General features: G+C 33.0%; 1 protein-coding gene, 2 long non-coding RNA genes and 3 pseudogenes across 3 annotated transcripts; 2 read left to right on the top strand and 4 right to left on the bottom strand.

Moving 5' to 3' along the window:
* The window catches only part of LOC116402135, a 1,147-nt pseudogene extending 1,066 nt beyond the window's left edge, over window positions 1-81 (top strand).
* A 4,869-nt stretch (window positions 82-4,950) lies between these two features.
* Window positions 4,951-10,165, bottom strand: LOC116402014 (annotated as a pseudogene).
* Window positions 10,166-17,001: 6,836 nt separating this feature from the next.
* On the bottom strand, window positions 17,002-23,024 carry LOC116402029 (annotated as a pseudogene).
* Window positions 23,025-30,076: 7,052 nt separating this feature from the next.
* LOC116402134 lies at window positions 30,077-34,939 on the bottom strand. Its single transcript, XM_031881185.1, has one exon. It carries the CDS (start codon window positions 34,937-34,939, stop codon window positions 30,077-30,079), a length of 4,863 nt encoding a protein of 1,620 aa, XP_031737045.1.
* An 11,868-nt stretch (window positions 34,940-46,807) lies between these two features.
* On the bottom strand, window positions 46,808-48,640 carry LOC116402194. Its single transcript, XR_004214646.1, has 3 exons — window positions 47,858-48,640; window positions 47,651-47,696; window positions 46,808-47,223 (listed from the first exon to the last, which is right to left on the bottom strand). It is a non-coding gene; the product is annotated as an uncharacterized LOC116402194 (long non-coding RNA).
* Window positions 48,641-52,091: 3,451 nt separating this feature from the next.
* Window positions 52,092-53,363, top strand: LOC116401999. The gene is made up of 2 exons (XR_004214349.1): window positions 52,092-52,397; window positions 53,181-53,363. It is a non-coding gene; the product is annotated as an uncharacterized LOC116401999 (long non-coding RNA).
* Window positions 53,364-72,089: the final 18,726 nt, after the last annotated feature.

The raw sequence follows: 72,089 nt of genomic DNA, 5'->3' as shown, positions 1-72,089 counted from the left end.
TATTTTAAGCTTTTTTTTATATATATATGTAATAAAGGTGTGTTGTACTTTTATAATATTTAGCCATAATCTTTGCCCCTTCTTTATTTTCCAGTGAATGTGAAATAGAAGTGTTTACTATATATTTATTTAAACTATATAGTAAATATAAGTACGAATGATCTTGAAATTCAATGAAATTATAAATCATAGAAGTATAATAAATGTATCGATCAAACTCTTTTAAGTAGCTAATTATTGGTGCAGTACTAAATCAAAGTTATTTAGTAATCATAAAATCTCTCGATTGGAAGGTTTTTTTCTGGCCTATCTGAAAATGTCATAAACAACAATATTGATGGAGAGATGGCAATTAAGAAACAAACAAATACAAATAGAATAAGACTTAGAGTTTCATAACTTAGTTTGGTGCAATATCATCTAAGTCTCGGAAGTTTATGTACACAATCCAAAGAAAAACTATATAAAATGTTTAACTACAATAAAGTAATTATCTAATACATTCTCCTTTTTAGTGATTGACATATAACTTACTCCTGTGTTTCAACTAGGTTTTTGTTAAGTTTGTGCTCCACTCACTTCCAACCAAATCTAGTTGACTTTCAGAACAATCCATTAAAAGAGAAAATAAAGTTTTAATCCACAATAATGATGGTTGAGTTCTTAGACAATCTCTAAACTCAAAACTTAAATATCAACCACTTCAGTCACAAATGTCTCTAAAGCTCTGCTCTAGCCGAGTCATCATGGTAGTAAGATCAGCATGGGTGTCGGGTGTAACAGGGTTGGCAACAATAACCCTGTTCAGCAGTTTGTTCATCAAGTTGATTAAGTCATGCTCCTCTGCCTCCTTGACCACCCCAGCGAGCACCTCTACGTGGCAACATTTTCCCAAATTCCACCACCAAATCCTTTACATGTTAGCCATAGCATCCCATAACATTATAGTTTAACATAGGTAACGTCATGTACATAACCATAAATATTTATCATGTATACATACATGACGAGTGATCGATGAATGACCGTATTAGCCATTAAGACACATATCAAAGTTACATCATAAGTCAGTCTACAGAACCTAAAAACTTAGGCTCTTATAGGGTGTAAATAGGTTGGGATGGGTTGAATTGGATTGGGTTGAGAGACTTTCTCAACCCAACCCATATTTTTAGGTTGGGTTAGGTATGCATCAGTTTCTTTTTTTATAACTTTTCTAAATGACTCTTTCTCCTCGGTTGAATGTGAGGATATGGTTTTGCAAGGTGATTGGCTATTATTGAAGAACATTGTTGCCTTTCAACTCTCACAGTTGAGATGCTCATACAATATTGTTCTAATTAATTTACTATTATTTTTTTTTTATGTTTTTCAGATGAGTCTTTAGTCAATCTTCACCTCAACAAAGCCAAAACATAAAATAATCTATGACATACAATAATCCACAATATACTGTTTTAAAGAAAATATAACGTAAAGTGTTCATAAAGTTTTATAAAAAAGAAAAAACATCTAGTAGTCGATTCATGGAAATCATGAAAATCGTGGAAGCATGAACATTGTCACACCCACCCCAGCACCTGCTTACTAGGCTTAAGATGTCGTGTGAAGTCAACCGATATAGCCTACTTCAACAACGACATCAGTTGATCCTTAACTTAAACCATTAAACGATAAACAACAGCGAAAGCTAAGGCATAACGTTAAGCACAACAGGGTAGAGCATTTTTCATTAAACAAACTTTATATAAGTTTTAGAGACAAAAGATAACCTTATTTACATAGAAACAAAACTCAACACCAACCTTTTCAAAAACCCTAGTTTGACACCACATAAGACCAACTAACATAAGTACAAAATAACAAAAAACATACGATGAATAAACAAAATCCTTCAACAGATAGATTGTCACACCCCATCCTGAGCACCTGCTTGCTCAACAAAAAATGTGCATGAAGTCAACCGACATTGCTCTCTTCTGAACAACACCAGTTGACTCTGACTACTTATCTTTTATCATGCTAAAGAACTTGAAGTAATTCAAGACTTATAGCGGAAACTATGAGAGACATACTTTAAACATACTCTTTTACATTAGATCAAAACATGTTTAGGCTAAACGCCGCTTATTTACAGACATCACATTTAACCAAAAGAAAAATAAGATTTTTAACTGACTTCACTTTACAAAAACTATGAACAAGATAGGATTAACGTAAAACTGACACTTCACAACAAAACTATAAACAACTTCATACAGCTCTAAAGACAACGGTCAAATTCTCAGATCACGACCTCTACCTATAAATTGGAAAAAAAAACATTTGGAAAGGAGAACTAAAGAGCTAGCGAGTGATGGTTTTAAAAACATATTTCCCAAAACAATCTAGTTTAATTAAACTTCGTCTTTAGCATAATTAAATCATTTTTCTTGTTATACCATATGAATCACAAGGTGAACCCTCTGACGGTCCTTAACTTGTTATATGATATTTACAAGGTAGAATTCAGGCATCAGTAGTGTCTCATCTCGTTATAGCTACAATGAAGTGGGTAACCTACAGATATTTTTGTAGAACCCTGATCTTCTCATCAATTTATTCCTAGTGATAGCATACATAGGTATCTACCAAAGGAACCTCTATACGCAGGCCATATCCCCGAAGAGTTGCTTATATATATACATTGTACACTAGAGTCTAAAATATTTTTTCTTTACTTAAATAACTTATCATAAAATATGCTTACAATTATTTCAAATCTCATACTTTGGGAACATTTTTCTAAATCAGTAAACTGATCAATGAGTGAATATTTTCTAAATCTCATGCTTAACGATTGATTTTATTTTCTATTAATGAGTGAATATTCAATCGAAGTACACTTCTACAAGATGGACATGCGGAAAAGAAGATCAAAACCTGTATTTTCCTCATGAGATGAAAACAATGAAAATCTGTTGCGAGTATTGAATAAGCTAGCGTACCCCCCTCATCCAAAAGTGCAAAAACGTGAAATTATTCAACGTCTAAAAAAAAGTTCACAACATCCTCCAGTCATTCACAGGTCCAGACAAGGTGGAAAAACACAAACACAAAGATCAAAAGACTTGTCGTGGTTCTCGCCGGTTGTCGTCAGTTGAAACTTGACCAACCGATGAGATCGAGAGGGTGAGAGGTTTGGGTTTAGGGATTGGGTGTGTTTTGTTGCTAAAACTATTTAACTTTTAGTAACATTATTTCTTTGTTACTATTTTTTTTATTATTTGCTACAATGTTTATTATTTTCTTATCAATCTAAAATGGACTACCACCAAACACAAACTATTATAACTCGAACTAAAATAATCAACCTCAAACACCAACTATTCTAATCAAACTATAATAATCTATCGCGATAATTACTCACTCCTTGTGATCTCAAACACCTTCAAATAGTTTTCCAAATTTCTTTTCTTTTCCTTTCCCTTTTAAATTCACATGTTTCCTAACCATTTATATAACCAAAATAATAATATTATTACTCTATTATTATTATCATTTTTCTCTCACAATATATATAAATATTTTCTATCTCCTTTCACTTACCTCATTAAATTTCCTTTACCCTGCTCTTCCCACCAATCAAATGCGTCATCTCTTTACTCATTAATTATCTTACTTTCAACGATTATAATTTTATTCTCACACATAATTATCTTTACTTTATACCATTCATTAATTATATATATACAATTAATAATATTTTCACCAAAACCAAATTTCTTAATTAAATATACATATTCATATATATACTTAATTAATTTCGAATTGACCGAAATCAATTAACTTCCAATTTCAAATAAAATAACACCCAACAACAACTCAAACATATAATAAAATTAAGATACTTAAATTAGAAATAATCAAAATCTTGGATGTGATACATAATTCCTAATAGCAACCATGTAAAATCATATTCACTTATGCTCAACTTTGATTACTTCCACACATTTCCACTCTTCCAATGCCTAAAACTAGGATACGTGCGAGAGTGAATTTGATCAATTAATTAGAGGAATAAAATCAATTTAAACATGAACACTCAAGAAGAAGATTAAATAAATTATTGATTTCATAAATGTTTAGGCTAGAACATAAGAACATAAGGATAGTTACCTCAAATAGGCATAAGTCAAACCTTGAATAAATATTAAGGGCTATGGAAATGAAGAAATGTAAAAGAACAAAACTAAGTTGATCTTACAGAATAACAGAAGTTGGATGCATTAATTTTTTAATGTCAGATTTTAACGTACTCTTTAAAATAGTATATTCTTTAACTTTACTAATCTTCATCATATCACAATTTTTTTTACTAAACCGAATACACTTTACCTTATTCATTGTCAATTGATTTTGAGATATAACCTCGTATTATCAAATTAAATACAGTATCATACTCGTGCCAGCAAAACTCCAACTTCAATAATGAGTTTGAAAATCTAATTAAAATGCAGATTATACTTCATTCGCCAAAAAGAAAGTACTTTGATTGAAAAAACTTATCGGCCCACCTAATAATAATCCAATCAAACTTCACCACAGTATGACATCTATTTTCTAACTTATCTTTTAGTTTAATTTCTATACGATTTAAAGCTGCATCAAGAAGCATATGCCTAAGTATTACTCATTTGTTTTTCTTATCTTATTTGCTTCTTTAATATCTATGCAAGGGTGGCAAAGAGAGTATGGTGAGAATCTTTGGCAACCTCCCCCAAAAGAACCTTGGAATGCTAAAAGGATAAAAGGTGACAGCACAAAATTCACCAAATATATGAGTATAACCTTTTTTTGTTTATATATAATAATGACAACTATAAATGATATATTACTACTATAAAAATTGGGTACGTGGTATTATTGCAATGCGAGTAATCGAATGGCAAGTATCATGTGATAATTTGATTCTAAAACTGCGTCCAAATTTAAAAATTATTCTTAAGACACACAACTTTTATTCATCAAATAGTAGTACAAAGTACATATATAAGTTGGAGATAGTTCCAAATCCAACAGAGCCTAAAGTTGGCTATAGCTACCTAATTTAAATTAAACTAAAAATATGGTCATTTATTTCCTTCATAATAATAATGTGGGCAACTTAAAATGTAATTTGTGACCTTCAAATTACACACGTCACCCATAAAAAGAACCACTTTTCTTTCTTATCAACTTAGATAGAAATACTATTAGGAATTCCTCTTCCAGTGAGTCCTTCATTACTTGATGGAACAAGTAGAGTATAAGGCAAATTAACAGGTCCAGATCTATTCTTCAAATTCACCTCTTTATTCCTTTCCATGATCCTATTCTCAACTTCAAATAAATTTTTCCCAAATTTCTCAAATGCTTCCAATGCAATTTTATCTGAAGTCCAATCAATTGAAGCTCTTTGTCCAAGATAAACTTCATCAGAAGCATGCTTTGACAAGATTTCAATAATTGAAATACTAACAAGTGCTTGTAATTCTGAACATATTGTTCTCAAGAAAGCTTTTTCGGGATTCGATTCCAGTTCTTTGTACTCAGCCGTGCCAACTTCAGGCATGAACCTACGACTTGTAGTTGGTCGATTGAGAATATAGCCTCCGTAGGGATATTGTCCAAAGTTAACTGCGGCATGAAGAGCTGAAGCAATCCATATAATTGTAGTGCAGGATTCGATTAATTCACTTAAAGTTTGCATTTTTGGCCACCATGGTTCATGTTTCTTGTCAGCGTGGCCTTTCTCTCTTAGCTCATTCCACCAAGATTGGAGTTCAAAGTCATTTTGTACTGCATTGTCATCTTTGTAGTAGAGACAGCAATAATCCTGTACCCATGTTTTAATGGCTGACCAAATGTCAAGACCATCAACAGCAAATGGATAATCATTTATTAGCAATCTAAGTCCATGGGGGGCACTTGAGTCCTCCACAGCTAGTCCTCTGCATAAAATTAAACCATAAAGGGTAAAAGGAACGTCATTATATCAACTAAGAAAAATATGTATATAAGAATAGCATTCATGTGCATGAGGTATTGTTAAATAACTTGTCTCTGTTGTGATCATATCGTCACATTCAAAATATGAAGAAACCAAACACTTTTTATAAGATATATGTTTTATTCTTTTTATTTTTCATTATTAATTTTGATATGAAACATTGTGTTTATAGAGTATGGTATGAGAGCCTAATAATAAACTATTCTATCTATGAAAGCAAAAACAAAAATCTAACCCAAGAATAGAGATCAACACACAAAGAAATGTCATCTTGAAAAAGATGAAGAAGACCCCAAACTTAGTTGCAAGTTACCTTGGTTTTAATTTTTGGATATGATAAATTTAGGGACATTTTCAAATATATAACAAAGTACCGAAATAGTTATATAATACATCAAATTTTTAAATTATATAAATGATAGATATTGATAGACACTCATCGATCAAATTGATATAGATCAAACCAATAGAAATTTATAAGTGTTTATCATTGATAGAAATATAAAATTTCTCTACATTTTTTTTGTAAATATTTTAGGATGTTATGTGATCTACCATAATTTTCCTTTAAATTTAATCATGTTAACATTTTTATTAACGATGGAACAAAACAAAAAACATGTTAACTCACCAATGAAGTCGTGATTGAAGTTAATTATTTAGAAAGTAGTTGAACATAAATGATTATTTACCTCTTCATGAGATTATTAGGTAATGCTTGATCAGGGAAGGTCCAATCCTTGTACAAGATAGATGACAACTCCATTGAATATTTTGATGGATAATGGGTTGTTTCGATAAGACCATTGGCATTGATCAAAACTTGTCTTGCAGATGCATTTATAAACATAGTGTCTTTGTAATGAGGAACAAGCAACTTATGGATTGGATGAAGCACGCTCAATTGTCTATGTGTTGCAATCACAAATGGCTCAAGTACAGCATGAGTATGCAACCTGTAGTTTCAAAAGATTATTTAGGTAAATATCATGAGCCCATAAAAGAAAAAATGGATTTTCACTAAAATTAGAATTTACTCCCTATCATTTGATAAAATTCGGATAGAAATTCTCAGGGACTAAGTTGAAACTTTTCTCGAAAGTGTGAGGAACATATTTGTAAAATTCTAAGGTTATTTTTGAGAGAGAGAATATATACCAATGACTAATAAGTTGATGGTAGCCAACATCATTAACAGTTACATAAGCTTTAGCCAATTGCCAAATGGATTTTTGAACTCCATTTTCAGCTGGAAAGTATAGTTTGCTAATGGCACCAAGTTGATCTCCTTGAGGATGTGGCAAGCTTAACTCAATAACCAATGGCTTCAAAGTCCCATCATCTTTCAAAAGAAGCAATGTTCTTGTGGCATATGTTTTTGTTGATGTTGCATTCATCCTTGTAAGATAGGGCATTAATGCATCATGGAAATCCACTATGTAGAGCCTGTTTTGCTTCATTGCCTATTATTCAACCCAATCAACAACTTATCAAATAACAATAATAAAATAAATAAGGTACAATCGTAAATATAACAACCACGTTTAAAATATACCAAATCTATTTTTGATAGACCATTTAATTTGCAAATATTGATCTATTAGGGATAAAAGTCTATCAAAAATAGAAGTTTGGTTAGTAAACTTTGTTATATTTTTCATTCTTTAAAAATGTTGCCTGTGTAATCGATTACTATTCCTAAAATTACTATCTATTATAATTATCTAAAAAAAACTTTCATAATAAAAAAAATTCAAGTTCTCTTTACTCACCTCATCAACCGTAAGACCATCTAAACCATGCTTTATGTGTTCTTCAGTGATGGTACTGTTTTGATTCCCATAAACATTTGGGTCAAGCTTACTTGTTGGTGGAAAAGCCTATATAATTAATATAAATTGAGATTAATTAGAATCTTTTGGTAAAAAAAATCATTTGAGAAAATTGGGACAAATTATTTGTTAAAATCATTACTTCAAGACGACGAATCAATAGAGGATTGGGTCCTGCTAACATTTCTCTTGCAAATTCTTCATCAGTGCTCCATCCTATTTTATTATCTGTTCAAAATTAATTGTAATTAATTAAGTATGATCAACAAAATTGTATAAACAATTAATGTTAGTATATTCATTCCTCATAATATCTAAATTTTTGTACCTTTGACAACTTCGGGAGTAGGAAATTTGAGGAATTTTTCACCATCATTCCTCACGAGTGCTTTGAACAAAGGTGGAGTGAGGTCCTCAGTGAGGGTCTTAAAAGCATTAAATGGAATGGGAAAACCTCTCTCAAAGAGATTATCAACTTCTTTAAAATTGTCAAATTCATTTGGAGTTACATCAAATATGGATTGAAGTCCTGGTTTGATTGATATCGAAAGTGCTTTTAATGTATAACCAAGGAAATCTGACATCTTCAAATGCCCAAAGTTTTCATCTTTTGGTACATAGATGTCTAAGCTCATTATTGGTGACAATCTGCTCTCATAATTGTGGTCTGCCAAAATGAAACAATATGATAGTGTTAATAATTAGAAAGCAAATATCCTTTTAAAATTGGAGATATGGTTGCATCAGCTATCCCAAAGTATCCTTTTAAAAAAACAATTAGAAAACAAATAATAAACATTGTCCACAAAAATTGACTAAACTTATACGTATAGTTTAAATTTATTAAACGCAAAGGCGACATTTCATAGCCGAAGTTAGCATGAAAATTCAGGAACTTAAACATGTATTTGTCATAAAGAAATCTTACCTCTTCTTGATCGTGGTCGTCCTGTTCTTCCCCTACGAGGGTAAGGATATTCGGTCGTCCCACCGAGAATAGGACGATGATCACCAACATCAGGGTCAGCAATGTCATTATAAACATCATAGTCATAAATTCTATCCCATTCCTTTCTTTCTCCTGTTCCATCTCCTCTCAAATTCCACAATTCTTCCTCTCTATACTTACGAAGAGGGTTTGGTGTTTGACTTGGAAGATAAACCTATATAATAGAATACCAAATAATTAAACTTAAAATGTATTTGAAAACTATATATTTGTAATGACACACGTAATAGTCTATTCGTAGTTTATTGCAAATAGAAGGTGAAATTTTTGTATATTGTGTAAACAGTTTTTTTTGTAGTTTTTTTCGTTTAAAATAATTTTTCTTACATGATTGGCAAAGAAAATGCGATCTTTCTTGTATCTTCCAGAAGGGTAAACCAAGAATTGCAATCAAAATGGACTCTGCCATAGCCAGGAACATCATCAAGAGTGAGAGATTTGAGAAAGAATTCACTTGTATGTCCATTTTTTATGAAGAAAGCTCCTGGAAATCCAAAATTTTCATCCCATTGAAAGTTGATTTGGAACACTGATTCTCCAGCAAACAGTGGTGGGATTGAAGTTAGCCACCTCTCCAAATATGCCTTGTTCCCAACTTTCCCTCTTGAGTCATTTGCTGTCAATTTCAATCATTCAGTTAAATAATTTAATTCAGAAAAGAAAAGAAAGATTAGAGGATTTATATAATATATACATCGAATTTGTTTGGATTGACTATCGAGATTTATAAATGTGTTTTTAAACGTATGTTTAAAAGTAATTTTAAAATTGTCGTGTTTGAAAGGAAGTGCTTTAATGTTCAAAATTGTCATAAGCTACCGATTTTAGTTATTGATAATAAATTAAGAAAATAATTTTTTTAAAAAAATTCTAATATATGTATCGAAATCACTCCAAAACACAATATAACATTAGATATAAAAGAACAAACGAGAAAGTAGTGTTTTTAAGTATTGGAATTAAAGAAAGCTTAGGAGAGTTTGGAAAATTACAAGTATGAGTGGCACTAATGAGTTGGAAAGAAACACCACCACCCAAGAGCTCAGTGAAGTTATCAAGAAGATTGGAATGAAATTCAGTGAAATCCAAAACATTGCTTCTCATAAGAATCACTTTCCCTTTGATTTTGTTTCCTCCAAGACTGGAAACTCTATCTAAAATGTTACCACCAGCATTGATAACAGAACCTGCAAGATCTCCAGTTGTATTCAAGGCCCCTTCAATGATGTTCTTCCCAATTCCAAACATTTTCACTCTTTTTTACTTTTCTTTTTTGCTCACTGTGTGTTTGGAACTAAGAAGGTTGTTTGAGAAAAAGGGATTCTGGGGATGGTATTTATAGCACAAAAAAGTTTTGTCTTCTCTTGGAATTAGATATGAACACAATCATGCAATGTTGGACTGTACTAATTGCCATCTCACATGATTCACATTTTCAAATGCCCTTATCAAAGGCTATCTTTGAAACTTATTTATTAAATAATATTATCTTTGATTTCTAATTAATTTTTTTTATATCATATACTCAATAAAGGTATAACTTAATGTATCTTTGTACACAAAAAGTAGAGCTATGAAGGTTACGTTATGGGCAGATTTCGACTCGAACCTAATTTCAAAGGTTCTTGCCTTGGTCCTTTAATCCTCTTCTCTCCTTTTCTTAGCTTCTTAGGCACAATTTTATTTGATATGAAAAAATGGAACGTTTGGAATCAAAATTTATTAATTCTAAGTTATTTTAATCTTGCAGCATATATAAGTGTTTAATTTTTTGTTTCTTTTTACGTTGGAAATGACTTAAGAATTATGATTGTCATTAAAGACAATAAACATCTCGTTAGGGTAGATCTTGTTGAGTTTTGATAAAATATTAAAACGATAGTTGTTTCACATCGTACATAGAAATGGTGAGATCAATAATTTGTCCCTTCCAATCGCAAAAGAATGAGAATGTATCAATAATTTATTCAATAAGAACTTGCTTTTTTACGTTCTTACCCAAGGTTAACTTTAAAATTAAAATTATAATCCAAGTTTTTAAAAAATAAAAATTTGTTTGAATTAGAACTTGCTTTTAGATAAACTAGGATAAAACTTAACAATAATCTTTTTGAAAATGTAGGAAGGAAAATGGTTAATAATCAAGCTTAATTTGTTTTCTCTTTAAAACTTATATGTATAGATCATCAAACATCTATATAATATTTGGTTAAAATTTTCATTTAAAAATATAACAAACTAGATATTTCTCTAAAAAAATTAATAATAAACTAGAAATTAAATTAGGGTTAATTGGATAATAAGTGTAGTTTTTGGAAAAACAAATTAGTAAAATTGAGTTTTTTTTTTTGTTTGTTTTTTTTTTTTTGGGGGGTTTATTGGATTAGGTTTCCTACTATTATTTAATATACATATATTAATTCTTTTACTTCTTTCAAGACTTCAAGCTGCACCAAAGAAGGGTTTTGCAAACCTTTTTTCTTTTTCTTTTCTATCATTATATGCAAATTGCAATGTATTTCTTCTTTTCAACATTTTTATCTTTCTTTCCTTTTTTTCCTTTTTCTTTGTTTTATTTATACGTTTTATTTTCAAACAATCTTGTTCCTATTTTAAAAATAATAAATTTAGAATTAATTATTTACAAAAAATATTTTTTAATGTTTTTAGTGTAATTTTTACTCTTCCTCACTTATTTTTCAACTCGAACCGTGAATTAGGATACTACTTGATTTCACACGTAACAAAATTAAAAACAATGAATCGAAAATTAGAAAAAGATAAAAAAAATAATTGAAGTTAAACAAACAAAGTAGTATCCTAATTCAAAATGGAAAAAAAGCAAAAATTATACACACTAGAAAACATTAAAGAAACGTTTTCTTATAAACATTAATTTTACAAATTTAGTGTTTTTAAAATAGAAATAAAGTTGGTTGAAAATAAAAAGGGAAATTTTCAAAAATAAAAAAGAAATAAAACGAAGAAAATGTTAAAAATAAAAGAAATACATTGGATATAATCATATAAGATAAAAAATGAAAAGAAGAAAAGTTGCAAAATCCCACTTCTTAACGGTGTCCCTTGGAAAAAAAGTAAAAAAAACAAATAAATGAATAGGAAACCCAAGTTGTTCAATAAAAACAAAAAAAGAATATATCTATCTTGATAATCTTTTTTTAAAAACAACCTTTTTTTATTTTTTTTTTATAAACCAGCAACTTGTTAATGGTATTAATTTAAACCATTCAACTTTTAAAAAATTTCAATAAAACATAATAAAAAATTTAAATTAATACAATCATATAACTTTAGAAGTTAAATTGATACATTCATGAAAATTCAAATTTTAAATTAATATAATTGTTAGTATGGGAGGTAAATTGGTATAATAATACCTATAATCCATAGATTTCTTTTGTGTTGGACTATACATTTTATCCCATAACCCTAATATTGTGCATCATCAAATAGATTTCTACTTTTCACCTTTAATGAAGTTACCACAATTGACTAAAAAAATTTCATAGAAATAAACTAGATATTTCTATATAAAAATACTAACTCTAAAAGGTGTTTATTTTGGTTTTTAAATTTTTCTAAAATTTAATTATTTATTCATATTTGAACTTTTAAAAAAACTCGTTTAAGATTTTATTTATTCTTTTAATCAAATGATGGTGTGACTTTATATTTGAATGATTAGGTTCTACGTTCATTATATTAATTAAATTGATAAATATAACCAAAAAATCATGTTAATTCTATAAATATTGTATGTCAATGTAGAGATATAATTAATTTAATTTAATTTAATAAATTTAAATTTAAAACTATTTTTTTTCTCAAAAACTTTAAATTTCTTTTCAAATTATAATATATCTAAAAGCAAATCAGAAAAAGAGTAAAATAATAAAATAATAATAAAATTGACATATTAATTTTTAACATTGTCACAACATAAAATAAGCTAAAAAATTATAATAAGTACACTTGTTTAAAATAAACTCTAGGAAATTATAAGCAAAATTATTTTTAGAATGAATCATAAAATTAAAAAAAAAAAAAGAAATAGAGAAAAAGAAGAAAAATACCTCAATGATAAAATACCTCAAACCTAAACCACTACAAGATTTATTATATATTGTCTAATTGTAGAATGATAATGTTAGTAACATTTTTTATAAAACATCAATTTACCTTCTAATTTTTAACTAAAAAATTAAAACTCTTATTTAATGATTGTAACAAAATATACTCGAGATAGTTTTAAAAGTTTGAGAATACATCATATAAATTTGAGACAATTAAAATTTAAACTTAATAGCAATTATAAAAGAGATATATAATTTATTCTTCAAAGAAGATAATAATAATAATATATATAGTTTTTCTTTTTTAAGATGAGCATTGAAACTTGCAATTGTTCTTTTTCCATATCTTATCGAAATCAGTAAGTGTGGAATTCCTTTGTCTTATTATACAAATTTAATAGATTCTTCCATCTACCAATTATTCAAAACCCAATTCACATTTATTAATTATTACTACTATTTCATGATGTTGATACGTTAAATTATTATTTTCGTCTCTATAAAAAATACAGTGGGGATTGAATTTTAGTTTATAATTTATAAAGAGTTGTAAATAAATAAATAAAAATTGAAACTGTTTTTAGTTCCAACAAATAAGACTTAAACTCAAAAATCGGTTTTGGAAAACTTTGGTGTGTGATTACTTTCAATTTTGTTATAATTTAGTTATTGGTGTAAATTTTTTAATTAAAATTTGATGAAATTTCTTGCATTAATAAGCAGAAAATTATGTAAAGTCTTCATCATATAATAACAAAAATTGACATCGAATTTTAATAAATTTGTTTACGTTGGAGATTTTATTGTCAGAAAATTGAGAGTACAAATGCATATGTATTAGAGAAGAAAAGTATAGAAAGAGTTTGTAAAATTTAAATAAATGAGAAGGAGTATAGGTAAGATTCACAAGACATTTTCTTTAATTTAATTTATCAGAAAAATTCATAGCTCATATTCTTTGATATGTGAATTATTAATTACTTAGGGAACTCCACCACTACATGATTATTAATATCGATATATGTCAGATGTAATTTGGAAGCTTTCTATTTTATGCATGTGCGATATCATACAAGTCTGTATATTTGAGTATATCAAGTCAAGGATATTTTCTACTTTTATTTTTATAAATTTACAATTACATGTGTTTTCTAGTTGGTATTTTTGTGTATATTGTAACTACAAATATATTAATTAGATTCAAATATAATGTAACTACAAATATATTTTAGTCCATGTTAGTAAATATTTTAATTAATTTGTGCTATTTTGAAAAATGTCCCAAATTCTAAACTAAAAAGACCCTAACTTATTTAAACCAAAAGCAATAAAATATTTAATTTAAACTTTTGTTCCTCTTAATTTATATATATGTGTGTCATGATGGGATCCCTGCCCCAAAATCATATGGTTCACATTTTAATTGTTTCCTATTTTTTGTTTTTAATTCCATAAATATTGCTTGCAGCCTCATCCATCTTTTTTTAGAAATCTCATACATCTTGAAATGCTAAATAGGATAGGATAATTTTCTTTATTTTTTTTTATTTCTAATAGACTCAAACTATTCATTGCTGTTGACAACTATCAACAATAATATACATACATACATTCATATATATTACCCTTTGAAAAGAAAAAAGATGTATAAATTCAAAATATTCTATCAAATTATCAAATTGAAAAGGTTGAATTTTCACTTGTAAATTAAAAAATTATCAAACATATTTACCTCCATTTTGATTCATGAGTTTTGAATTAAATTAAAAATTATTCAAATTTTGCTACTTTTTCAAAAAAAAAAAAAAAAGAGGTCATGTTTTCAAAAATTAGGGAGATTAGTAGTTCAAAAATTTAGGTGGAAAAAGAGGTTAATCATACATCTATAAGGGAGAACAATGAACTTTAAATAATGATATGAGGTCTCTTAGCTTTAAGATGATACCAAAAGTAAGAGCGATGAGAGTGTATGGTTCAAAGCAGATAATGTTTATATGTTGATCACTTCCTATATTAATCTTGTTATCTTATTCCGCTTTTCATCTATACCTAAGAATTGATTTGATTATTTTTTTCAAAAATGATACTTTGGGTTAGCAAGTGCATCTGAACATCTAATACACTAGGTGGACACTTCCTTAACACCTTTATCATTCCGCTTTATTATGATTGAAAAAAACAATATAGAAAGTAAAGAATAGTACAAAAAGAACCAGAGATCAACTCGATAAATCCAACAAGTTATACAAATTGCTTGAATGTTTAAAGCAATAGAACTAGCATTGTAATTAGAAAAAAGTTCGACCACGGCCACTTTTCACATCTTCAAATTCTTTCATGAATTTTTGATTGATTCAATATTTAGTAATTATTATTTTTCTTACACTTTTATCAAATAATTTAAATTAAACAAAATTAATTACAAATAAATAAATAAATAAATATATAAATATATATATATATATATATATATATTTTGATATTTTAAAATACAACAAATGAACTAAAATTTTGAATTATATTAATGATAAATATTGGGATAGAATTCTAAAATTCTACTGTATTTGGTAAATATTTTCATCAATTTTATCATTTACAATAATTTTTTTAATTTTTTTCAATGTGATATATATTAAAACAAACTATAACACAAATAATTATTTTTTTGAAAAAGATACGTTAGTCAGTTGGGTGCACCCGAGCATCTCCACAAGGTGGACACCCTCGTAGCACCCTCATCACTCTCGCTTCATTAATATAATAGAATAAGAACTTAGGAAGCTAGGAGAAAAGGACTAGAGATAAGCCCACGTAGAGTTATACAAAGGATTGATATTTAAAGCGATAGAACTAGCATTATAATTTTTCAAGATATCTTAGATTTACTAGTCCAAAAGTCCGTGGTAGCCTGAATGTTGTCCCATAATTAACTCGGTATTACTTTTCTCTCCAGCCAGATAATCCGTAAAGTCACAGCTATTGTGTTGAAGGTAATGGATCCTTTTCTGTTATTTATATTAGTACTACACAAATCTTTGCAGAGATCAACCATATTAGCCATATTGGAGAAATTGTGACTCTATTTCAGCACCATTAAGATCTTTGTCCACAGGCTTTTTGTAATAGAGCAATGAATAAAAAGGTGACCCAAGTCTTTCGATTGGTTTTTGCATATTACACACCAATTTGAACTCATATTCCCGGTGGAAAGCCTTTTTCAGAGCTTATCAGCAGTGTTTATACATTCATGAATCAATGTCCAAATGAAAAACTTACATTTTTTTGGAATATCGGATTTCCAAAGAGTTTTGTAAGTGGTTGGACTAATTTGATCAGATGCTTCAATCAGAGAGTTCGCAAGGAAAGTCTTTTTAAATGAGGAAATGTCAAACCTGCCATTTGTATTAAGCTTCCAAATGGGAATATCATTGCCCCTGTTAGGATTAGGAGCAATGAAGGTTGCTTTTATGTTGTCCCAAAATCAAACCCATCAAATGTGTCTTTCTGAGCAACCATATCGACATAAGATCGTCTTGAGGAATTTGATTCAAAGGATGAGTTGTAGTGTCGTTTGTTTTTGTCTTTGTTTGTGGGAATCCTTAGCTGAGGTCTTTTTCTTTCAGTTTCTTTCTTAGAAGTCGACATTTTTAAGAACTGAATCCAACCAAACTTGTTTGATCCTTCAGGGACCAATATGTAGCATTTTCGACCCCATCAGGGACATTCAATAAAATTGTAACAACACGAATAGTTATTTGAAATACGCCTAATTTTGTTCACATGAATAAAAATCAATACCAATTTAATTAGTATTGTAGTTTACCAAACAATATAACTATATTTCTAACAATCTAAAATTCAAATATCAAACACTATTTTACTTGATTTCACACAACGCCAACCATTGTTTTAAAAGTTTCCACAATTGATCCCAAACTAAGACACAAACAACTAACAACCCAATTTATTTCCAACATGAGATGGTTTAAATCTTCTTCTCAACAATCAAGTTTTAGGAGGGAAAAAAATGTAGTTTTAAATAGAGATACTATTAGGAATTTCTTTCCAGTGAGTCTCCTTCATTACTAGTTGGATAAAGAGAAGTATAAGGCACATTTATTGGCCCAACTCTATTTTCATCTTGGGATCTCTATTCCTCTTCACAATTTCATACTCAATTTCTTCCAATCTTTTCCCAAACTTTTCAAAAGCTTCCAATGCTGGCTGATCTGAAATCCATTCAAGACTCTCTCTTTTTCCAAGATAAATCTCATCAGAAGAATGCCTTGACAAGATCTCAACCAATGATATTCAAGAAGTGTTTGCACCTGTGAATTTATTGTTCTAAGAAAACCCTTTTCCGGATCTGACTCGAGCTCTATATATTGAGGAGTTCCTTTCTCAGGCATGAATCTTCTACTGATTGTTGGCCTATTGGGAAGATAGCCTCCATAAGGATATTGTCCAAAGTTAACTGCCGCATGAAGAGCTGAAGAAATCCATATTATTATAGTGCATGTTTCAATTAACACTTCTAGGGTTTCCATTTTTGGCCACCAAGGTTTGTCTTTCAAGTCAACATGGCCTTTCTCTTTTAGTTCTTTCCACCATGATTGGAGTTCGACGTCATCGTGAACCATGATATCATCCTTGTAATAGGATGAGCAATAATCTTTTACCCATGTTTTGATTGCAAACCAAATCTCAAGTCCATCAACAGCAAATGGATAATCCTCTATTAGGAGTTTGAGTCCATATGGAGAATTTGAGTCTTCAACTGCCATTCCTCTGAGAGGGGAAAAAATTGTTTTAGTAATTAATGATATGTTTGGGAGTCAAGCCAAAATTGATAAAATAGTTGAAGATATTTCAAATGTTGTACTTTTAATATTCATGATCAAAATCTCGTTTAAAACTGTAGTATCAAACTTTAAACTAATTTTGGGTGATTAAAGACATTTGTCATACAACTTTCTTGAAACATGCCCTAAATCATGAATTATTTCATGATCAAATAAGCCTAAAACTTTTCATTTTCATAATTAATTAATAAAGGTAATGAATGGTCAAGTATTTATCATGTTCATGTATATGTGTAGTTAGGCCGGGCTACTTGCCTTTTGATGAGATCTCTTGGGAGTGCTTGATCAGTGAAAACCCAGTCTTTATAAATATAAGAAGACAACTCCATGGAGTACTTTGATTGAAAATGAGTTGATTCAAGAATTCCATCTGCATTAACAAGTGTTTGTCTTGCAAATGCATTTATATTCATGGTGTCTCTATAATGAGGAACAAGCAGCTTGTGAATTGGATGAAGCACACTTAATTGTCTATTTGTTGCAATCACAAAAGGTTCCATTACTGCATGGGTATTCAACCTACAACAAGAAAAAGCACATTGATGACAGTCGTATATATTGTCTGAGAATTTCACGTCGAAAAGATAAAACCTCAAAAGTATTTAGCCAGCATCATTGGGGGAGTAATACCAATGGCTAACAACTTGATGGTAGCCAGCATCATTGACAGCCACATAAGCTTTAGCTAGTTGCCAAATTGAGCTTTCAACTCCATCTTCAGCTGGAAAGTACAGTTTGCTAGTGGCACCAAGTTCATCTTTCTGAGATTGTGGCAAGCTTAGCTCAATAACCAATGGCCTCAAAGTTCCATCACCATTTAAAAAAAGCAAGGTTCTTGTGGCATAAGTCTTTGTAGATGTTGAATTGATCCTATTCAGATATGGCATTAGGGCATCATGGTGATCCAATATATAAAGCTTGTTTTGCTCGATTGCCTAAACAAATAGAGTTAGTTCAAAAAGTTACTAATCTTATATATCCAACTATATTGCAAATGAGAAAAGACAATTATGAAATTAATGCCTTGAAAGTTTTTTTCTTTTAAATGAATATTGAACTAGCAAGAAAATGAAGGTCACAAGGGATGAAATAATATCTATGTAGACCTTATATTATAATGCTAAAATTAAAATAAATAGATAATAGAAATTTCCTCAAATCATTTCCTTTGTTAATTATGTTTTAATTTTAATTACCTCCTGTACAGTAAGTCCATCCAAACTATTAATAATGTGTTCTTCACTAATCTTGCTGTTTTGGTCACCATAAACATTAGGATCAAGCTTGCTTGATGGTGGAAACTCCTACAATTAATTAAATTAAAGATAATTAATTTAATTTAAACTAAATTTGTAAAAGAAACATAATTAATTATTATAATTAATTACTTGGAGACGACGAATGATTATAGGATTAACTCCAGCCAACATTTCTCTAGCAAATTCTTCGTCAGTCCTCCATCCAGACTTATTATCTGTTTAATTAAAATCATAATTAACATATAATTGAGTGATTCGTCAACTTTATATACTGCCTCTAATATTAATGTATATTTTTAATTAGTAATCCATTCAGAGGAAAAAGTTAGAAAACTTACATGGGTATATCCAATAAATTCTAACGTCACACTCAAATAATTAATTCCGAAAAACTATTGACAATAAAGTTAAGATGGTAGAGATTAAAATACCCTAATTAATTATTACATACCTTGGATGACTTGAGGGAGTGGGAATTTAAGAAAATTTTCTCCATCAGTTCTAAAAATTTCCTTAAGCAATGGAGCAGGAATGTTTTGCCTAAACTTCTCGAGCAAACTTTTGGGAAGAGAGAAGCCTCCTTCATAGAGATTAAGAACATCTTGAAAAGAGTCAAATTCTCCTGGATTTCTGCTAAACAATTCATCAAGGGCTGGTTTAATCGATTGAGCTACTGATTTTAATGTATATGCAAGAAAATCTGATTCTTTCAAGTGCCCAAATCTTTCATCTCTTGGTACATATGTGTTTAAGCTCAATGAGGATGACAATCTACTCTCATACTTTTTATCTGTTCCCATTCAAAACCACAAAAACATAACATATATTAATATCAATGCATGTTGTTAATTATGAAAATATATATACACTAATTATTTCAGTGACTTTAAAAATTAGTGTTATTATTAATATTTGTATATATGTTATTTGGTTTGCAATTCAAATTTTGTTATATGCTTATATTTTGTTGTTAATTTAACAAATATTTATTTGGCAGATAACTAATGAATCAAATTCTGTTTTCTTAAATTGTTTTTGGGAATTTTGATTCAAGAAGTGCAAATTTTAAAAACAAACATTTTTTATTTTTTTTTTCTTTGAATTCAAATTCTATATATTGTTAACAAAATTAATAATTTTATTTTAAAATCCATAATTATGTCAAATATATAAAGATAATTAAACTCCAACTAATTTTATAATCTGTAAATATAGTATTAGATTTATTTTATATAATTGTTCAAATGGATTTAAAAAAAATGAAAAATCATTTTCCAAACTAATTAACCAAATAATAATAATAATAATAAAAACAAATCTACGTGATGATAATTTTAGTACATTGATATCTCTCCAAAATCACTTATTTTAAAATCATCTATGATGTGTCGACATCAAAAAAATTGATTTAAATATATCTAATTATTTAAAACAATGACCGAAGACATTCAAATTAAAATTAAGGTGAGATGATTGACCTTTTTTTGAAGGCGATCTTCCCGTTCTTCCTCGACGAGGATAAGGGTATTGAGTTGAACCTCCAAGAACAGGCCGAATATATGTGGAACCACTGCTTGGATCTTCAAGATCATTGTAAACATCATAATCATATATTCTATCCCATTCTTGACGTTCTCCTGTTCCATCTCCTCTCAAGTTCTTCAGCTCATCTTGTCTATACTTTCTAAGTGGCTCCGGTGTTTCATTTGGAATATATGCCTATAAAACAATGACAGGACAGAAAAAACAATGTAAAATGTAGACTATTTAATCTTACTATTCTTTCAAATTTTAGATCTATACTTAACCAAACCTATCAAAACTATCTTTATAAGGTGGAATTCAATTTCTATTTAAAACTTATTACGTTGTTTTAACGAAATCTTATCAGGGTAAGGTTGAGACTTTTAAAAAGAATATGAGTATTTTTATGTAGTATAATTTATTTAAAAATTATTTTTAGTCTAAATTAGGTTGGACTAAATAAAATATTTCAAAGATATCTAAATAAATAAATAAACTAATGAAATCAATAATTTAATTTTGATGCAACTTGTGAATAATTAAAAGGTTCCTATAGTTGAATTTTGGCACAATTTTAAATGAATGTGAGTCTCTATCATACTATATAATAAAACTTTTTTTTTTTCTCTTTTGGTTGCAATATATTATTCCCATGACTCTAAATTTAGATTAAATAATCTTAAAAAGCTTTTGTCCTTTTGTAAGAAGAAAATAAATAGTCCTCTGTTTATGGCATAGATTGAGTTTACTAGTAATTAAATAAACCTTAACAAGAAATTTACTTATTACTTTGAATCATAAAAGAAAAAGTTAGTGATAACGAAATAAGTTTAGAGCGGTTAGACCTAGGCCGAATCTAATAAAGAATATATCAGAGACATGTGCTAGCTATAAATAACGATAAACCTCTATCAATGTCTGTGTATATATTTTTATCAGTTTTTCGTTAAGAACGATATAATATACCTTATTGATAAAGAAAATGCGATCGTTTTTGTACTTTCCAGAAGGGTAAATCCAAGAGTTGCAATCAAAATGGATTCTTCCAACAAAGGGAACATCTTCAAGAGTGAGAGATTTGAGGAAGAATTTTGTAAAATGATTATTTCTTATTATGAAAGCTCCTGGAATTCCAATATCTTCCTCCCAAACAAAGCTTATTTTGAACATAGTTTCTCCTGGAGATACAGGAACCATTTTTGTCATCCAATTCCCTAAATATGTCTTTTTTCCAACCTTTCCTTGCAATTCCTTTGCTGTATATATAAAATCAACACTTACAAATTAATATATACCAAATAAAATCATTTCTATTTGGAAAAATAACCCCGTTTCTTCAATATTTGATAAAATATCGCCAAAGCATCTCCAAAAAAAAGTCAACTAACAAACAACTATGAATTTGATCTACATATACAAAATTAACATTCTAGAGTAGACTTTGTTATATTTTTGATAGTCCTCTAAGAATATTATTATACACTTAATTATTAGTCTTTGAACAGTGCTATGTACTTAGAGCAATTATCTAAAAAGTATTTTATACCAAGCAACAGATAATAAGAAAATTGTTGTTTTCAAATATATATCAAAATGAAATAGAAAAATATCGCTAATCATAAACAATGATTCACCTTGATTGATAGACAGTAAGATTATCTTATATTTGTAAATATTATTATTTTTTAGTCGTTTTTGTTATTTTAAATAATTATCCTAAACTATTTAAATACTGATCTCTTAAAATGATATATTTTTCTTAAATTAATTGTTAATTAGTATCAACAGAAAAAACTTTAGTTTTCTTTTTAGAAAATGGATATGGTATGATCTAAAAATTATAGTTTTTTTTTTTTCTATGAAAATGGAAAGGAAGCTGATACTAAAAATATATATAGAAATAGAAATCTTAATTTTGGAAGATAAAATTGAAAATTGATTTAGAAGTAAAATCTGATTTTACAAAAATGTAAAAGTTGGTAGGAACTGATTTAAAAAGTTATCGTGGATTGTAAAAGTGATTTACCATAAACATAAAATACGATCAAGATTGTTTTTAAAAATCAATTCTAACTCTTTTTAGACCAAAGTACTATGGACTCCAAAAGTACGTTAAATAGAGAAAAAAAAGGAAAACTTACATCTATCACCATTTTCAGAGCTGATGAGCTGAAAGGAAACTTTTGCTCCCCAAAACTCACTGATATTATCAAGAACAGAAGACTGAATTTCATTATAATCCAAAGAATTACTTCTCAATAAAATCACTTGCCCTTTAATCTTCTGTACCCCTCCTTTGCCTCTACTCTTGATTTTTGATATGGTATGAAGCAACATCTTTCTTCTATATAATGATTTTCTCTCTTACAATATAATAAGGAAAACAGCTATATGAGTGTTTAAAGAAACTAAGAAGCCATTCTCAATTTATAACCTAAACCTAAAAGGTGTGAAAACAATATGAAAGCTAAGAGTGGGGTTAAGCACTTTTTTTAAAAGATTTTTTTTTTCCTATTAACATTTATAATGAAAGAAGTGGGTTGAATTAAAAAATAATTATGATTTTGTTAATATTCTCCATCAACTTTATTTTAGAATAAGATGTAGAGAACATGTGTTTGTGTTAAGTTTTTCTACCAAATATTAGAAATGCAGTTGTCTTATATCGAAAAAATTTAAAAAGGTTATAGACTTCGAACACTACAAAAGAAGTCGGTGTATTTGATTTCAAGTCGTCCTCAATTAAAAAAACTTATGCTTAAGATGTGGATCTCTAGTAGTTAAATTCTCTTTTGTATTCTTTTGTTTGAGAGTAGAAAAAAGGTTTGTATAGTTAAAAAATTTTAGAATGATTTTGTAATTGAATAGGGGAGGAATTTCTATTTAATTGTAATAATTTTTGACATAGTGAATTTTTTCTTTTTTTATTTGTGGTTTTTATTATATCAAATTTAGAGTTTTTTTCAGTTAATTTTTGTGTTTCCAGTTTTATTGTATTCTTTTAATTTCTCTATGTTTATTCTGCTAGTAGAAGTGGGGCGAGTTTATTTTTTTTTTTGAAAAGAAATGTGGCATAATTTCACATACAAATAAAGAAATAATTGTGCTCGCTTGTATACCTTATGTTCTTGCCTAATTAAATGTGGACTTTGCTAACATTTCATTGATAACATTGAAAATGTGTTATCTAATCCCTCTTATTTCTGATCATTCCTTGATTTTATGTTTCTATTTGATTATTTCATTGTTTTGAGTAATAATTTGAGGTAGAATTTGGTCTTAATGTTGCTTAGGAACTAAAATAGTGAAAACAAAGTCTTGGCCTCTGCCTTACATTAGGTGGTGCTATTAGGTATAGCCTTACTATCAGTGAAACGCTCACACAACATCGTCGACGCTATAATGATGAAGTTGGCATAATTTTCCATCAGTGCCGCAACGTTGTCCCTAGTGTCATAATACCGTTATAGTTTCTTAAATAAGAAACTTGTCCGCCTAGGTTTAATCATCTCTGATTCGAGCATCCATATAGCATCATTTCTCTTTAATTTTCTTCACTTTTCAGTTTTGATTATGCACTCGAACATCTTTCTAGTGCTTGACTTCTTGAGACTAAGATACTCTATCCTATTGGGTTGTTTAGGATTTCACATATTCCAATGTATATTTTTGAAGTAGCTAGATTTTGTCTTGGTTGCTAATTGGTCAACGAATTTCATCACACAACCTAGATCAAATAATATTTGAATTCATACACAAGAACTAGTCCTAGCAATAAGTTCGAGTCGAAATCAAGGAGCACGTGAATTTCTCAAATCGAATTATTTCCAACCCGAGGTACCGAGGTGGGAGGTTGAGTTGATTTGATATTGCAGGAAAATAAAAACAAATTGTAAATTTCATCGTAAAAAAGATCTTAGCTTGGGTCGAAACAAATTTTTTTCCATCGAAAGTATTTGTTCATTAATACATCGTAATTACTTAATTTTACCAAACCCTTTCACCTATCCAAATTAATTAGTGAAGACAACTAAATTGTTTCAAAACTCTAACTATTCTAATTCAACGAGATGAACATTATCCATAAATTGAATTTTATGTATTTCACAATATTTATAAATAAATCTATCACATTATTGAAGCTTACAATTATTCTTTAAACATTAGCTCTATTGTGAGAATTTCCATTCGTCATCAAATTATTAAACAATTGTGTCTATATAAAAACACACTTATCTTTTTCATTAGGTCATCTAAAATAATATATATATCCCTAAACTTCAAATATATATATTGTTCGCACGAGATTTCCGGAGAAATTTAATTCGTGGACTTGAACTTGGGTTGATGTTGTATTTTTGTTGATTTGATGCGATGCGGTTCAATCTCTAGAATTTGATCCTCTGATTCTCTCTCAACTGTATGTCTACGCTTGATTTGGAGGAAGCGGAGCACGTGATGTTCTTGAAGTTTGTTGAACGTCTACGCTTGATTTGGAGAAGCGGAGCACGTGATTTTCTTCAAGTTGTTGAATGCTTTACGCTTGATTTGAGAGAAGCGGAGCACGTGATGTTCTTGAAGTTTGTTGAACGGAGCACGTGATGTTCTTGAAGTTTGTTGAACGTCTACGCTTGATTTGGAGAAGCGGAGCACGTGATTTTCTTCAAGTTGGAGTCTTGGAAGAAAGTTTGTATCTTCAAAACAGCTTCAATCTTCGAGGATGGTCAACTTCAGAAGTTAGGGAGTCTTCTAGCTTTTGGAAGAATTCTCTCTGGATCTTCTAGAGTCAAAATTTTCCAACCTCTACAAATGAGGAGAATTCCTCTATTTATAGAGTTCACTGGTGGGCTTTATGGGTTTGAACCTGGTTGGTCCATGGACCAGACCCATGGGCTCAACCATATGGACTTAGGTTATATTTAGTCTTTGGGCTCAATTAAGCTTATTTTTTTTTGCTTAATTGAACTTAGTCCAAGTAAATAATATTTAATTGAACTAAAATGATTAACTTAATCCAACGATTAATATGAAAACATGTGGCATTCTTAGAATGACCAATTTATTTATTTTAACTCTTTAATTTGGAGCATGTGTCAATTTTAATTAGTCCCAAATTTAATTATTTGTACTTTTCATCATTAACTTAATAAATGATGTGGCAACTTGTGATTGGTCTCAAAATTTCTTATTCAACAAATGCCCCTTTTCGAGATTTATGCACGTATATGGGTGAATGAATCTCGGAAAAGATAAATTTGAAGTCAAAGTACGAGCCCTTTTTTTTTTTTACTCAATTCAACATATCAAATTAATCAAACCATGAATTTAGTACGTGAGTTTGATTTAAATTTAAATAAGGGTTGGAATATGGCCAAACCTTAAAAAAATTCAAAGTTTTATTTCCCACTTAATTTTATTTGAGGGAAAAAAATTTAATATGATGACTTTTTTTTAAGTAAAATTTGGAATATAACCAAAATTTTAATTTTGAAATAAGGATAAGGTTTCTACCGTACCTTAATTTATCTTGGGATGCATAAGAATTTGGAATGACAAAAAAAAATCAGGTCCTCAATCTTAGGTAAAGTTGGATTTATGGCTCCGATTTAAATTCATGATAAAAAGGAGATCATATATGCAAGTTAATTTAACTTGAATTTTGGAATTGAGAATATATATATATATTTAAAAATGTTAAAATTTTTAAATATTTTAAATATCTCAATAAAAGTTAAACTTGAGATTTATCCAAAAAAAGAAATAATTTAAAATAAAATAAGATAATTGGATTATCTTTTCTTTATATATATATATTTTTTAAAAATCATTCCTATTCCTTTTAGGAATTGGATTTGTTTTTTTTTTAAAAATAATTAAATATCATTCCTAATCCTTCTAGGAATTGGATTTGTTGGGCTTATAAATAGACTCATACCCTACTCACTTATACCTCATACAACGCTTATTCCTCATTCAATCAGCAAAGGTATAGAAAACTTTTCTTCTCCCTTTCTCTTTTTTCTATTTTTTTGTGTGTGTTTTTTTTATTTGTGTGTTTTTTTTTTTTATTCTGTTTTGTTTTGTTTTTTTGTTTTTTTTTTTGTGTTGCTTGTTTTTGTTTTTTTTTTTTTGTATTTTTTTGTTTTGTTTTTTTCTTTTTTTTTGCAGGAATGACTTTGTCGGGCTTCTTCTAGGGACGATCGGGCTTTTGCCGTCAGATCTATCGCCCTAGTAGGAGAGATCGACTCTGTCATCGTCGGGCTTCAATCTTCGTTTGCAGAAATGACTTTGTTGAGCTTCTTCTAGGGACGATCGGGCTTTTGCCGTCAGATCTATCGCCCTAGTAGGAGAGATCGACTCTGTCATCGTCGAGCTTCGATCTTCGTTATCACCAATTGAGCTTCTTCGTTTTTTCTTCTTCTTCTTCTTGTTCTCTTTCTTTTTGTTTTCTTCTTTTGCTTCTTTCTTTTTTGTTTTCTTCTTCTTCTTCTTTCTTTTTGTTTTTTTTGTTTTTCTTTCTTTTCTTTTTTTTTTTTTCTTCTTTTTCTTCTTTCTTTTTGCTTTTTTTTTTCTTTCTTCTTCCTTCTTTTTCTTCATCATTTTCTTCTTTCTTCTTCTTGCTTCTCCTTTTTTTTTCTTTCTTGGTTGTGGTACAAGGGAGAAGATGAAGATGAATCATCTAGCTTGCGACACCTTAGAGCTGATGAAAATGAATTCCATCGGCCGGGTTGCGACACCTGTTAGATGATAAAGATGAATACTCTCAGCTACGACATATAGGAGAAGATGAAGATGAATCCTCTCGGCTATGACATATGGGAGGAGATGAAGATGAATTCTCTTCAGTTGCAGCACTTGGAAGAAGATGAAGATGAATCCTCTCGGCTATGACATATGGAAGGAGATGAATCCTCTCGACTATGACATATGGGAGGAGATGAAGATGAATCCTATTCAATTGCAGCACCTGGGAGAAGATGAAGATAAATCCTCTCGGCTATGACATATGGGAGAAGATGAAGATGAATCCTCTCGGCTATGACATATGAGAGAAGATGAATCATTTTCGATTGCAACACCTGGAGAAGATGAAGATGAATCTTCTCAGCTATGACATATAAGAGAAGATGAAGATGAATCCTCTTTTATTGTAGCACCTAGAAGAAGATGAAGGTGAATCCTTTCCGGCTACGACATATGAAAGAAGATGAAGATGAATCCTCTTTGGTTGCAACTCCTAAAAGAAGATGAAGATGAATCTTCTTTGGTTGCGACACCTGAAAGAAGATGAAGGTGAATCTTCTCGGTTGCGACTCTTAGGAGAAGATGAAGATGAATCTTCTCAGTTGCAATTCTAAGAAGATGAAGATGAATCCTCTCGGTTGTAGCACCTAGAAGAAGATGAAGGTGAATCCTTTCGGCTACGTCATATGAAAGAAGATGAAGATGAATCCTCTTTGGTTGCAGCACCTGGAAGAAGATAAAGATGAATCTTCTTTGGTTGCGACACCTGAAAGAAGATGAAGGTGAATCTTCTCGGTTGTGACTCTTAGGAGAAGATGACGATGAATCTTCTCAGTTGCAATTCTTAGGAGAAGATGAAGATGAATCCTCTCGGTTGCAACACATAGGAGAAGACAAAGATGAATCCTCTCACTTGCGACACCTTAGAGTAGATGAAGATGAATCATCTTCGGTTGTTACACCTGAGAGAAGATGAAAATGAATCTTCTCGATTGTGACTCCTAGGTGAAGATGAAGATGAATCATCTCGGTTGTAACACATGGAGGAAGATAAAGATGAATCCTCTCACTTGCGACACCTTAGAGCAGATGAAGATGAATCATCTTCGATTGCAACACTTAGAAGAAGATGAAGATGAATCCTCTTCGGTTGCAACACCTAAGAGAATATGAAGATGAATCCTCTTCGGTTGCAACACCTAAGAGAAGATGAAGATGAATCTTCTCGATTGCGATTCCTAGGAGAAGATGAAGATGAATCCTCTCGATTGCAACACATGGGAGAAGAAAAAGATGAATCCTCTCACTTGCCACACCTTAGAGCAAATGAAGATGAATCCTCTTCGGTTGTAGCACTTGGGAGAAGATGAAGATGAATCCTCTTCAGTTGCTACACCTGAGAGAAGATAAAAATGAATCTTCTCGGTTGCGGTTCTTAGGAGAAGATGAAGATGAATCCTCTCGGTTGCAATAAGTTGAAGATGAAGCAGAGGTTAAAGCTTTAGCATTGTATGCATCTTCTTCAAGAGGCAGAAACGATGTTACACTGTCGTTTTCATCTTGGAGAGGTGAAGGCAGAGCTGCCCGATCGCCGTCCTATCGAAGTTGTACCATCGTTATCCTCTCAAAGAGCTGGAGCTGCAGCATCGATGAAGCCTTCAAACTTGAATATAAGGAATCATCAATGAAACCTTTATGCTTGAATATGAGGGATCATTAATGACGCCTTTGAGCTTGATTTTGAGATTCTTTTTTTTCTTTTTACATGCACTCAACTTGTACATAGTCTTTGCACGGAGTTTGTACATCTTCAATTTATTTCATCTCATTGTTTACTAGAGATGAACATCTTGAATTTAGGGATTTGCCCCCAATTTGTTATGATTCCTTTAGTAGAGATGAACACTCTTTGAAGAAAAGAATTAACTCACGACGTAGTTCAAGGTTTTTTTTTTTTTTTTATAATGGTGGACTGAACTTAAGTTTTTCTTTAAGCTGCCTACGTACCCTTTATAATATAGGGATCAAGTCATAACGTAGTTCAACTTTTTTTTTTGCTGGACTGGGCTTAAGGTTTTCCTTAAGCTGCCTACGTACCCTTTATAATATAGGGATCAAGTCATAACGTAGTTCAATTTTTTTTTTTTTTTACCTAACAAAATTAAGCATAAAATTTTTTAAGAAATTTACCATTGATTGGGCCAATTCGTAGTCCGTCTTGATCAACGATCTTGTATGCGCCATTTGTATAAACTTCTTTAACAATGTAAGGTCCATCCCATTTAGGTGTGAACTTATTTCCTGTATGCCTTGTTGTGATGATCGGTCTCCTTACGGCAAGTACTAGATCACCGACTTGAAAGGAGCGAGGTTTAACGTGTTTATCAAAAGCTTTGGACATTCTCGCTTGATAACATTCCAATGCTTGCTGAGCCTCTAATCGCTTTTCGTCAAGTGCTTCTAATTCTTGAAGACGTAACTTCACATTATCTTCGGTAGTCAATCCCTCTTGTACTGCCATTCTTAGTGACGGAATTTCCCTTTCGAGAGGAAGGACAGCCTCCACACCGTAAACAAGCGAATATGGTGTAACCCCTGTAGGGGTGCGATGAGTCGTTCGATAAGCCCATAATGCCTCGCCGATCTTTTCTTGCCAATCCCTCTTTGACTTGGAGACAATTTTCTTTAAAAGATTACACAATGTTTTGTTGAATGCTTCTGCTAGTCCATTGCAGCAGCTGCGTTGTACATGGATGACTTATATTGCTTGAATTTGAATTTTTCACATAACTTGTCCATCATACTATTGGAGAATTGCTTTCCATTATCCGTCACGATTCGATGTGGAATACCGTATCGATAGATGATGTGTGTTCGAATAAAGTCTGCCACGTTCTCCTTCTTGGCTTCTCTCAATGAAATGGCCTCAGCCCACCTTGAAAAATAGTCTGTTGCTGCTAGGATATAAGAATGTCCTGCTGATGATTTTGGTGTAATGGGGCCAACCAGATCGAGTCCCCAAGCCTCAAAAGGCCAAGAAGCCACAGTTGGATGAAGAGGTTCTGGAGGTTGGTGTATGAAGTTTGCATGGTATTGACAAGGCTCACACTTCTTCACATAGTCTATTGAATCTTGGATCATCTTAGGCCAGTAGTAGCCCATTCTTCTTAGCTGGAATTGAAGCTTTGGTCCCGATTGATGTGCTCCACAAACACCTGCATGTACTTCCTTTAGAGCTTTTACCGAATCTTCCTTTCCGAGACATCGAAGGAAGAGCCCTTCAAGAGAACGGCGATATAAAGTTCCCTTGTAATAAATGAAGTGTGCTGCCCTTCTTCGTATCTCAATTTTATGACGAGAATCCTTTGGAAGCTTTCCATGTTCAAGATACTCTATGATGGGTTGACGCCAATCTTCTTCATCAATCAAATAGGATGTTGCCATGTTCACTTCCTGACATTCAGGCCTAACTGGGGGTATAATCCATCGTTGACAAAGTGGTATGTTCAGAGTTACATCATCTGGCATGGTCAAGGCCGTGGCTAAATTTGCCAATGCATCCGCTCTCTTATTTTCTACTCTAGGGACATGTTCTAACATCACATTATCAAACTTTTCCATCAATTGTCGAGCATAAGCAAAATATGGCTTCAAGTCTTCATGTTTCACGTCATATTGAAGCGAGAGTTGATTGATTATCAATTTTGAATCACCATAGACCTCTATGAATGACACTCCGATTTCTAATGCTATTTGAAGGCCAATTATCAAAGCCTGATATTCAGCCACATTGTTTGAACACAATTCGGAAAGTGCAAAGCTATAAGGCAACATATGCTTCTCAGGAGAAATGAGGACAATGCCTGCCCCCGCACCACTTCTTCGAGCTGCACCATCGAAGTACATAGTCCAAGGTTCCATAACTTCTGTGAAGAAAACCTCATCGTCTGGTAGGTCATCACATAACTTCCAATCCGAAGGAATTGGGTGGTCTGCTAAAAAGTCTGCTAGCGCTTGTCCTTTTATCGCCTTTTGGGGAATATAGACAATGTCATATTGTTGGAGTAGAACCGCCCATTTGGCTAAGCGTCCAGCGATGATTGGCCTGGATAGAACATACTTTATAGGGTCTGCTTTTGCCACTAGATGAACCGTGAAGGCCTGCATATAATGCCTCAACTTATCAATGGCAAAGAAAAGTGCAAGACACATCTTTTCGATAGGAGAATAGTTAACTTCAGCCCCAATTAATGTTCTGCTTAGATAGTAGAGAGAACGCTCCTTTCCCTTTACCTCTTCTTGTGCCAGTAATGCTCCTAAGGACCTTTCTTGTGCAGCAATGTACAATATTAGTGGTTTGTCAGGTACTGGAGCTCCCAGCACTGGGGGAGTAAGCAAGTATTTCTTTATGCTATCAAAAGCGTTCTGACAAGCTTCATCCCACACAAAATTTTCTCCTTTTCTCATCAACTTTTGAAAAGGTTGACACCGACCGGCCAAGTTAGAGATGAACCTTCGGATGTAAGCCAGTCGTCCTTGGAGACTTCTTAGGTCATGCAAACTTTTAGGTCTTGACATCTTCTGAATGGCATCAATCTTGGACTGGTCTATTTCGATCCCTCGATGCCTTACAATGAAGCCAAGAAATTTTCCTGAAGTTACACCAAACGCACACTTGAGAGGGTTCATCCTTAGCTGATATTTTCGCAAGCGATCAAACACGACTTTTAGATCCTTCAAATGGTCTTGTCGTCTCTTTGTTTTGACTACAAGATCATCAACATAACATTCAACATACCTGTGCAACATATCATCAAACACTTTCTGCATGGCACGTTGATAAGTAGCGCCGGCATTTTTCAATCCAAAGGGCATCACCTTGTAACAGTATATTCCCTTTGGAGTTCTGAAAGCTGTCATTTCTTCATCTGAGAGGGCCATCCGTATTTGATTATATCCAGACGACCCATCCATAAACGACAACGCCTCGTGTCCAGTAGTTGCATCAACCATGATTTCGGTGATGGGCAAGGGAAAATCATCTTTAGGGCATGCATTATTCAGATCGCGAAAGTCTACACAAACGCGAAGTTGTCCATTTTTTTTTCTAACAGGGACAATGTTTGCTATCCACGTTGGATATTTGACCTCGCGAATGAATCCTGCTTCGATCAACTTGTTGACTTCCACCTCGATTTGAGGGATAAGCTCCGGTCGAAAACGTCGTTGTGCTTGTTTAATCGGTCGATATCCAGGTTTAATTGCAAGATGATGGACTGCTACTTTTGGGTCAAGTCCTGGCATCTCCTTGTACGACCACGCAAAGATGTCCCTGTATTCGGTGAGCAAACTCATATATTTATCCACCTCTTCATTAGAGAGGGACGCACTAATGAAAGTCGGACGTGGTTCCTCTATTGTACCAAGGTTCACCTCTTTTAGCTCGTCTACAGTAGATTGGCCACCATCCTCTAAACTTTGTGGGGCATTTTCTGCGTCTTCTTCATGAGTTCCAGTCTCTGATTCCTCAATAATGGTGATGTGATGACATGAAGTTTCACATTCCCCTTGTTCCGACCCTTCTTTTTCAGGATTCGTTAGTATAACATCATGTCTTTTTACCTTTAACGAACCTTGACTTGTATTGAGAGTAACAAAAGTTTTTCTTTTCATGCGAGAAGGAACGTTGCTATGAATTTCTCCATTTTCCTTTGTCTCGCAAGGAAACTTCTTACTACGATAATTATCGACATCTGTATGCTTAATTCGACGCCAAACTTTCACACGAGACATTGGTTCCTTCTTCTTTGTATCTATGTTGGAATCAATGTTGTCGTGTGATCCTTTATCCCCGAGATGATTAAAAATCGGAGCACGGGGTGCTTGTACATTTTTCTTTTTAGACACACCTAGCCTTTCAAAGGCTGATGGTCTTGTAGTTGTCAAGGCATGGCATGTGCTTTCTTCCTTTATGGGAGTCGTAGTTAGCCTTCGAAAGACCGAATGTCTCTCAAGGTTTGGTACTGACTGGAGCCTTTCTCTTTCTGCCTCTGTCATGCTTAGCCTTTCAAATACTACGGGACGTGCAACAGATGGTCTAATTCGATCAAATACTGAGATTCTCTGATTATCACCTTCTTTTACGTCAGTATTGTCATCCTCCTCTATAGTTATATGATTGATGTCAACCACTTTTTCCTTCCCCTTTTTAGTTATACGGATCGGTTCTGGCGACTTGTATCCGAGTCCTTTTCTCGACACGGGTATAGAATGTCCTTCCCGTAGAAGCTTCTTTTGAGTTGAGGAGAGCTCAGGTCGGTCATGAATTTCCAAGCTTTTAAACTCGGTGTGAGCTGTGAAGTCATAACCTGCTTTCGCCATCAATTTGTAAGCCTTGGGGTCGAATCCGTCTTTCGTTCGCCTTTGGGGCAAGTTTGCTTCCACCAGATCTACCTTTACCTCTTGCTTCGCTATCTTAGTTAGTGGTGTAGTGAAGCTTTCTTTTATGATTTCGATGTCACCAACTTTCAAACCTTTTGGAGACTCCATGAATGGTGATTCGCCTTTCTTGCGCCTTGACAGAGGGACATAACGCAAAACTGGTGTGTTTGCAGCATTTTCATCCTTCAAGATCATACCCTTTGTGCTGCTAGTGTATGCTTCACCCTTTCCAGAGTTAAAGGTTCTCGCACTTTCATGTGGTTCTGTGGTTGCGAGTGATTTCAATTGTGAATTATCTTCTCCTTTTGTAAGAGGGGTTTCTGCAGGCAAAACTTCTAAAATATTATTATTCTTTGAATAAAACTTTGCATCTGCGAAGTGAGACTCAGCTTCTGAGAATGGATTAGAGTCGGCTTCAACCTTCTTTACACCGTCCTGATAAAATTTGAAGCACTGATGCAGTGTTGAAGTTACTACTCCGTTTCCATGAATCCAAGGACGCCCTAGTAACAACTTGTAAGTAGTCCTTGAGTCTATGACATGAAACAATGCACTGGCCTTTAGGTCGCCAATTATGAGTTCTAACCGTATTATGCCTATTGCTCTTTGGCTACCTTGGTTAAAACCTTGAATTACTAGCTTGCTATTTGAGAGCTCGTCCATCAAGATGCCTAATTGCCACATAGTCGACTTTGGCATTATGTTGACAGCTGGGCCATTATCAATCAGAATTTGATCGACTCTCTGTTCTTGAACGTATCCAGAAACATACAAAGGTCTATTATGAAGTTTAGATCCCAACAACAAATCCTCATCTGAGAAGTCTATAGACATACAATAAGAACCACTCTCATATGTCATAGTCGGAGTACTCGAACTTGATGCTCTTGAATTTAGCAATGCATCAATAAGGATGGTTTTGGTCTCTTGAGGAAGTGATAATAGATCCTCTACATTAAACCTTGAAAGGTCTTTTGATACTCCCTCTCTTTCTAGTGATCTTGGAGGGATTATTTCTTCCTCCGTTGTGTTGATAGCATGACACGCAACGACTTCTGGGTCTTCATCCTGATGAACACAAAGGAAGCTTTTTGGAAGGAAGTCTGCCAAGGTCACTAAGCGCTGAGGTCGAGAGAAATTCATGTCTTCATTATGTACGAGCTTAAGCTTATGAGTCTTCTTCTTTTTCTTATTCTTTTGAGTCTTATTTCCTCTTCTATAGTTTTGGTAAAGAGCGAGACTCTCTTTGGGTCGGGATCGACTGTCTTTTCTTTCGGTGGGTCACCACTATCCACCCTTCATCGTCTTCTTCAATTGGTCTTTTCTCTCCTTGAGGATCCTCGTATGAGATTTCCTGAAAGAATTGGACAACTATAGGCTCAAAGGTCCCGAACTGGACCAAGCTTTTCCTTTGCTCAAAAATCAATCTCGACGAAGAAGCCTCAGACATTATCGTCACTTCAGCGTGGTTTTGTTTGAGCTACTTCCTCCAAATCTAGCTCAATCCTTTTCTCACGAGCCAACCTTAGAATTAGCTCCTTCAGCACGAAGCATTTCTCTACTGGATGACTGATGACCCGATGATACTTGCAGTAATTGGGATCATCTACCTTTCCTGCTTGCTCAGGTCATTTACATTCTGGCAGCTGGATTAGCTGCTTCTCTAGTAGTTGCTCTAGCATGTCAGCGATATCTGAATCAGGAAATGGGTAAACTTTTTCCTGCCTTTCTTTTAAAGTCAGACGTTGCCTTTCGCTTCCATCATCCTTCTTTTCAACCCTCGCTTCCTTTCCTTTGGAGAATTTCAGCGGGGTTGTGTTTACGATCATAGATTCTTTCGCGGTGCTTTTCACTATCTTTTCAGCACCTTTCATCTCTTTCTTATCTTTCTTTACTTCAGGAACAAGAAAATCTTTAGTTCCTCTACTGGCGATGCTCAAACTCCATATCATGAGCTCGAGTTGCCAGTTCTTCAAATGTGCGGGGCTTTATTCCCTGCAAAATGTAGAGGAGTCCCCAGTGCATGCCTTGGGTGCACATTTCTACAGCCGACAGTTCGGTGAGCCGATCTTTACAGTCAAGACTTAGAGCTCTCCATCTATTGATGTAGTCGATGACTGGTTCTCCCTTTCTTTGTTTCGTATTTGTAAGCTCCATCATGCTTACAGTACGCCTGGTGCTGTAGAAGCGATTGAGAAACTCCTTTTTTAGTTGTTCCCAACTCTCAATGCTTTCTGGCTCCAGATCAATATACCATTCAAAAGCATTTCCTTTCAAGCTCCGAACAAATTGTCTGACTAGTTGATCTCCTCTTGATCCTGCATTCTCACATGTTTCGACGAAGTGAGCAACGTGCTGTTTTGGATTGCCCTTTCCGTCAAACTGCTGGAATTTTGGAGGCTGATATCCAAGCGGCATTCTCAAGTTGTCGATTCTTTTGGTGTATGGTTTAGAGTACATGAAAGAAGTCTGAGATGGGCCTCTATATTGTGCTCTGATGGAGTTTGTGATCATATGTTGTAATTGTTGAACCGAGAGAGAAGCCATAGAAGTTGATTGTTGTTGTGGCTGATTTTCTTGTACCACGTTCTTCCCTTTGTCATCAACTTTAACGACAGGAGTTTGACTCGATTCAGCAGTTTCACGAGTCTGCATCTGCTCCTTTAAAGCTGCAATTTCGTGGTCTCGTTCATCAACAACCTTCATCAGGAGATTAATTTTTCTCTCCATCTTCGCCATGGCAGTCTCGACTGCTACATCAGCCATCATGACGGACATCACATCTGGGTGTGCTTCTTTCAGTGACCTGCTAGAGGCAGAATCATAATCATTATATAGAGGATTTTCCTTGATGACAATTCCAGCTTTAGGAGATTCCATCAATTGCTTCAGGATGCTATGTGCGATGGCGGAACCTTGGTCTTGCCCTTGGATGACCCCCTTGGAACGACTACGGGTGATAGGTCCTGTGTAGGTGTCGCTTGCAGCTGAAGATTTGGATGCAGCTTTCTTTGATGCCATTGATTTGCTTGTAGATCTAGATGATGAGAGAGAGATGAGAGGTAGAGATGGTCCCACTGGGCGTGCCAATTTGTTCGCACGAGATTTCCGGAGAAATTTAATTCGTGGACTTGAACTTGAGTTGATGTTGTATTTTTGTTGATTTGATGCGATGCGGTTCAATCTCTAGAATTTGATCCTCTGATTCTCTCTCAACTGTATGTCTATGCTTGATTTGGAGGAAGCGGAGCACGTGATGTTCTTGAAGTTTGTTGAACGTCTACGCTTGATTTGGAGAAAGCGGAGCACGTGATGTTCTTGAAGTTTGTTGAACGTCTACGCTTGATTTGGAGAAGCGGAGCACGTGATGTTCTTCAAGTTGGTTGAATGCTTACGCTTGATTTGAGGAAGCGGAGCACGTGATGTTCTTGAAGTTGGAGTCTTGGAAGAAAGTTTGTATCTTCAAAACAGCTTCAATCTTCGAGGGTGGTCAACTTCAGAAGTTAGGGAGTCTTCTAGCTTTTGGAAGAATTATCTCTGGATCTTCTAAAGTCAAAATTTTCCAACCTCTACAAATGAGGAGAATTCCTCTATTTATAGAGTTCACTAGTGGGCTTTATGGGTTTGAACTTGGTTGGTCCATGGACCAGACCCATGGGCTCAACCATATGGACTTAGGTTATATTTAGTCTTTGGGCTCAATTAAGCTTATTTTTTGGCTTAATTGAACTTAGTCCAAGTAAATAATATTTAATTGAACTAAAATGATTAACTTAATCCAACGATTAATATGAAAACATGTGGCATTACTAGAATGACCAATTTATTTATTTTAACTCTTTAATTTGGAGCATGTGTCAATCTTAATTAATCCCAAATTTAATTATTTGTACTTTTCATCATTAACTTAATAAATGATGTGGCAACTTGTGATTGGTCTCAAAATTTCTTATTCAACAGACTGAATAGAAAGTAATGGATGATACAAAATGATAATGTGATTTATTTATATTGGTTCTAATTTGAAATATTCAAATTTACTTTGGAAATTAGTATAATTAGTATAATATATAATGATACATTATAATATAAAGTTTATATGTTAATGAAACTTTATTATATAAATTTAATTTTAGATAAAGTTCCAAATTAATTTATGAGAGATAAAATATTTGAATGAGTTCAAATATTAATTTAATGTGGATTTGTTTCATATTAAAACTATTAATTATGAGATAAAGTTATATTTGAATATGATTCAAATTTAACTTAAGTTAAATATAAAATATTTAATTTAGTTATTAATTAATTGAAGAATTAATTAATAGTTTAGTTTAATATTATTTAATTAAATTTGATTTAATTAAATTAATATAAAACTATGAGGTATTGGAGAGATATTCATTCAATAAGATTTAAATGAAATATTAATTAAATATGATTTAATTAATTATTAACTAATTGATTAATGGTTAATTAGTTAGTTGATTTGAAACTTCTATTAATTTAATATTTTTTAAGTTAATAGAATCCTATGATTTTCTCCTACCCCGTCTCCTACTCAATGAAAGAAATAGAGTTATAAATATGTAGAAGAAAAACAGCTTTTCTTAACCAAAATAAAATCGATGATTTTCTTTTCTGCAAAATAGATTGTAACGACCTAATTTTTCGAATTAAGCTGAAGTTATTACTTTAAGACTAGATTCGTCCTTTAACCATAAGACTTTATAATTTAAAAAAATATATTTTTTAACAACATTAAAGAGTTTTTATTCGGGCTCTATTTCAAATAAAATTTTGAAAGTGTAAAAGTATCGATAATAAAGAAAGTTCAAGAACATAAAAGTCGTTCAATCATGAAACCCAAAACAGTCTCAATTACTAAAGAAAACCAAAATAAAAAAAATATAAAGTAGAAGCAATTTGAAGGACATTTCCCTATGGCAGTTTCGCGGAAAAAGATTAAACATAAAAAGGTGAGTATAAACATACCCAGTAAGGGACCCACTACTGATCCTGTTAGAAGAAAAATAAAATTGTTAACTTCCTATTGGAGGTGCCCTGCACTTTAAAAGTCTTGTGATCATGTAGGAATACACATAACCAGTCCAATGCCCTAAAGGACACAAATATTAGTCTAGTGCTCTGCAGAAAGCACATGTCAGTCTAGTGCTCTCGAAGAATGCACATGTCAGTCTATTGCTCTCGAAGAATGCACATGTCATTCTAGTGCTCTCGAAGAATGCACAACTGGTGGTGATCCTGTAGGACACCTGCAAGGCACACTACCCAATCGACAAAGCTAACAATTTTCCCTTAGTCCATTATAAACATTTAATCAATCCATTCCTAGTATAGTCAAACTACTCCATCATATCATCAATCCAACTTAACACACCTACGTTCAATCTATTCAATCTATCACAAAATCAGTTGATACTATAACAACACACCAGACAGTCAAGATATATATATATACATAACACCTTTCTTAGTTTACAAATACATTATCCATCGTATCTACTTCTATACCAGTAAGTTTACAAACACTAACTGTTGAGTTTCTACAGTAGATTCTTGAAGATGTGACTCTTGAACAGATGGATTCTCATGGATGATCACATGTTTGTTATTTTGATGGTCATCATTCTTGTCCAGATTGTGATGACTAGAATCATCACGAAGATCATCATACATGTTGTTAATATCATCAAAACAATTGATTCTGATTCTAGTATAGAAAGAAGAAAAGGATAATAAAAAAAAATAGTTACAAAATGATCGTGTATCCTTAAGCAAACAATCGTGTAGAATATCTAAACGGTTGTTTTACCAAGGGTGATCGATATTTTAGATGGGATATGCAATCGTTCATATGTGATATGTGATCGTGTAAAGATATATCAAACCATTGTTCTGTCAGAAGTCGTGCTAAGAAGAGTTGAAAGCTTGTAATAAGATCCATCAAAACTTAAAGATTTTACATCAACACGTTCCTGACACAGTAATGCAGTATCAATGAGCATCAAATTACGTGAGATACGTATTACAAAATATCTAACTGCTCAGTTAATTTTTTATGGACATCAAATCACCTTTTTTCAAGCTTAAGGAAGGAAATGTCGGCACTATATATGTCAGAGTTGTGCATTGCAATGAAAGTGCCAACACGAGGTGATACATGTGTGTCTTTCTGGGATGTAAATGCCACTCCCCGACTAGGACCAACATAGTCTTAGGGAGAAAGCATGCTAGGAATTGGAGTTGTGTCCTCAATTTCTCCAAGGGACTTGAGCATTTCTTCTTACACTAGAATGTCTCCTGTTCAGAGAGTTTATAGGATTTCTCAAGGCCATTTTTGCATACTTAACAGCTCTTGACAACGGTAGAGAGTCTAACTCTACACTTTCAGGGGGTTCCAACTCCACCACTCGCTGAGCCAAAGATAGAGACGAATCATTAATGATCCAGTAAGCAACATGAAACCTTGTAATTTTGGGGTCAACGGTAGTCCCTCCCATTATTAGCTCAACACTCAAACGGAGTCTCCTGTATAAAATATAAAATAATACAGACACAAATAGTGAATGAAATCTTGTGACGTAACAAACACAAATTTTAGGTATACTGCAATTTGACTAAATATTGAACAAGAAAACCCAAGGGAATACACAAAAATCCAACGTTTTTAGGAGTCAATTTGGAAAATGGCAAAACTACATTTTCTTTTCAATTTTAGCAAACAACATTTTTTGCGCGTGCATGGTATTTTATAAAATACCAAAATATTCACCTTCTCCAACTATAATTATTTTGTTTTTACGTTATAATTAATTTATGTTATGTATTTATCAACTTCATCAACTCATATCATAACTTTTCTCTTAAAATCTCAGGACTCAATTAATTAATTCAACATTTTAATAACATTATTCAATCTTATTAATTTCAAAATAATCTAATTGAATTTGAATTTCAAAATAACCAAATTGAATTTCAAAATTACAAAATTATTATTTTTTAGAATTTGAGAATCTCAACGATAGATTTTATATTAAAATAACCTTATCTCAAAATAATTTTAATGACTTGAATATCAAGATAATTAAATTATTATTTTAAAATTGGAAGAAAAGCACAAAAAGCGCACACGCCCACTCACGTACACACGCACGCGCGCGTATACGCACACACACGCACACGCACACGCACAAAAGCGCACACGTGGACACTCACACCCACACACACGTAGACACACACACCCACGCACACGTGGACACGCGCATACGCACACACGTACGCACTCACGCACATGCACGCACACACGCACATATGCACAAAGATGTATAAATGAATTAAAATTAAAAAATAACTACAATAATTATGTTTAGAAAGACTTTTAAACCATGTTCATTTGACTTAATAACGTTAATTAAATTATAATTTCTATCAATATTGGTTTAAAAGTGTCATTAGTGTAATTATTTCAATATAATGCAGTCTTATCCAATTTTACGAACAAAAAACAAGTCAAATATGTACCAGTAGATGACACTCTTTGTCATAAGAGATATAGCAACGTTTTTATGGGTCATTTTGAAAAATGGCAAAACTACTTTTTCTTTTAAATTTTAGCAAATAGAATTTTTTACACGTGTCCATGATATTTTATAAAATACCAAAATATTCACCTTCTCAAACAGTAATTATTTCGTTTCTACGTTGTAATTAATTTATGTTATGCATTTATTAGCTTTTAATTATTTTTTACCTGAAAAAGATACATCCTTTTTTCTTAATATCTCGGGACTCAACTAATTGATTCAAGATTTTAATTTTATTCAATCTTACTAATTTCAAAATAACCTAATTAAATTTCAATTTCAAAATAACAAAATTATTATTTTTCGAAATTTGAGAATCTCAACGATAGATTTTGTATCAAAAATAACTTTAATTGAATTTCAAAATTAAAAAATATTAACTTGTTCGCACACAAGCACACGCGCACACGTGCACAACGCACGCACACGCACGCAGCACACACACATCCATCCACACGCACACGCACACGCACATATGCACACACGCACAAAGATGTGTAAATTAATTAAAGTTAAAAAACAAATACATTAATTATGTTTAGAAAGAGTTTTAAACCATGACTTAATAACATTGATTAAATTATAATTTCTATCAATATTGCCTTAAAAGTGTCATTCGTGTAATTATTTCAATATAATGCAGTCTTATCCAATTTTACCAACAAAAAACAAATCGAATATGGATCAGTAGATCTACACTCTTTGTCATAAGAGACATAACAACGTTTTTAGGGGTCATTTTGAAAAATGACAAAACTACTTTTTCCTTTGAATTTTAGCAACTAGCATTTTTTGCACGTGCATGGTATTTTATAAAATACCAAAATATCAACATTCTTCAACTGTAATTATTTCGTCTCTACATTGTAATTAATTTATGTTATGCATTTCTCAGCTTTTAATTATCTTTTACTTGAAATAGATACATCAACTCATATCATAATATTTTTCTTAATATCTCGAGACTCAACTAATTAATTCAACATATTAATAACTTTATTCAATCATACTAATTTCAAAATAACCTAATTGAATTTGAATTTCAAAATAACAAAATTGAATTTCAAAATAACAAAATTATTATTTTTCGGAATTTGAGAGTCTCAACGATAGATTTTGTATTAAAATAACCTTAATTGAATTTCAAAATTAAAAAATATCAACCTGTTCACTATCTTTATCTCAAAATAACATTAATGCCTTAAATATCAAGATAATTAAATTATTATTTTAAAATTGGAAGAAACTCAACATTAAAAAATATTAACTTGTTCGGACACAAGCATAGAAGCACTGCGCACACACGTACACATGCACACTTACACACACACGCGCACACGCACACCTACACACAGACACCCACAGACGCACGAACCCACACACACACACATGCACAAGCGCACGCATGCACACACACATCTATCCACACGCACACAAGCATGCACAAACGCACACACGTGTACGCACAAACCTTATCTCAAAATAGTTCTTATTTTTGCTGACAGTTTATTTGTTGCCATCGATAGAGGATCTTCCAATAGACCTACGTGACGGTGTGTGTTGACAGCTTAATTTCGTTAGCAAAAGAAAAGTTGATTAGTTTTTTAAGATTTATTGACGATATTTGTCATCGACAAAGGGTAAATTTCTTGTAGTGCATGTACATCAAACATATCAAATTTGTTAAGTGTACCAATGAAGTATAACAAGTTTATTAGTGGTGTATCACGTGTATCAAACTTATAAGTGAAGTCTTTAAGTGTATCAAACTAATCAAGTGTATCAAGGTCTCAGGGGTATCAAGTGTATCAAGAAGAATCAAGTGTAACGAGAAGTATTATGTGTATGAAGATGTTTCAAGTGTGTATCAAAAAGTATCGAGTGTATCAATGAGTACCGAGTGCATGAATTGTATCTATCAAATGTATCAAGTGTATCAGTAAGAAGTATCAAGTGTATCAAGGGGTATTAGGTGTATCAGACGTGTATAAGGTGTATCAAATATACATCAATAACGAGGGCATTTGTGACATTTTACCTCTTGATGTGTGAGTTGGTCTTTGTTTTTGTCATTTTCTCAAATAATAAAGTATGTGTTCTATGGACTTAATTATTATAACTTATTTTGCCATTTTCGCAAGTGTCCCTTAATTGTAATACATGTATATGTGACATAATCTAATCAAACTAACTCATAAATGGACTTAATGTATCAAGAGGTATTAGGTGTATCAGACGTGTATAAGGTGTATCAAATGTACATCAATAACGAGGGCATTTGTGACATTTTACCTCTTGATGTGTGAGTTGGTCTTTGTTTTTGTCACTTTCTCAAATAATAAGGTATGTGTTCTATGGACTTAATTATTATAACTTATTTTGCCATTTTTGCAAGTGTCCCTTAATTGTAATACATGTATATGTGACATAATATAATCAAACTAACTCATAAATGGACTTAATCTATCTCATGGACCACGAATTCTTCAATTACTTGCAAATTTGGTGAGTTCCTTCAAATGGTGGGCGGAGAGCTTAATTTTGAGAGAGAGGAAAAGTCGTGAAGAGTATTTGCGAGAGAGGGGGGAACGTCGCCAGAGAGCATTTGCGAGAGAGCTAAAGACAGCGACGATGTGGGATGAAGTAAGGTTTTTTTCGGTCATTGTTCACAAGTGGGATGAAAGCTTCGAATTATTTGTTTTAAATCAAAAAGCGTATGATTGAAGGAAAACATTGATTTTTTATTAGGGTAATTTTTAATGACACATAATTTATGCCATTATTTACAATGCCAAAATTTTGTCAAGAAAACTCAATTTGTGTCACAAAAAATTTTGTATTTTTATTTTTAACGACACATTTTATTCCCTCATATCCCTTTTTCTTGATTTCAAGTGTCATTAAAACTTATATTTCTAAATAAATTTATTCGACGAAAGTGGCTAGATTGGTGGGTTTGACGGCGAAGGCTTGTTGTGGGAGCAACGACAACAGTGGTTGGAGTGTGGAATCGACGACGGCAAGTGGCAAAAAATTGGAGGGCAAGGGTTCTTCATAACGACTCGGTAGCCCACTTCGAATTTTTTTTGAAATTTGAGGTTTTTTCATTTGAAAATTTTTTTAATGACAAAAAAATTGTTGTTAATTAATGACGCAAAAATTGTGTTGAAATAAATTAAATTGTGTCAATATGATTGTTTTAAGAAATAATCCATATTTTTATTTTCAACAACACAATGTACCTCATCCCACCTCTTTTTTCTTTTATTTTCAACGACACAATGTCTTGATTAAAATCCATTTTTCTAGTAGTGACTGAAAAAAAAAACTGGACAAAATCATAATATCTTTGATAATTAAATCACCAGTTGGTTTGAACATATATAATCTTGGATCTATTCTATTATGATATGACCATGGTACATCATGAACATACATTGACTAAAAAACTTAAATTGATGAGTGAATGTAATAAATTTAATATTAATTATATGATCAATACTTTACACATGTATATTGGTATATCAGTCAATAACAGTAGTAAGACAAATTATAAAATATAAGGGATAAAAGTCCTACACATGCATGTATGGTATACTCTCTTGATAGCAAAATGCATTTATGTCAACTCATGTTTGAATGCATTTATGTAGGAAATTCAATAAAATAATTAAGAAACCTTGCAATATGTGAGAGATATACGAACTTCAAACAAATTTTACAAGTTTCAGCAAAAATTTTCAAACAACTTTTAAAGTTTAAGCAAAAAGTAACCGTAGGTAGGAAGGGGAGCAAAAGTGGGGTCTCGAATTAATTCTGAAAAATTAGTAGGCTTTCAAAATTTAGGTTCTAGAAGTAGAATTATTGCAGAAAAATAAATAATTGCATCATTCAAATTGAATCAAACATATCAGGATGTTATATTCTCCACAACGTATAATGGAGTATAAACATAAAGTTTCTATATACAAAGCTATGTATCTCTACCCTTGACTTCTCTCTCTCTTTTCTACCTTTTTTATCCTTTCTTTCTCCCATTCACTCAATACACTTGCAAGAACCTTCATTTTTTTTGTATTTAAATTTTTCTTGGCACCATCCTTTTTTTAATTATCAAGGCTTTGTTATTGTGTACCAGTATTGTGTCGTGCCTCCTTCACTTCTCATCATCATTTTCATGTCACATCTCTACCTTGTCAATTTTCGTTTTTCACTCAGCTTTCTTTCTTCTTTTGTCTTCACTACTTTCTTCGCTCCTTCTTCTCAAGCTCTAACTTTTGCTATTATCAACCAGTCTCAAATGACCATTGGAAAACCTATCGCCCACTGAGAGGCAGCCAATATAGTAATGCCTCTAATGATAAACTCCAATGAAATCAAAAGTTCTTCTTTAAGATTTGGAAAAATATATTAGATAAACTCGGACGTGGTGAACGCGGTGAACGCGTGAGACGTGCGTGAACGCAGACGTGGTGAACGCGAACAGACGGAACACGGACGGACGTGAACACGGCAGAAGTTAGAGATCCTCAGAGAGAACTTGGCATTTTCGAATGCGGTAGAGACAAGTCTAGGGCTTCGAAGGATTCTTCTTTCTATCCAAACAGTCCAAAGTAAGCCAGTTATGGAGGGAGGAATACACATTAGAGAGCTCAGTTATGGATGGAGGAATACACAACTTTTTCTCATGGTCATTTTCCTCGTGGGCATTCTCTTCATGTTTCTTCTTATTCCGACTAAAATACAAGCACAAATTATTCTTCGCCTTCGTATAGGTTTGTTTGAAGAAGATTAAAAAAGTCCTTAATTTATCTCGACACTTCCAAAACCAGAATATAATACCCGTGCTACATAAATCCCTCTTTCCAAATAGTCGAACATGAACTATCCATGCATATCTTGGAATAAACAAGAGAAACCCTAACTAAACCCAAATAGAAAATACGCTGCAATCTAAAATATACTTAAAGAAACAAAAAGAAGTTTTAATGCTGTGGGTTTTTTACTGATCTTCTTCAACAACAAAATAACTCAACGCCACAGTTCAATTTTTCCTTCCACGAATTGGGTTTTTAAAGAGTTTTCACCGCGAATTTATCTTTTTTGGTTCGACAAGTAACAACATGTGAATCCCCAAATGCAAGGTTTTATTAAAAAATAAAAATATAATTTTTTAAAAAAATTATAATACCTAATTTTTTTTTTTATATATTTATAACCTAATTTTCTGTCATTGCATACTTGAGAGAAATATATTTTTCAATTAGCATAATAACCTTTATATAGTAAATTAAATTTGTAGAATGAGAAAAGACCTTAGATCCAAAAAAGTTATTTATTTATTATTGGAGTGAATTGTCTAATTAATGTAGTTAATGGATGGTTTTGTAACCATAAAAAAATAATGAAAATAATTTTCTAAAAGAATGAATGAAAATTTGGAAAGTTAAAAGGTTTTAGGAATTAAAAAAAAGGGTGTAACATTATAAAAGACTACCAAATATACTGTAAGAGACATGCATTAAAGGAGCTGAGGCATGCATACTACCAAATATACTATAAATAAACCAGAATTCTTTTTTAAGAAATTAAACAACTAATTAAATATAAAGAAGAAAGATTAGAAAATGAATGATCAAACAAACTATGACTCATTTATTTTTGACAGGTTCGGCCAGTATCACCTGACAATTCATTTTCACCAAGAGAATAAACATGAGTAGCCTTGGAATCAAGTTCCTCCGATAAAAGCCACGGAGTTGATGGGTTAGAGACAGAACCAGAATTTGAGTTCAACGATGTGGATGGAAAATTCTGAAACTAGCAGCAACAGGAAGTTAAGATAACGAATTATTTTCAATATAGAAAGGCTAATTGTAAGAAGTTGTTAATGAAGTGTCCAAATGCATTATGGTAATATTGGGTGCAGATTGTTTGGAAGTTTTATCCGTGTGCTGTGAAGCACCACAGAGTTGAAGCATATGAAACCAGTGTTTATCTGACAAAAAATAGTGTCATGATCATTGCCTTTCCATTCCATAAATTTATGGATAGCAGAAGAAAGAGAACTCTCAACACATGAATCACCATAAAGACACACATGACAACATTATTTTGGATGAAGTTCTAATATTGCAACCATGGAGGAAAAATCAGCAAATCTTAAATAGATGTAGTAGTCCAAATGATAAAAGTTTGTCTCAAGATAATATTTCAGTAACTGCAGATGCATTGTGCTGAACCTAACCTCTTGTGTTTCACGGTAATGAACAAGGACAATGTGTTCAAAGGTCCTGAACAAAAAGCAGAAGCAAGTCATAAATTATATAAGTAGAACACGATATACTGCCACTGTCTAATTTCATTTTTCTTTGCTTGTGGCATGATGGGGATAGACCCCACTGAAACAACTGGTAGCAAGCAATTTAACAATTTTCTTTCAACCATAACATACTTATCTAGGAGCCAATAACACCGGCGAACAAAGGTTGGGCTATCTAGTCCGTGGGCATAGTATACATGTATCCTTTCTACATTACCAACCTGCTGAAGAGAAAGAAAAGATTATCAAAGCACACCTTTCCTTGGTTATTAAGGCTGTAAAAGAATGAAAATTACCATAAATCTAAACATAGTTAATATTAGACCATTGAACAACCTATAGATTCAAAAGGAAAGACTCAAACCACCAATAGACTGGTTAATCATTTAAAATGATCTCCAACAACATGATACGCAGTATATCGTGCTAGATCCATAATTACCACATGTGGACTCCTATGGTAATTTCATTGATGATACGCAGCTAGTAGGCAAGATTATGAAATGAAGACGGTATGTGAGACGATTGAAAAGATCAAGATGATAAAATTATAGGGATTTGAATTTATATCTTAAGAACACCAGAGTCAAATGCTTAAGATGATTAACTGTGTTAAATTTAACTCTATAATATATAAATTATTAGCAAAAACAGTAGAAATTACTTCAAATTTGTAGAGAGAACATATAAATTATATTCTAGAGAAAGAGCATCTGAATTATATTCTACAGAAACACGAGCCCATAGCATATCTACTGAGTAGCAATGACAGTGAAAAAGGGAATAGTAAGTAACTAATCTCATAAACCCCTTTCTCACATCTAACCAAGTTCTTTCACAACATGCAAAAGCATCAAAATATTTAAGAAAACTTCCAATATTGCATTTGGAACTCATTGATTGACTTCAACGTTTAAGAGTCATAAAAGACACAGCTTACTTTCTCACCTGTCACCACTAAGCCTATGGCAACATCTTTTTATAAGATATTCAGCTAATCTTTAGATTGTTTACCGAATAATCGTCTATTGTTTTGTAATTGATCCCACCAAGCGCTTGCGCCACCTTGAAGTTTGAGAGCAACTAATCGAACCTTCTTGTGTTCGGGTGTATTGGCATAGTCGAAAAAATTTTCTACGTTCTTGATCCAATCAAGAAACTTCTCCACGTCCATTTGACCATTGAAGGTAGGGAGATCCACTTTCATACGTATTTCTTGATCTTCTTGAAAGTATGGTCGAAGTCCAAGCCTTTGTTGAGGTTCTTGATGAATGTTCAGCAAGTTGTCTTCATCGGAAGAGTCAGAATCGTTTAAGAAATTTCCAAGTACGTTGTTTCCATACAATCGATTATTGTGGATGTGAATAGGTTGATTTCTTAGTAGTTCTTGGTTTACAACAGGGTTTATTGGTTTTTCTTGTCTTTCTTGGTTTGCTGCAATTGGGTTTCTTGGGGCTGAATTGCTTCTTCTAAAGGTTGGACATGAAATCGGGTAAAAAGGTTTGTTAATTCTACTAACGATTGCTGTATATACTGCTGCCCTTTTCGAAGTTCTTCAATAGCTTGTTCTACCAACTGCAAGCGTTGGTTGAAGGAGGCTTCCGCGTCCATGGATATAAGAGTGGTAGGATCCAAGTTTTTTTAGGGAAGAGTGAGCTAGGATCACGCTCTGATACCAATTGATGCAGTAATTGCAAAGCTAGAAATCTTTATGTATAATGCCTCTTTTTTTATGTCTTATTAATGAAAATGAGAAGCTTTTTTATAGGCTGGAGATTACAAGAGTTGTTAAACTAACTTGGGGTTGAGTTAGTTTAACTTGGAGTTGAGTTAGTTATAACTAACTCAAGATACAAAATTGGTAATTCAAATAACTAATCCTAAACTATAAAAATGGTAATTCAAACCCCTCCTCTAGGATAAAACTCAAGAAACATCAAGAAGGGAGATGTTCTACATCAAAGTGTAGAGAACGATTCAAAATCCTTGGTGAAAGGAATGAATGTTAACTAATGTGTGTTTATGTGAAATTGTTATGTTATGAGTATGTTAAGGATAAAGAAAGGTTTATGCGAGATAAAATTATTTGATGTTGTTTATGCGAAATGATGTTTATGAAAAGGTATTGCGAAAAGGATTTCATAAAACCTTAGTCTTTTAGACATTCTTTCAAAAATTCATCTTCCAAGATGAGGTGTTTAGGCCAAGTAGAGAAGAAGGTTGAAGGATTTGCAGCGAGATGACCAGACGTTTTGAAAATAGTTAAGCATTGGTTGTTTGGTCAAAGTGTTGTAATTATGTATCAAACACATGTTATTAATAAACATCTTGGTAGGTATTTATTATACTTGCACGCCTACTCTCACATTTAGCCATATGTTGTACTTTGTTTTCCACCTTGACTTTTAATGACACACAAACCAACTTTCCAAGGAATTCCCTTTCATTTTCCTATTAACTCATATTCTCTTTTTTTATCAAGTCCTTGCTAGAGAAAGTGGACTTTGAGTTGTTGGACTTTAGTATTGCATGGACATACAATTTTGAATGAAAAATCCTTATAAATGGGGCCTTTGAACTCATTTGATGGGTTGGCTATTATATTTGGGCTTTCACACCAAATGGAATTTCTTTTTCTTATTTACTTAAAAAAAAAAGAAAATTTACCACGCCCATTTTTTTTCATCTATTTCTCTCGTCCGGTTCTTTCATCCAACGGGTCCCACAACTCGATTATGAGTCTAGAGGATACTAAGTCAAACTTAGTGGTTGTTCGAATAAAACGCAGCTTCAAATGTAAGTATTCTAAAAACCTTATTTTTTGGTTTAGTCTCGTTAACTAAGCCCAATTAGGGTAGAATTTCGATTCTTTTTCTGTTGTGCATGTCTTAGTTCTATCAGTAACTCCTTTCAGGGTGATAGCTCTCATCAGCAGACTTTCCATTGCTGGTTTCTTCCTTAGTCATCATTGTATTGTTGTTTTCCACAATAGATAGGGTGAGTTGCAGTTTTACATGAAATGCACTGCTCAACCCACACTCTTTTCTCACTAGTTCCTTATTCTCAATCTTCAACGCAAATTTCATCATCTGGGCCAACCCAATCGGTTCCACGGTTTCCACTTCCATTTTTATTCATGGGCTAAGCCCAATCATCAAAGTCTCCTCTAACACTACCGTTTGAAGAAATGCTACCAGAGCTAAATATCGATCAAATCGGTTGCGGTATTCTTCTACATTCATTTTCTGTTTGATTGAGAAAAATCTTCCAACCAAAGTTCCTTCTCGAATTGATCGAAACTGTACAAGCATTCGTTCTTTCAGGTCAGCCCAATTCTTAAAAACTTCCAACTCTTCTTGTGCTTGGTACCAATCCAATGCCAGATCATCAAAACTAATAACGCCTGTGGTTAATTTCTCTGAATCGGTAAGATCATGTATCTTAAAGAAGCGATAGGCTCTAAATGTGAGACCCATTTCTAATTTGAGTAATGAAGTAAAATTTGGCTAGGTATTAAGAATTTGGCGTTTGAATAAATCAACGAAAAGGATTAAGCGATAAAAAAATTTATGGTTAAGTATACGTTATTGCGATTCAGTGGGTAGTTCGCGAAGGAAGTTGTGCGACCCATTTCTAATTTGAGTAAGGAAGTAAAATTCGGCTAAGAATTAAGAAGTTGGTGTTCAAATAAATCCATGGAAAGATTAAGTGATAAGATCTTTTACGGTTAAGTATACTTTTTTGCGATAAGTGGGTAGTTCGAAAGAAGTTGTGCGATAATGTAACACCCCGAACTCTAAGGTAATTAATTTAATCGGACCATTCGATATTTTTACTCTTAATTTTTGTTCGACGTCATTTTGTTGTTTTGTCTTAAAAAAAAAAGTGTTGGAAAAGTCTTTCATAATAATAATATATTATTATTATTATTATTAATTAGCATAAAAAAAAGGAAAAGAAAAAGAAATTAAAATATCTTTTTCCTCTCTCCCCTCTCTCACGCGTGCGACACCCCTCTCTCCATCTTTTTCTTCTTCTCTTTCCTGTACCCTAACCCAGCCGACCATCATCTTCTCCCCTTCCCTTGCCGTTCAGATCCATGGCCTCCGCCCACCGCCGTGACCCTCTGCCCAGCCCCGCCGCGTGACCTCTGTCTCCGTCGAAGCCAAGTCCAGCCGTCGTCCATTCCTTTCCTCTCTTCTTCTCCGTTCGTGAAGCCCAGTCGCCGCGTCAGATCGTCGATCGATTTTGAGGCAGCGCGCACGCCTCCTTCTAGCCGCGCGTTTCCTCTTTTCCAGCAACGTGTTTTTTCTTCTAACCGCGATTCACAAACCGACGTACACTCTAATCTGTTTGCACGATGGTTTTTGTTTAGAATCGATTGCGCTGCCCCTATTTTTACTGAGATCCGTCGAAGTATTGTTGGTAAGATTGAAGTTATGAAATTGTAGTCGTTTTCAAAACAATTTAAGTATGGGTTGTGATGTTTTCAAGGTGTTCAAACGTTACGGATGGGTTAATTGACTAATTTGATAAATTATTCTTGAAGGTGTGAAAGGTAACCTTGGATCACTTAAATTCACAACCAATTTGTGAATTTTGATTTCGGTTTGCCCTTATTTGGATTGTTTCGTGGACGATAGTTGATTAAGGGAGCTTCCCTAACTTTGAGGTAAGGGACTTTCTACTGGACTCACCTAAAGTTTTTGAGTTGTGTTGGACTGTATGGATGATGATTAAGATGTACACGTTTGGTTGCAGACTAAATGTTTAGTGTATGTTGTATTTGACTGGAAACATATATATAAATACATTGATGTGTGAATTGATGTGGATTGCCGAAAGTATACATGTGAATGACTGAAATTATGCTTATGTGTACATGATGATATTAATAGATTGTGCTGTATAAAGATTTGGATGTGAACTAGTGAATTTGTTTCGGTTGAATGTGGATTATACTGAACTGTGGTTTGCGCTGGTAAAAATGAGGGGTGTTGTGACTTTGTTGTTTACTTGACAGATGTATTAAAATGTTATCAACGACCTTCGAACTTAAGTGAGATAGGTTGACTGTTAGAATGTTGAGTGAAAGAACTTTATATTTTGAAGTAACTGAAAGATGTCATAAATTACCGTAAAGATGGTTAGAATGGATTGAGGGGAAAAATTGTTAGTTTTATTGGGATGTATGCCTTGTAGGTGTCCTACGGGATCACCAATTTTTATGCGACCTTCGGAGCATTAGACTGATATGTGTTTCTGCAGAACACTAGACTGAAATGTACGTCCCTCGGGGCGTTAGACTGAAATGTGCATCCTACGGGATCACAAGACTGCGACTGTACAGGGTGTCCCAATAGAATGTTAACAATTTATTTTCCCCTGACGGGACCAGTAGAGGGTCTCTTACTGGGTATTTTTATACTCACCCTCCTTATGTTTAATTTTTCAGGCAAAGGTAATAAAGGCAGCAAACCGGCGAGGGGCAGGAAGGAAGCGTGACCGCCACAGGGGACACTTTAAAATTTTGCTTCCGCTTAGTGATTTATAGTATTATTTGTATTCGAACGTGAGACTGTTTAGAAAATTTTGAAGTTTTAAAGTATTCAAAGATTTGAAACTTTTTAGTTTTAAATTTTCATGTGAATTTTAGTAATTTAAAACTGGGGCCCAAACAAACAAAATAAATTTTGTTCTTTTGAGGTTTTAAATTTTAATTAACCAAGGTCTTTTGTCAAAAGTTAATGACCTCGACTTAGGTAAAAAGTTGGGTCGTTACAGATAAGAAGCGAAAAAGTCTTTGCGTAAGTTAAGAAATGAAAGTTTTGAGTGTTAGACTAGGAGTTTTGGGTGGTCTTCGCGAGAAGAACCAAGTGTTTCGTGGAGAAGAAGTCTACGAGGAAGCCTTGGAGTTTAAGTTCGTGATAAGAGTTTTATGCGAGTAAAAGTTGGTTAGTTCAGGTGGAACGTTTCTTATAATAAAAATATAATCAAGCGATAAGGTTATTCACGAGAAATGTTAAGTGGTTGAATTTATTCACGGTTTGGGTTAGGCGGGGAGCAAGGTTTGTAAAGAAAATGTCAAATCTGATTTGACATGGGTTAACATGTAAGATTAAGGATTTGAGCATGACTAGGTTAAATATTAAGGATTTGCATGACTAAGTTAGTATAAGGGATCTATAAAATAGGAGAATTTAGGTAACTAAGGAGGGGATGACGAGAGTTTTGTTGAAATGTTAAAGTGTTGTTGGTTTAGCCACGCGAAAAGATGGTTGTGAGAAGGACTTCTTTAGTGAAGTTTGGTGAGTGCTTTTCAGTCAAAAGAATTTATGTTAAGAAACTTTATTACGATTTCTCTTTACTGATTTGAAAGAAGAATTCAGATGAGAATGTTTCAGAAAGATTTCTACGAAAAGTTATGTTTTCAAGCATTATTTATAATATTAAAGCTTGATTTGATGACTATGATTTCAATACTATGTTTCTTTGAGATGATGCTAACTTTTGTGTGCACATAAAGAGTGAAGGCCACCATGGAGTGTACAAACTACATGGTAATAAGAAGCTGACTTATGCATTGAAATGAGCGTATAAAGCTTAGCGGTATAGCAACAAAGACGAATTTGTATGTTCTCAGATGCTGTTGATACAGTAGTCTAAACGCGAGGTAATGAGACCAAGCGTAGAGAACGATTCGGGATCCTTGACAAAATGAAATGATTTTTTAAGCATAAAGAAAGGTTTATTCGAAATGAAATAATTTTTCGGTATATTTAAATGATTTGATATTATTTTTACAAAATGATTATGAAAAGGTATTGTGAAAGGTTTTCATAAAACCTTAAAGGATTTAAAAAAAAAGTGGACCATTCAACTTAATTCCCATCCACTATCCTCTTGTCCAACATGAAACTTTATCTTAGTAAAACTTCTTGATCCACTATTTTACAAAAATATTCAAAACAATACCATACTACACCAAATGTGATATTTTGGTAACACTTAAAATGGTCAGAAATACCATTTTCCTGACTTTTTTTTCATCGACCATTAAAGAAAAAGTATAGATGATGTTTCACAAAAACTTCCAAACCATTGTGTTAGTTATCGTTTTGGATGAGGGTTGGGGTAGAGCATCAATACTCAAAGGTTGTTAAGAATTAAGACCTAAGACTTGAAAACGAAATCGCCTGCCTGGTTGACAACAACACCATCCCACTAGAGTGCACAATGATGATTTATTGCATTAAGAAGAAGATGGCAGTTAACCTTAGCGCCATAATCAGAACCTCAATCCTCCCTTTGATGAAAGCACCTAAAGGTGTCATGCCTTTCCCCTCTACCACATTGAAGCTCTTTGTCTAACACTACAAGAAATGAGGACTCTCTCGATGCATAAAATCATTGGGAGATATATAAAAAGCGTCAGAAAAGGCTTTTCTGACGCACTAATATACGTCGGAACACAAGTGAGGAAAAATGTATCGGGAGAGGAACTCCCGATGCACAATGTTGTGCGTTGAGGGTTTCTAGACATCTTCCGACGTTGTATGAACGTCGAAGATGTTGTCAATATAGCACCGAGAGATGTCTAGGAACCATGCGTCGGGAGATCCTCTATTTTTTTAAAAAAAATAACTTCATTTAATTCCTAAATTCAAATTGAAAATTTTAAATTCAAACTCAACTTCAACACTTCAATCTCAACTTCAACACTTCAAATTCAAATTTCTAAAACCTACAACTAATTCAAAATTCTAACAACACTTGAAATTAAATTTCATTACTAAAACTTACAACTAATTCAAAATCTAAATACTAAAACTAATTTGAAATCTAAAATCTAACACCTAAAACAAATTTGAAATCTAAATACTAAAACTAATTAACTAAAACAAAACAATGACTAAAGTAAACCATTTACCGATGGCGACGACGACGGGACGACAACAGGGACGACAATGGTGATGACAATGCCCTCTTCTTCTCAATCTTCCTCTCGGTCTCCCTCTCCTCTCTCATTTTCTTTCTCTTTATGTTTCCTTTATGTAAAGAATGGAGTTAAAAAAGACAGAGAACTCCTGACGCACGACGAAAACGTCGGAAATAGCACCCTATTCATGACCTGATTTGTTAAACGTCAGAAATCCCTAAACATATTCCCACACGATTAATGATACGTCGGGAATCCCTAAATCTATTCTCAACGTTGCTGCCACCACGTAAGAGGAAGGCGTTACATACAATTAATGATCTGCCCTTCCTCCGACGGTTCCTAAGCTTTTAGCTTTTCTGCAATCACCCCTTATGCATGTTCTCAGGTGAATCTCAACCAAACCATAACACTCCATCAAAATAAAGAAGAAGAGAGACACCTCAAAACCTTAAATAAAGTTAAGGGAGAAGAATGGAATGACAGAGAAGAAGAAGAGGCTTCTCCGCTGCCACCACTACTCAAGAGGAGAAATGTCCACGATGACGCGTCTAACTCGTATAAAAAGGAAAAAAAGTCGAAAGCTAGACGTGGCCATCGACCCTAAACCTCTTGCAATCTGACCCCTAACTCTCTCATTGCCTCCTCAAAATCCAAATCCTTCAATTCCAGTCCTCATCCAAAAATTGAAACTCCCCCTCATCAATCTTACCCAAGTCCTCTCGCATGTCTATTATCCTCTCACCACCAAATCCCCGATCATTATAACAACATCCTTCACCTCACGACCTGACCGAACAAACCCTTACCCGATCAAAAGGGCATTGTTAGCGAAAAAGAATTCCTTAGGGTTGAGGAGGAAGACCTGCATCACATTCCTCTCCCTCCGCACACTACTATACGTAATTCGAAGGAGGAAGACTTACATCTCGCGTGTAAACACCGATACCAATAATCCTTAATTCATCTAAAGAACTCAATAGGACATTAGGGGTTGATGTTAGGAGAAAGATGGTTTAAGGTTGGATAGTTTAGTTGAAGTGTTATGAAAGATGTGTTAATATTTTTAAGATGATAAAAGAAAAGTGTCATCGTAACAAAGAAAGGCCTAAAGGGTGTTCGAAAATTGGCTAAGTGTTGGCTAGGGCATGTTGCATACTCTAGGCGGCCAAAAGTGTCAAGCGAACCTCTAAAGAGACATGTTGGGTGGCCAATGGTTGAGATGTGGTATGGCCGAATGGTGTCAAGACAACCTCTATAAGACAAGGCTATATGACCAAGGGTATGCGCTAGGCAAGGAAGCTAAGCATCTAGGAAATGTCAAGAAACTCTAAAGAAGTTAGAACGTGGATAAGGAATGTCATGCAACAAAGAGGTGGGCTATGTGGACATAGGTCATGCGGCCAATGGGGCAATTCAACCAAATGCTAGTCAAGATGGCATGGTTTGTTGAAGGCATTGAGGGATGTTTGGGAGATTAGCGAGAAAAAAAAGTCTTAGGCATTCTTGGCAGTAAGAATTTACTAAAGAACCCTCATAGAAAAAGGGATATGCGTCCAAGGATGACTTAAGCAATATGAGGTAAGATGTGCGGTAGAGTACAAGTGGACAACATACAAGATACCTAAGTGCCAAATAAGTGTCTTGCATGAGTTGGAAAGTGGCAAGTATGGGCGTAAGAGGTGAGAAAAAAAGGTTCAACCAAAGAGCATGCAAGGATCACTATATGTACAACTTTGGACGAATTATGTTAACAATCAACTTGTGTTAATTGGGTAACTCTACTTCGAAAATCTCCTAAATTGAGTGTAGTATCAAGAGAAAGGCTACCAAGAAGAAAGGCATTGAAGTGAAGAAAGACTCAAAGGTCATTTTCAAAAAAAAAAAAAAAAAAAAAAAACTTGAACAATGTAGAGTATTTTGAGCTACATAACTCAATACTTGGAATTTGTTAGTGACACTTTGTGGTAAACTAGTGAAGACATTCTAAGTAAGTTTGTAGAAGGAATCTTGTTGATTTAAGCTTCAAAGTCGAGTTAAGTTTCTTGTAGAAAAATCATATTTCTAGACAAGGCCATGGGTGGGTTGATTGCCAGAATGACAAGGTGAGATGAGCGTGTGTTTTGAGCGAAAGAGGTTATTTAGGCTTGGGACATGCAAGAAGCATGTCCTGGCATGATCAAGCAGCCTGAGCCACGCGTCATTACACACTCTATTATGAAAGTTGAGTATATTGCTACTTGTGAAGCAGCAAAAGAAGCAGTTTTGGTGAGGAAGTTCTTGCATAATTTGGAAGTTGTTCCAAACATGAACATGCCCCATCACTTTATATTGTGATAATAGTGGGCATATTACTAATCCATTTACAAAGACTCTCATGGCTAAAGTGTTCGAGGGTCTTCTAGAAAGTCTAGATCTGCGAGTTATGTACATTAGGTAATCTAGGAAAAGTGGCAGATGTGTAATGGGTATGAGGATGCCCTAGTTTATTGTATTTGTATATACACATTTTATGTAATACACTTGTACATTTTACCCTTTTCAATATTAGAGGATTACTTTATTATGAACATCCCAAAGAGACGAGAGTTTAGTCCAAGTGGGAGTTTGTTGAAATTTATGTCCTAAAACTCGTAGATTGTAAATATAATCCATTGACCATTGTTAATAAAGTGTTATTATTAATAATTGTTATTGATTATATTATTAGTTTTGTCTTAATAACTCAAATCCAATAACTAACATCCTAAACTGTTTAATAAGTATTGAATAGTATGTAGAGACATACAGGGATCAATGTTCGAGATCAGCTTAAAGGTCTATAGTATAGGGATAAGACTGGGTACCTTTATCCTGGTAACATTATGAATACGACTCACTTTGTATTTGATACAAATACAATGATCCAATGTGTTCATGTAGTTGACTAGGTGTTACTACATTAACTAGTTAGGTTTCTATTTCACTAGGATGACCTAGATAACTTAGTCTTAATCTTGAGTGTATTATGAACTCAATGATCTTGGATGAATTTGACTTCAAATACAAACTTGGATTCCACAACCTAAACCAAAATAAAATAATATATCAAGTTAAGATGGATTCACATAGCAACATTTTATCAAATGGTTGCAATGTTTCAAATAAGCAACAATTAAAATTCACATATCGATTTGGCATCTATAAATATACAAACTAAAAAGTACCTAAATGTCAATTATTTACCCAATAAGGCTAACTAAGTAACCAACGTCTAATATGTTTTGCAATGAAAAAGGTTGCCATATTGTTAATTTGGCCATATTGTGAAGGCAACCTCTTAGATGTATTTGTGAGAAAGGAAAGAAATACCAAATAAGTATGGACTAAGATAGTATCAAATAAAGTTAAAGTTGAATTTTTAAAGCTCTATTTTTTTCAAGATAGAGAAATTTCAGCTAAAGAGGAAAACACTAAGGACAACCAAGCAAAAAAGTCTAACAAATATCAAAAGAGAACATGCAGGAAAGAAAGAATGTAAATAAGGTTTTATCCGCACCAAGCAAAAAAGTCTAACAAGTATCAAAAGCTTCATAAGTTGTACTAGAATTCAAAGCTCTAAACTCTAAAGAATGTAAATTTCTTTGAAGAAATTTGTGTATAAAGGTCACACAGTTGAAAATTCAATACCTTTTAAGAATGTTGTTGAGAAGATTATTTGATGAATCTTTGAATCCAAATTATGGAGACAAGATAAATAAATGAGTTCTGATTCTAACTGACTGAATGAGAGTTTAGAAAATAAGAACATTGGAGTTGAATTATCAGCATTTATTTTAATCAAACTTACGATAGCAAACCAAATTATAGAGAGAGATCAAATGCTAGGATAAAGGAATAATCTTACATTTGGTGAGTTCCAAAATGTTGTGGTAGTCACGAGAGTTATTCCACTCGAATTGTCTTAGACAAGAGGCTTCATTCAGCAAGTACTGGTGAGAATTAAAGTGGAATGACAAACTTAAAAACACCTAATCTTTAACAAACTTTTCCGACTTTTTGCAATTATTTTTTAACACAATATCAAAACACACTTAAAAACCATAACAACCGATTACCATAAAACGGTGTCCAATAACAATAATTGGGTCAACCCAAACATCATCAAATTCTTGGGAAAGGTTGTGGACTAGACCTTCACCATCTTGCCCCTAAAACAAGTTAAAGCTTAAGGAAAGAACACAGTAGAAACAAAAATCATAAACTCATCAGTTAGATAGTATTGGTGGTCAAAACCTCAAGGTCTCACTTCTTCCATTTTATATTACCAAATTTGAAAATGATTTTTAATATATGATCATTACTTGAAACATGTTGGTGTACAAGTGTGAATGAAACTAAATCAAGTTTGTGTTTTATGTTATTGTTTTTGACAGTATATTTATGTGCTATGCAATCCATGAAGTATATTTATGTGCTATGCAATCCATGAGAGTATATTTATGTGCTATGCAATCCAGAAGGGGGAATGCAAGTATACCCAATTCATAATTGTATTTGGAACACTAATGATTTTAGCACAAATTCCATCTTTCCATTCTCTAAGACATATAAACCTTATCTCCCTCACTCTATACCTTGGCTATAGTGCTCTTGCAACATATTAAAATTCTCGTAATTAAAAATTCATACACAATTTAAATTAAATTAAACATCAAGACCCCTGACGAAGATGAATCTCTGTTCATTTTTCTTTTTATTAACAAACAAAAGTTTTTAGGTCAACTTCTTTCAACAACCTCCTCAAGGATCCTTAATTATCTCTTTCCAAGTTCATAACCACTCTAGTCATGCAAAGATTAAGGTTCATGGCCAATCAACAATTAATCTGTGATTAGGATATTATGAACGCTATTCACATAAAAACATGAAAAGATTAAGAGCAAATAATCAGATGCATTACAAAGAATAATTCATAAACTTCGTCTACATCTATCCCTAGGATTAAGAGTTTAGCTACCCCATACTTCAAAATCTAAAACACAAAACTCAATACAATACCCATAAAAAAAATTGAAGGAGAAGAAAATGAAAACGAAGAAAAAGCTAGTGATTCGTATTATTATAATACTGTGTATAACAGTATGTGTTTTTTAATATTCTTTGTTTCCAGCTCCAAGTGTACCAAAATATTATCACAAACTCCACAATCCTTCTTTTCCAATCCCTAAACTAACCAATGAATCATATTTGCACGCTTGGTAGCCTTGTTCAAAATATTATATATTACAATTATAATAACTTGTATCCCCCCTTTTCAAGCCTAAAATGCAAAACCTTTCTTCCATTCTCTAAGGCATATTTCCTCTTCTTTAATTTTGCATTCCAATTTTAAATTACAAATTACAAATTTTAACACAAAGAAAAAAGGAAAATTATTACCTTTAGAAAGGGAAGAAAATAAATGAGTAACCATGAAGGATTTGGAAACGAATAGAGGTTTAGCGAAAGTGGAATGCGACAGAAGGACGGTGAATGTGTTTACTCGTTTTTTGAACAGAGAATGTGTTTACGCATTCCGAATGGTGAACAGACGGACGCAAATCAACGAAGGTGAAGGGAACGCAAAGCAGACGGACGGTGATGGACGATGAACGCAAATGAATGAAGGTGAATGCTTATGAACGCGAAGCGAAGTCTTTTTTGGCGATGAACGCAGATGAATGCACAGATGAACGCGAAGGGAAGGTTAGGTGAACAACGCTTTTGATTTCCGGTGGAGAAGGGACAAAGTCGCGGCGAATTAGGTTTAATTAAGAAAAGGGGAAGTGATCTAATTGAAACGTTGGGTTTTGTAAAAGAATATTAACACAATAATTTTTTAGAAATTTCTTGACGATTTTAAAACGTCAAAAACAAATTAAAATTTCTTGAACTTTTTAAAAACATCAATGATTTTTTAGAATTATCTTGACGTTTTAAAAACGTGAAGAATTTTTTATAAATTTCTTGACGTTTTTAAAAATGTCAAGAACTTTTTAGAATTATCTCGACATTTTAAAAAACGTTAAGAATTTTTTATAAATTTCTTGATGTTTTTAAAACGTCGACATTCTTGACGTTTTTTAAACGTCAAAAAATTATTAGATATTTCTTGATGTTTAAAAAACGTCAAGAAAAAGTACATCTTACTTGACGTTTAATTGCACAAAAAACGTCAAGAAAAAACGTCAAGAAAGTTGAAAATTGGCCTTTCATAAAAATCTTGACGCTTTTTATTTGAAATCACATCTTTCTTGACGTTTTTGGGAAAAAACGTCAAGAAAGGAAAACTACAACCGTCAAGAGAGCCTGTTTTTGTAGTAGTGATTTTGGGGACAAGACTGAGTGGGGAGTTGGGATTATAATTGCACACAATGGAATTCACTAATTTCCTACTGTAGGATAAGTAGATGAATGTTAGCTTAAATGGTGTCTCCAAAACTTAAACAAAGGGCCCGTACTAACTCTATGACATGAGAGGGGTTTTTGTTTATTAGTAGGACCATAAACAAGTTGTTCATTAGAGGAGCACTGGTTTTTAAGGATTAGAGGTAACATAGGGGTAAAGCGATAAATTGATCCAAGTGGTGTTACAAACACTCGTGAAGGACTAACTTACTATTATTGGTCTATATCCGTGGACACAGAAATATATTTTTAGTGAGAAGAGTTCAGTTGTGAGTCTTTAGTGGAGTGTACACACAGTTAACGAATATTGATTAATGTGGTTAATGAGTTTAGCCAATTAATCTTAGATCGTTGTAGCTTCTGATCTGTAGGTCCATTAGGTCCCTTTCCTAGCTCGTAAAGGGTAATGAGATTTATTTGTATTAGTTGTAATTTAAAATGTTTAAATTTAACTGCGCGGAATTAGTATAATGTATTAGTGATACATTATAATATAAAGTTTATCAAACTTTACTATATAAATTTAACTTTGGGGATGATTCAAAATTAATTTATGAGAGATAAAATATTTGAATGAGTTCAAATATTAATTTAATGTGAATTGGATTCATATTAAAATTATTTGAGAGAAACTTATATCTTGAAGTTATGATTCAAAATGTAATTTAAGTTAAACTATAAGAGTAAATAATTTAGTGTTATGTAGTAGTAATTTTGGGGACAAGAATTAATTAATAGTTTAGTTTAATATTATTTAATTAAATGTGATTTCATTAATTTATTAACTAATTGATTAATGTTTAATTAATGTCAGTAGATTTGAAATATCCATACTTAATTTAATTGTTTGTAAATTAATATGACATCTCATGGGTTTCTCTTTCTTACTAGGACCATTAACAAGTTATTCCTTAGAAGGAACAGAGAGTTATAAATATCTAGAAGAAAACAATTTTCTTAAAAAAGTGAATTAATAAAAAAAGTGATACAAACACTCGTGAAGGACTAACGTACTATTATTGGTCTATATCCGTGCAAAAAGAAATAGAGTTTCTCTCAGAATATCTCTAAACTTTTTCCCATCCCAATTGGTTCACACAGCTAACCAATCTTCATCACAGAGGTTACTCAGTTTAGCAATTTAAGCTCATCTTTGCAACTGGACAACTCTAGGTCCAATAGGTTTCTTTTAACGATCGTTTCCAATGCTTTCCTTTCTCTCTCATAGTTGTAATTAAAACCAATTTCTCTTAAAACCTGGTAGGGAGGCTACATCGTATCGAATTTCATTACAACATGACGTGTATCAACTCGAGTATACAAACTTAAGTTGCCGCACAATTGTCTGTTCCATGTTTGAAAAGTTGTGAGTGTGACACGCTGCACATGAGGTTAGAACGAGACATGGCAAGGCAAGCTCTACGCGCACCTGCCAACTTCTGCCACAATATTTTGTACGCAAGCTAATGTCTTTTGGGCTGTTTTTATGGTATTTGGAAATTTTAAGCAAAGTTTTGATATTTTTATGATCAACGGGAATTAAATGGAATTATTTCCCATTATTTTTCATTATTTTAGATCTGAAGGAGATCGAACAAATTTATAAGCCAAGGGTCCAAGCTACTCTCTATAAGTGACAAAAATGAGTTTAAAGTTGATTTCTAAACATGAATTTACTATCAAATGTTTCAAGCATGCTTTTGATGTTTGAATATTTGAGGATACTGACTTATAAAGTATTTCCAAAGCATGAATTTAGAAACATTTTGGTAATGAAAATTATAAGCAATCATGATTGTGCTAAGTTATCAAAATGTTTAAGCTTGAAAAATAATATTAGCATGTTTTAGTCTATACCTAAAATATTCTAAGATATATAGCAACCCTTCGGGAGAGATTTTCTTGTGCATAGAGGTCATTTGATTTGGATATTCAGTAAATACCTAGCTTTCCATCATTGGTATTAGATAAGAGATGAAGACTTCTAAAGATGCTTAGTTTCCCATCTCAAGGGACGAGACCCTGTACGAATGCCTAGTTTTTCCATCTCATTGTAGTTATAACGAGATAGGGCACAATTGATGCCTAGAGTTTCATCTCGTAAGTATCGTATCACGGGATAGGGCTTCTATGCCTAGTTTATTGTTTTTCGTCTTGACGATTCTAGGTATAGCAACTGAAAGGGAAAGTTTGAGATAAGTTGTTTGAGTTTGATTTCATTTATGTTAAGAGTTAATTGTTAAATACTTATTATTTCAAAACGATGTTTTATAAAACAATCACTCATTGGGCTATTTAGCTCACTCTTTGGATAAATATCCCCATATGGATTACGTTGTTTGGAAAATTAAACTGTGCTTTAGTACTTCAAAGAAAACTTCCCTCCCATGTCCTCTCACCTCATGTCTGCCCCATTTGTGTTGATAACATGAAAAATATTTAGCCACCTTTTAATTGATTATGTCTTTGTATCGAAATGTTGGTTCCGTCTTCTCCAAACATTCAATATTTGTTGGGATTTTTTTGCTCAATCAAGGCTTATTCTTCTTTGTTCTCGACCTGCTACCTATGATTTATGATTTTGTTTTGGACATATTATTTTATCATTTTGTTTGGTTTTATATTTGTGGCTTTTTTTTTTGTTTTGTTTTGTGTTTTTTTTTTTTTTTGAAAAGGAGACAACCTCTTTATTAATATTAAAATAATAAAATAATTAGACAAAAGCTCATAGTACAAGAGAGTTATACAATGAACATGTAACCATGGATCAGGGGGTGCACCTTGGCATCTCAACTAGGTTGACACCCCCATAGCACCCTCATCATATCCAACCAAGCTAAAACCCATAACAAAGGAGTAATGTCCAAAGGCAAAACAAACACAAAAAAAGCCTTCTATTTGTGGCTTTTGGTTTTGATCTTGTGTTGTCGCTTTTTGGATGTGATGAGGGCGCTAAGGGGGTGTCAACCTAGTTGAGATGTCCAGGTGCGTCTGTTGATCCTCCATCCTATTGCTCTTTGTATAATCCTCATGACATTGAGCTTTGTCTCTTCATTTTTCAATATTAATAATAGTGAAACTCATATCCTCTTTTTTTTAAAAAAAAAATATGGGTTAATTTTGATAAAAGTGTTGCTAGCAGAGATTTGGTTTGAGCACAACCAACACATTTTCCATGATAACAAAAGGGATTTGCGTGGTGAAAATAGATCTATTAGATCTCTTGGAGCAATAAAAAAGAAATAAGATCTTTATGTGAAAGTTCGAATTTTTTTTATGGAGCATTGTGAAGAAAGGCCTTTACTTTTGGGCAACATTGGAATTGGGGCATGGTTGTGCGCTTATTATCAAAAGTTGTCCCCTAACGATCAAACTGGTTCACTGTTGCGAAATGGTGGGTTAGTTTAGGACATGTCATTATTCTCGAACCTTCAGATAAATCTCCTTATCTTAGGGAATTAAAAGTTGTTCAACACAGGCTTGAAACAGACATGTATAGGGCTTCTGTATTTTCCCATAAGGAGCCAATGATTGATTATATATTGGTTTGTTTTGCAAAGGGAAAGATTTTCCCTAACACGTATTGTAAAAAACTATGTAGTTGGCTAGTAGTGAAAAGTTAGCAAGGCTATTCATGTTTCTCTTGGTGTTCCCTCTCACTCATCTTGAAGCTTATTGTGGGCATTTTGTCAACTTACTTTGGGTTTCTTTTGTCTTCTGTTTTAATTAATTACTTCGTACTTATTTTACATTTTAGTTTTCATTAGTGCGTCCTGGATAGAGGATTTCGTTTAGCTCGTTGTTATTGTTGATAAAATTAAAATGCCAACGATTACAATTCTTGAGAACGGACTCATCTGTTTCCAATTCAAATGCCCAAAACTTGTTGAATGGATCCTATCTCGTTGATCGCGACATCTTGCTGGCAAAAGTATGCTCCTCCGTAAATGGACTCCAGGTATTGTCCCTAAATCCTTTGTTTTTTATTATGTTCCTATATGGATTAAACTAGGTACGATTCCAATGGAGTTATGGACAGATGTCAGATTGACTGTTGTGGCTAGTGCTATAGGCAAACCTCTATCTTTAGATCTAGCTACTAAGGAAAGACGAAGGTTGTCACATGCTTGAGTATGTGTTGAATCAAATGTGGACTCTCCTATGCTTGCTGAATTTTACAATTCACCATAGGGGAGAGGATTTCGTTATGACTGTGAATTATGAGTGGAAGCCTCGAAGGTATAATTTGTGCCGGTCTTTTGGGCATTCTAGTGGTAAGTTCTAAGATTGTGGAAAACAAAGTTCATCGAGAGGAGGATGTGAGCAAGGTGGTTTCAAACAAAGAGGAGGAACGGACAATTGTGTCTTGTGGATGTGGTGTTAGACGTTAAATAATTGGAGGAAAGTAAAACTAATAGCTCCCCCATTAGGCATATTAAGGAAAAGGAGGTAGGTAATCGGGATGAAATTACTCGTTATTAGGAAGAAAAGAGAGTTTTGGTGTTATGTTCGAGAGAAGGGTAAACGTGTGGATGTGATTATGCCTAACTCTTTTGGCAGCCTTATGAAGTTGGGTGAGGGAGACAAGTGGACCTTATCTATAGTGGATGACTCCCCTCCCCCCTTACAAGTGGATGATACCGCTATGGTTCTTAGGCGTATGTTATTAATCAGCTTAAGATCATTTCAAAATATAAATATATTTTTAGTATAAGTCCTCACGTTCGACTCTAGACTCACCAAGAAACCTTATTTGGATATTACGAATATGACAAAATTAGTGATATTAGATGACTATCAAACGATAATCATAGAGTTATCAACTTTTAAATTTACTACTTTTAAAATTTAGAAAATGTAGTGACATGAGTCATGTGATTATAAATGTTTTTGTTATTTTTGCAGGGTTCCAAAGAAAAAAGAAAAAAGTAAGATGTGATTGATAATATGTGAAAAAAGGAAAAAAATTAAAGAAATATAACTTGATATATCTAATTTGTTTAAAAACGACCCCATTTGTAATTTTTCTTTTCAAAAGTCACACAACATCTTTTTGGAAAGTTTTTTTAGAGAAGCATGCCAATACCTTCATCCTACGTATGTAGATGTATTTATGAATAATTTTTAAAAGTTCAAAACAATTTTTTTTAACATTTCAAAGTTTAAGGTAATTTTTTTCACAAACTACAAAATTCAAAAGAATTTTTTTGTAATTTAACTAAATACTGTTGTATGTATATATATATATATATAAATTAGTTATCTTTTTTAGTCCTATATTGTAAAAAAATATGATTATCGATTTATCGAAATCTAATTTGTAAATGGCTTAAAACATTTAGTTTGTTGAAAAAAAAAGGACAAAAACAATGGACCAATGGACAGCTAATACGAGTCGGTGAACCGAATACACAAAATTCTCTAAATCCAATTAAGCAAGATTTCAAAAAAAAAAAAAATCTAATAAAAACCCTACATGTACAGTCTCTCTCATTTAAAGTTTCTTTCTCCTCTTCTCTAACGGCCAAGTCTCCCTCTTCCCCCTCTTCTCCCCCTTCTCTCTTGCTCTCTTGTCTTCTTTGGCCTATCTCTCAATTTCCGTTTCTGTAAGGAAGAAACCCTATCATACCCATTTCGCGGATCCATCTCCATCTTCTTCTCTTAGTCGCGGATCCAATCTCCATCTTCTTCTCTTAGTGCGTCCTTTCCATTTCTTCGTACACTCCATTTTTCCTTTCTCTTCTCAAAACCCTAAGGCCTATCTCTCAATTTCCGTTTCTTTAAGGAAGAAACCCTATCATACCCATTTCACCGATCCATCTCCATCTTCTTCTCTTAGCGCGTCCTTTCCATTTCTTCTTCTTTTTCTTTGTTCGTACACTCCATTTTCCCTTTCTCTTCTCAAACCCTAATTCTCTTTAATTAATTAATTCCCTCTCCTTTCTCTCTCACTTCCTCCCTCTTCCATTAATGGCAGGTTCTCCTCATCTTACTCCTTTCTCCAGTGTTGATTCCTCCTCTACTTCGACTTGTGATGCTCTTTTCTTCTTCCCTCGCAATTTCGATTCCACCATCGTCACCGATTTTGGTTGCAATTTCTACTCTCTTCAACCTCAACCTTCTGGATTCCCTCAGTCTCACCGGATTGACTTCAATGTCCTTGGAACCTCCACTACTACTACTAGTACTCCACTCATCAAAGAATCCGCTGGATTATCAGACGCTCCTCTTCCTTTCCTTTCTAATCCTTGTCTCTCTTCCAACTCCAGTGGTGAGCCCCCGAACAAATCGCATTACTCCGTGAGTTCCCAATTAATTCCATCTTTATTTAATATTCAATTATCCTCTTTCCATTTGTTTCAATTATTGAATAGAAAGTTAATTGAATGAACTATGTTCCAATAATTTCATGTGGTTCTGGTAAAGCACAGTGCATCCGGTCGAACTTCCCCCATTATGTAATTTTATGGAGGTAGTTTTGTAAATTGGATTGAAACAGGGGCTATTCAATGTGTATGCATTAAAATATAGGGATTGTTTTTCAATTAAATATAAATTGATTGAGCCTCTGATGTGCTAGAAAGCATCAGATCTCCTCTGTGTATATATAGTTAGGTACTCTTCTTTTTTTTTATAGGTTCCATCATATATATCACGGTCTGAAGTTGTAGCTAAACTTGCTTTCATCTTCAGTTTCTATCATTATTTAAAGGTCAGATTTTGTTCGATTAGAAGAATGTAAATTTGTCAAGGACAATAGCATGCTTAGTTTAATTGTACTCAAATATTGTTACTAAAACAATTGCTTTATTTGTGTTGATACCAGTATTTGTGTGGTAGATCTCTTGATTCATTTTGATGTTTGTATTTTGAAGACATACAAAGGTCATAATACTAGTTGCTATTCTTTTTATCTTGGTACGTTTCATTTTTGTTTTAATGTTTCACTGTCTCTATAATTGATTGTACAAACATATCTCATCATTCAATCACTTTTCAAGTTTTAGATTATGAAATTTGTACATATTGGGGTTTTCCTTTTTCTTTATTTTGGATTATTTCAAATCTCCAAAGATCTTTCTTGTAACATTTGCATATTTTAGTTTGTTAAAATCTTCGAAAGTAGAGGAGAAGGCTCCAAAAGCATTCTGTCTCTCATTGCCTTGCCCTAACATTATCATCTGTGTAAGATGTGCCAATGAGTAGACCATTTTCTTTTACTTTTTTTTCCATAGCTTTTGAACCACTTTCCCTTTCTCTCCTTCTCTTTCATTCTTCTTTTATGTTAATTGGAAGAAGCTTTGAGGCCTCTCTTGAAAATAATGAGGTTTTGAAGGGGATAGAAAGAGAGTGATGGTGGGATCCATCAAAGGTTTGGGATTTCACACAATGTTCGCATCACTCTTTTAAATGTAATTAGAGGTTGAGGAGTTGATCGCCGATCATAGATAAGGAGGGGCTGGTTAGTGGCTTGGAAAAGAATTCAGACAACATTAATTTTTTCTAAAAAATAAACCAACCTTCCGACGGTTGGTTAACACTCCTCGACAGTCGAGATAGGGTAAGACTTGTATTCTGGTTCTGTTGATACCTATATTTGTGCTTCATCACTTTATAATTGTACTTTTATTTATCCCCTTTGTATATTTCCATGTGTTTCATGTTTGTCTTTTATGTTTCTTCTATTTATATATTTCTTCATGTTCTTCTCCATTCGGGTTTGCTCTTGCGCGGAGGTTACACATTCATTGTTGTGTGCTGGTACTTTAGTTAATGATGTCTAGTAATTTTTGTTTTGCAAATTTTCTTGTTAGTGCTCAAGTTTGATTTCATACTGCCTTTAGCATAGCTTTACGACTGGCAGAATTCAATTGCACATTGCCCTTTTTTATTTTGTTATTACTGATGGACTTATTTGTGATACCTTTAAAGAAGAAAATTTATGGCTATTTGTGTTGAAGTTTATTTGTTGATTATTGGTTGGTTTTTTCCCTCCACTTTTTCTTAATATTTTGAAGTGTGTAATAAGGTAAACAACTTTTTAGTCCCCTAAATTTGTTTTATTGATGAATTGTTTCTTTTTTTTTCTCGGTTTTGTTTTCAGGTTTTCATCATTATTCATTTGGTGGCTAAATATTACTCATGGGTATTTGTTCGATCTTATTTTGTTGTGATCAATTGATATACATAATATGCACTATAAATTTGTTAAATTGTTGGATTATTTGCTTTTTTAATAAGGTTGGAGGAACCTCAAGGTACGTTTTGTTAAAGCATATTTTATATTGATAAATTTGAAGTTGTCAAGTCTATAACAATGATAATGTTAATACGAGTAAATTTATAGCAAATTTAGTTTGACTTAACTTATTTACATGCTAGTTGCTCGGACTCTTGGAAAAACCTTACGTGCATTTTAACCCACGATAAGAAGACTTAAGGTTGTTATGACTTACATATTAGTTTTTGAGATTTTCCTTTGTAACTTTTTCATAGACCTTATTGTAGTTTTTTTGTTCTTCATTTTTGTTTGTAGGACGTTTCTAGAGAATGCAAGACCATGTTTGAGTGAGAAATTGGTCTCGATGAAATTGAGAGTTCAATGAACAGCACATACAATGCAAGTAAATCTACCTACTCAAACCCATCTTCTATTTCTAAAGCAGAAGGGCTTTCAGTGGCTGAAACAAGTGAGTGATTAAGTTTTTTATCACCCGTATTATTTGTTATCACTAGGGAAAGAAAGCTGAGTAGAAAAAGTAGAATGCCAAATGGAAAAAAAAAAGATTAGTAAGCAGCGTTATTATTTTAAAATAGAAAACAAAAATTAACATTATTGTTAAACCGAGCCATTCTCGAGAACATGAAATAGAATTGGATAGCTGCCATGCATCGTGTTTATGAATGTTAAGAATGAAACTATCGGTAGGGTTATAGAATAATCATTCTATCAGCCTCAATTATGATACAGGGTTTATGAAATAGAATTTTCTTATGTATTGTAATAGTAGAAGATTCTTCGTCAGGAAGCAAAGCTTATAGCTTTGAAGAGTATCTAAAGGTTTTAGAAGAGCAACCGAAAGCTTACGATTAGCTCCAAACCAATTTTCCAGCACAAAGCCAGAGTGGATCCCAAGTACAACGGGAAGGTTGTTAAAATCAAATCTCTTATGTCTTATTTCATAATTATTTAGTTTTGATCTTAACTACAACAATTTTCATTTTTTTCTAGGTGAGCATTGTATGTGCTTAGAAATTAAGTGTTTTGAAAATTAGAGGTGAGCAATCACACTTAGAAACTAAGTGTAGAACCATAGAAATGTTACCCCATCGGTTCTAGCAATGCCTAGTTACCGCAGTTCATAACAAAGAAAGAAAAGAGGCTCGTAAATGCAGACCATAAAAAAGTGAGACAATCAACAATTATAAAAAAAAACATATGCAATATGCATTAAAAAAAGCTCATAAAAAATACAGACTCAAGTCGGTTAGGTCAAGTAGAACATGTTGAGTTCCCTAGCTATTAGAGCTTTTGGGGGAAAACATCGCTTTTGGCCTAACCAAAACTAGACCATCTATTTTTAGTGTTTTAAACATAACGTCAAGTTTGATTGAGGGCTTTGAAAAGAGGAGGAATCCTCCTCGATCCACAGTAGGGCAAAAACAAGGCTTGTTGTCACTTCGAAGGGAGCAGTCAAACTTAGCATTGAGTTTGATTTTTTTTTTTTGAAAAGGTAATGATAATATTATACAACAACAAGGTGGACCTCACAGCCTAAGGTCAAGACAAAAGAGCGAACAACACTCATAGAACAAGTAGTTAGACAAAACAACCCATAAGTACCCAAAACAACCCCACATCTCGGGAACAAGAACTAAAACCAAAAGAAACCAACTAGTGTTCCAAACATTAAAAGGAAAAGAAGAAGAGAGAAAGACAACAAAGTTAATAAAGAGAAGAGAAACCCCACAGCCCGGGGACAAGCAAACGAAAAG

Source organism: Cucumis sativus, chromosome 2 (genome assembly GCF_000004075.3).
Source record: "Cucumis sativus cultivar 9930 chromosome 2, Cucumber_9930_V3, whole genome shotgun sequence".
Classification (NCBI taxonomy): Eukaryota; Viridiplantae; Streptophyta; class Magnoliopsida; order Cucurbitales; family Cucurbitaceae; genus Cucumis; species Cucumis sativus.
This window is presented reverse-complemented; position numbering and strand designations above follow the sequence as displayed.

Bases quoted from the DNA above. Each gene is read 5' to 3' on its own strand.
- LOC116402134 (XM_031881185.1), bottom strand. From the start codon at position 34,939: ATGAATTTCTCTCGACCTCAGCGCTTAGTGACCTTGGCAGACTTCCTT.